The sequence below is a fragment of the Calonectris borealis genome, chromosome 2 (assembly GCF_964195595.1).
Source record: "Calonectris borealis chromosome 2, bCalBor7.hap1.2, whole genome shotgun sequence".
NCBI classification, from domain to species: Eukaryota; Metazoa; Chordata; class Aves; order Procellariiformes; family Procellariidae; genus Calonectris; species Calonectris borealis.
The window spans coordinates 136484040-136556128 of record NC_134313.1 but is presented as its reverse complement, the minus strand read 5'-3'; the positions used below and the strand labels follow the sequence as shown (position 1 = coordinate 136556128).

General features: G+C 40.1%; 1 protein-coding gene across 1 annotated transcript; it reads left to right on the top strand.

The window, feature by feature from the left end:
• Nucleotides 1-11770: 11770 nt before the first annotated feature.
• ABCB5 (ATP binding cassette subfamily B member 5) lies at nucleotides 11771-47149 on the top strand. Its single transcript, XM_075143610.1, has 28 exons — nucleotides 11771-11819; nucleotides 12880-12967; nucleotides 13092-13140; nucleotides 14173-14326; nucleotides 14785-14851; nucleotides 15087-15278; nucleotides 16441-16612; nucleotides 17619-17743; nucleotides 20054-20228; nucleotides 21160-21273; nucleotides 22166-22276; nucleotides 24670-24795; nucleotides 26081-26284; nucleotides 27516-27686; nucleotides 30305-30466; nucleotides 30960-31199; nucleotides 33186-33332; nucleotides 33743-33847; nucleotides 34637-34714; nucleotides 35843-35926; nucleotides 37904-38107; nucleotides 38961-39061; nucleotides 40429-40569; nucleotides 41061-41217; nucleotides 42874-43071; nucleotides 43981-44187; nucleotides 45187-45333; nucleotides 45869-47149. Exons 1-28 carry the CDS (start codon nucleotides 11771-11773, stop codon nucleotides 46064-46066), a joined length of 3966 nt encoding a protein of 1321 aa, XP_074999711.1. The 3' UTR covers nucleotides 46067-47149.
• Nucleotides 47150-72089: the final 24940 nt, after the last annotated feature.

The window sequence follows — 72089 nt, the reverse complement described above, 5'->3', positions numbered from 1 at the left end:
GTCTGTCAGCTGAATCCCATTCCCAGTGTAGGCTGTAGAAAAGCCAAGTGCAGTCCCATAATTTTCCAAGAGAATTTTAATCCTTCCCCACCTTCAAGGAGAATTTGCTAATCACCAGGTGTCTAATCGTGCCTGTAAAACCACTTCATGCTGTGCACATAACTCAGCACTAATTGGACCACAAGCAGGACTCGAAGTGCCCTGGCAGCTATTGGATGTCCCACCAGCACGACTTCGTCTCCTCTCTCCTGCTGCAGCAGGACCTGTGTCCTGGTACTGGGGCACCCTTTTCCTCTGGGATGCTCAGGGCCAGACCCGCGACCCACATCCAGTGGAGCAGGAATTTGAATGTTGTGTGTCCCACAGTGTTCTGAGCTGCTGGTGGAGAAGGGTTTCTCTTCCTCCCCCTTGATTGTTTTTAGCACTTCAGTAAATCTTGGCTTTGTCCTGTTCCATGGTTGGACTTTTATGTGCTTTTGGCAAGGGAGGGATTGTTCCCTGTTGGACTCTGGTTAAAGCTATCATAAGCTCACGCTGGGGTCTGGAGCCAGAAAAAAGACAATATAGCTTTCTTGATTAAAAAATAAATAAATCTCCAAGCTCTCAGGAGAAATAAATCGCTTCTGAGCCTAGATTCATTTTTACCAGGTTTATAGGTAGGGGAACGTTGCAGAATGTTGCTATTCCACAGCATTACAATACAAATGGCTTGAAGGTGTAAAAGTGAATGATGATAAATGTTCAGATTGGGTCTTCTTATTGGTTATAGGATAGCATCCAATACAAATAGAGTAAAAAAAAAAAGCCAGTGCATTCAGAGTGATACTGTCTGAAAGCTCCTCCTGATTGCTGTCTTGAACATATGGTATGAATTTACTTGTAATTCATTAAAAGCTTTTTTGAATAACATCAAAAAGGGAAACACACAGTCCATATTGACTTCAAGGATATTTGGTAATGAGCAGTGCAGCTGGGATCTTCTAATTATTTCAGTTCATAGTACAACTGGGTCCTAGTGAATGACATAGACTGTTATAAGGAGGAACAGGAGGAAAAATCTCTTTTTTTCCTTTTTCATTGACATAAATAAAATTGTATCCATTAATAAATCAAAGTAATATTTGAGTAACAACCATTTCAAAACTGAATTTCTTCTTTTTCTTTGAATTTACTTTTGGTGAAACTGATCCCAAATAATTACTTTTTAGAAAGCCTTTTTTACTATCATTCTGCAATGCAGCTAAAGATCCCTTAAAACAAAGTATTGCTTCTCTGAACATAAGTTATTTTATGGGCCAGTTAATTATTTGATATGCTAACTGAATTCATTCCTGTGCTATGTCATTCATTAGACAATTATGAGACCATTCAGGTGCTTCAAATAGATTTTGGTAGTATAGCATAGATAATTTGACATTCTTTTGAAAACAATAAAGGAGAATTAAAAAATATATGGCAGCAACTACAGTTATTTTTCAGTGTTCCTACCCTTTCTCTCATAGTCACAGGCACATAAAGGAAGATCAATATATTTCAAAAGCTAGCCTCTGATAGTTTAATCTTTTTTGGCAGTCTGTTGCTAACTAGAAAAGCCTAACCATCTCCTGAACCTTTAAGAGCTGTTCAGGTATGTTGTTGTGCACAGCTTGGAAGCACCAACTCTTCCTTAAAAGGAAATATCCTTCATCAGACCTTTTTGATGTCCGTGTTAATTAAGGTCCAACCAGAAGTTCATTAGAGTTCTTGTAATCTGTTTAGAAAGTAGTACAATGGAAGGAAAGTTTGGTGAAAGCCTAAGCTTGGCTGTGCAGTGATGCATACAGAAATGTAAACTTACATAACTAGTTTAATATTGCAAACACAGTCAGAGCTAAAAGTTCAGCACTGCATGAAAACAGTACCGACAGTCCTGATCTAGGGTTTACATCAACAGGACGAAACCCAGGATCTGTATCTCACTAGCTCCCTTAGCTGCCTTAGCACTCCCCAGTCCATGTGAAGGGTTTCCTTCACTCTTGTGAGCATAAATTGTTAAAGATTACACTGGACAAAACACGCTCCTAAACTCTGATCACTTGTCAGCTGAAGGACTGGGTCAGGAACTTAGGGGGAAAGGAGGTAGTTTCAGACCCCAATCTGCAGAGCATGCAGATAACTAAGGTCAGTGAATAGGAAGAAGTAGAAAAAGGAGATTGTAACTGAGAGTCTATACCACATGGTCCTCAAAAGGGGAGGATATTTAGAAGATGCCAGCATCTTCCTTTTAAGCACCGGGGTTTGACTAAGTCAGGTTTGGGACATGGAGTTCTTGCTTTGCCTCTCATCACAAGCTATCTACGCATCAGTGAGCTGTAATACTTTGTTCCTCCCCTCAGCCCTGTCAGTCAGTCTTGTTCCCTCTGACCCAGAACTCAGTGCCGTGGAAGCCAGCATCAGGACTGGCCAGCACGGACACAGCAGTCTAAGACGCAGGAACCAGTTGGCAGAAATCCTACTGCTGTGGTCTGAAGTGCCAAAACATTCTTCCTCAGAAGAGAATATGGACCAGTACACGCGAATGGGCTGTCATGGAAAAAAAACCAGCTACCCTAAAGGAAAACATTATTGTGACCACATAATGCAACTTTATGAGCAGAAGTAACATCTTCTCTAACCCAAGAGATTTAAGCCAGGTTTACAATTAGGATAATTTATTCTGGTGATCAACTGTAGTTTGTGCACAAGTAGTACAAGGGAGCTGCCTTCAGAAATTTGCGTCATCTCCCCTGTTCTAATTCCTCATTAATCCTAGGATGCCTTTTCCTATTCATGCCCTCAGGGACCACATAACTTGGAGGTCACCATGAGGTATAATGTTAGGAGATAGCAAGGATTTTTAACACTCAAGGCATGGAAAAAGGATTGGGAACTTCTAAACAAAGGAAAAATGTGGTTTTGGAGTGAGGGAAGTGGTGATTCCAGCTGCATAGGCAGGTGCTGCAGCTCTCAGAAGAGAGGACAACCATGGTGTGGAGCACTGTGGGGGAGGGTGTTGTAGCAGGTGATCTAGGAACAACTATGCTCCTGAACCGCATGGCATCACCTCCAGCCCAGTCCTGATACAGCCACCACCTCCATCAGTCAGGAGGTATCCATATATGTTATTTAAATAGGGAGCCCATTTTTATTTGTCTTCTTAAGAGTTTTATTTTAATTAGGGTTAAATGATTTACATGTATCTTCAAACACTTATCTTCTGCCTCTGCTTTTTAAACTTTCCTTTTCCTAGATTAAATAGTATCAGTGGAAGGTCGCTGTGCACGCACATCTTTGCAAAAAAAACATTCCATTTTAACCGTGGTCTGTCCTGGCAAGGGAAACACTCAGCGATGTGCTCATAAGTGTCATGAAATGCATGCTCAGTGAGGAGGGATGTTTACACTGATTCCTTTAGATAAAAAGGACTGCATTCGCTGACCCTTGGGAGCATATAAACATGTAAGCAGAACATCATTCAGTAGTAAACACATGCTACCGGTATGAATAACATCTTGGTTTGATTCAGTCATGTTATTTAAATACAATATATATATTTATTTATATATAAATATAAACAAAATCTACAAAATGCTAGATTATTGGAGGAGGAGAGGCTAGAGCAAAAGAGAGACGTCCTTGCCCTCAAGATTGACATTGCATTGAGAAATAGAAGTATTTAAAGGAAAGTAATTGTCATTTGTTAATTTCCTCCGAGAGTCTGGGACTAAAGAATAAATGAACTGAAATTCTCTGTGTTGCCCACACCCTGTCCAGCGCTGCACAGCACATTCGAAATGTTGTTCAGGTCAAAGAAAGGGGCTTGCCTGGTGCTACCCTTGTAGTAGACATCTGATATTTTCTTAACATTTGCATACGTGAACTGTTGATAATTCACCATCACCTTACTTTTTGATGTGAGATGGGACAGTCCTTGAATAAGACCTTTCAGAAACAGACTATGGGGTTTCTACCCACACAACTTCATTCATCCCAGGGTTATGTTAGTAAAACACTATGAAATCCTACCAGTGAACAAACCGTATCAGTAGCTACGTCTACACTGCTAAAAATATCTAAGTCCTGAAGAGTTCCGTGGCCTTCAAGGTTTCAACAGCTTTTATCCACTTTACTCAGAAATACCCCCTCTGGAGTGGACTAAAATTCCATAATAATTATGGAAATTACCACTTAATCTGAGTTTCCTTTGCATCTCATGTGGTGCACCCAAAACCCTAAGACACACTGATTACTTCTTGTCTTTTAACAGTCCATAGTGCTGTGTATGAGTGCTGTGCTGTGTCACAGTGATGTTAGACAGAAAGTAAATCCACAGAGAGATATTTTTATGGTCCAAAGTGAAGGATATGGATTGCATGCTCTAGGATATGGCATGATGGTGTGCAGAAATGAGGGCACGAGGACGATGTTCCAGGACTGCAGAAGATGGAAAGAACGAAAACTGTCCTGTAGAAATTAGTTTTTGAGAGCAAACTCAGGAATAAGCTATTCTCAAAACCAAACCCCATTTTCACCTGAAAGTGAACTAATTGGTTCACTCCAAAAAGAAGCCTGGAAGTTACTTAATATGTACGCCATGTCGATGAGCCACCCTAGGATATGGACTAGGTAGCGAAGTCATTTGACAGTGCTTGAGATGGCACCTGGCAGACATAGGCTAGAAGAAGCTGCAGAAAAGGACCTTATGAACACATCCTTGAAAACCACCATGTCCACTGAGGATAGGAGCTCACTTCTACATGACCTTTTCTAAGCGCTCTGCCATTTGTCCAATTTCCAATCTCTCATCAGCAGAAACCTTTGCCAAAACTGTCTCCAGCTATTCCACAGACTCATCTGATCTCATCTCTTTAACCAAAATACAAGATGTACCAGCTTTGTTCCATTTTGTCCTTCATTATGCTTATCAGCACAACAGAGAAAATAGAGCTGATGAGGATCTCAGAAGACCTTTCCCCGAGCCTCAAGGCAACATCATCTATACCAAACTTTTCTTTGTGGACAATTGCTTGACTTGACCTGAAAAAAAAGAAAAAGAAAAAAAAAATCAAAAATCTAGATGCCAACAGCTCCATCAGTAATCCGGCCCAGCGCTTAAATAGCTATAGAGCTAATGTCACTTTCCTAATATCTATTTTTTGTCTTTCTTACCATAGATCAGTGCCACAGTAGATATGGAAGAAACTGGATTACATTGTTTTTGCAACAGTCCCTCATATTTTTCTAAACTGAATTGCATGTTTTCCACTACACCAAACCCAATTCCATCTGTCTTTCCTCAGAGGTCATGTCTTTTATACCCCTTTCATTTCGCTTTCTTCCATAATTCCTATCACCCACATCTTTCTTGAAATAACCAAAATAAGACACAGTACTCCAGCTGAGGACTGAACAGCACCAAGCAGAGGAAACACTACTCCATGTGTTTGGCATATGACTCTTACGTGCTTTTGTGAATTTTGCTTTTTTTCACAGCAGTTTGACATTGTTGGCTCCTGCTCAGTTTTCCATCCAGTATATCTCCTAGATGCTATTCTGCAGAAAAGCTGCCTACAAAGTCATTTCCAGCCTCTACTTATTGATAGATTATTCCTACACAAAGATAGTATCCTGTGCTTCTGCATGAAAGAATGACCTCTTATTTGTGTTTAAAGTCTATTTTGTATTAATTGCCAACTCTTTTTATCCCCTTTGACCTTAGACTCCCTTTCCATGAATAACAATAATCTTCCTATACTCAAACTTATTTTCTTTATTCTGTTGTCATTCCTCTCTTTTTTTCTAAAGAATCATGAACTTCATAATTTCACCAGCACTTGCATCCAAATTTTCTTCCTCGATTGCATTCTACTTCTCGGGATGAAATGTAGAAAAGCCCATCTCCAATTAATTCTCTCACCTCTTAAAAGAAAATTTTGTTCCTGGCACTTTCCAAGAATTTAAGAGGCTTTTGTTTTTTTCCTCTTGCCTGTGTTGCCCAACAGATGTAATGGTTTCTTTAGTCATCTTCCTAATATTCCTGGTCTGATGGACCAAAAACCATTGGTTTGTCTTTCTCCTGGTATAGGGAAGGCCTTAGAATAAGTACTTGCTTACATAAGGCAATTCCTCCTCCCTTCCCTTTCCTTTGCTCTGTGTCTTTCTGAAATAGGTGGATATCTTGACATTCAGTCCTGTGAATTATCTCTATAGGTCTTTATCAGCCTAGCTCACCATTTTGATAATGTATGAAATTTTCCTGTTTAAGGTATATAAAGGGTTCAGCAGAATGACTGCCCTCTGTGCTTCCTAGGATCTTATTACTTATATCACTCTATTACTTAGAAGAAAAAAAATAGGTATTTTCTCTTCTTTTATAGAAAGCAATGAACCACATTGACCTGACATTCTTTTAAAGGCAAGAAGAATTATAGTAATTACTTGAGAAATCTGCAAATTCTTCATACTTACCAGTTAAGTCTCTCCTAAAACAGACATGCAAACTTCATAGGAGAGAATAAAATGCATTCCTTGTTTTTGTTCTTTGAGCAAATGTGTACTACAGAGAACTTGTAAAACCATTTCAGCCTCAATAAATCCTTGCAAGTTGTACTGGTTAGAAACAAGTATGATTAAATAGCTGTCTTTGATATAACTCTGTTTAGTTAAAAGAATCTCATATGTTCCCACTCCCCAATTTCAGGAAAACCACAAATAATTGTTTTTCTTGGTTACAGCGTTAGGACTTTTGGACCACATAGCTCAGACTTTCCCAAAAAGTTCAAGAAGTATTGTGACATATTTCTTTACTCTACCTGATTTTTAATTCTTCCAACACTCACCTCTACCCAGACTTTCTCCATTCGTTGCACCAAATCGCTGATAGCTCTGCAGTTGCCAATGCTATAGCAGGACACATATAACTTGGTTTTGGTTTGGAGAATTAAAACATTTTAGTTAGCTGCTCCCTGCAAAGAAACTAGAAAACTTCTTAACTTCTAATTTGCAAATGTGATTAATATCCTCAAACTTTTTGACTAGCTTAACCAATGGTGTAATTAAGCTTACCTTAGTAAACAGAATCTACCCCAATCTCATTGCCCCAGCTGGTATTCTGAAACTGTGGGCTTTCTATTTTGTACTACCTCAGCTAGGTTTAGCATGAATCACTGTGACAGAGAATGGGGAAAAAACTATCTCCTCTGAAAGACACAGAAGCCAACAAGCTGCTCCACAAGAGAGTCCTTTTAATTCCCTGTGGGTACTCGGCACAGACAGTTTGTATAGCTCAGCTTGGATCAGTCAGGCAGCCATGGAGAAAACCCTACCTCCCCCCCACCAGATATTAATTCAGCTTCAGCAGAATCTTTCTATTCATTTTTACATTGACAAAAGTTAACTACGTAGGATATATTCATAAGTCCCATATTCATAACCCAAATGGCCAACATACATAACCTATTACTCAGGAAATTCAGTGAAGAACTTAACATGCTAATGAGCCACTCCTCTTATGCCCACCAAAATATGACCCTATCTCAGCGTAAGGCTGCAAGTACTGTGCCATGACTACAGCTACTACCAGTGGTTATTAATAATATTACTGTTGAGCTTGAGTACAATACATATGTCTCTCTGCAACTGTAGAAATGTGGAAGTTGATTACAACTAATGGTGACTAGCCCACAAAGCCTACAAGACCTGCAATATCAGTGTTTGATTTTGGTTTGACTTCTGACAAACAAATAATTGCTTTAAATTTACTTTTAAAATTTATTTTTTAAGCAATTCTGGCAAGTCTTTTCTGGCTGAATCACAGGTATAACAGATACAAAAGTCAAAAAGCAACCAATGCCAAAGAGCAGTAAGCAAAGATAAAGGTCTTTTATAGCTCTGTCCTGTTAATTACAACCCAACTGCATGGGAAAGGTAGGTGATCAGCTGCAGTTAAGGTAACGGGTCAAATACTAGCCCTGACTCCCCACATGTGGCTTGTGGGTGCTCTTCTGGTCTGCTGCAGAAGTCAAAAAGCAGTAAGCAGCTATGACATTTGTAAAGTACAATGCAAGTTCTTTGTATTTGACTGTTATTTTGAGGAGATGTTCCACTAAAATTGGGTGTCTACTACTTTTGCATACTATGTGTTGTATTCTTTTCAGTGTTAATCCTTTGCTGGGGAAATGAGTTCTCATTTCCAGCCTGTGTTTTGGGTTTTTGTTTTTTTTTTTTTTTGGTGGGGTTTTTTGTTTGTTTGTTTTTAATAATGTTGTGGTTAACTATCCTAGTTAATAGTTCTTTAAAGTAGATATCTTTTCTAGTTCAGTCAGTTGTGGCTGGTGTTAATTAATGATACTTGACTGTGTTTAATTTTGCTTTTCCTGTCACTGACCACTTTTGGACAGATAAACCAAACACATGGAGGCATGGGTGAATATTGTCTGTTTGGAATAGAATACTTTTCAGATGCAGTGAGTATTTCCATAGTTCCACAAGTATTTTTGGATAAAAGAAGAAATAGTATTTCCCTTCGAAATCACATTATGATATTTTATTATAATATCCCCACTACCCCCAAATTACGAGGGCATCACTGTAATCTATCATTTCTTGTGTTGCTTCTCTGCCTTCTTTTATTGACGGGAGTCTTCCCTGCCTGACACGTGTGTGTTTTAGTCCAGAATTTTTGCTTCTGCGAAAACGTCAGATTGTGCTAATTTATTTTTTATTTAAGCACAGGGTAGTTAGCTGTAATTAGACTCCAAGTCCATGTTTCTTAGTAGGTTACATCAGGAATCTTTTTCTAGGACATTATTTTTTACTCCTTCTTTTGTTCATTTTCTTTTTTAATCTGTTTGTTTATGGCTTGGGTTTCCCCCCACCTTTGGAGATGCTCATTAACCTGCATAGAGTATAACATCACTCCCAAAGGAAGAAATGGGGAGGGGGGCAGAGAGAGAAGGAAACAACTTTCTTCTCAACACCCCATACTTCTCTTTTCTGCACTATCAGTTGTTTGTCCTGCTCATCTGGCACACCCGTTTTGGACTGTCTTTTCTATGCAGGAGAACTCTGAGGCTTTTTCTTACCAGGCATGTGCTGTGTAGAGCAATGGATCTGAATCATAATTGACACTTTATTGCTACTGTGTGTGAATAACTGATAATGAAGTTTTGAAAAGTGAAAGTGTCTGTGTTTCAGAGGTACCAAACGCTCTCTAGCTGCCAGTGATCCCAAGTAAGATGTGTGGGTACTTAGCAGCTCCGAAAACTGGCCAAGAGAGTTTTTTGGGTTCGAACTACCTCCATTCCTCTACTCTGCTATCTATGCTATCCATGTGCTCTGTCAGCCCCACACCTATCATCAAATTCAGTCATTTGCTTTCTAGGTGGGATGTCCCTATGTTTAAAATTTTAAATGTGATGATAGTTTCTTCTGAAAATAACAGTTAACCATCTGTTTAACAAAAACTGAGACATGGTGAGGAATTGTTCTTGCTCCTATTGAGATGAATAAGAAAAAGCCTGTTGCCTTTGGTGAAGGAAATACTGCATGCAGCTGTAAACATCGGGGCTGGGACAGTGAAGTACTTCATCTTGCTGTTCTCCCTCTTCTCCTAAAAATCTGTAAAATCAGATTCTTCATGGCAGCAGAAGCCAAAGCTTTTCCTCAATTTTCTGGAACAGAAAACACAGCCATGGATGTGCTTTATGCAGGCTTAACGCTGGTTCTGTAATATAAACCTGGGTAATGCTAATGAGATAAGAAAGTACTAAAAAAGTAATAGGTCTGACATGTAGGAGTTTGAATCTAACTGAACATAGAGGGTCCCAGTGGGCAGGAGACGATGATGCCTAATAATGCCTTTTCTTCTGAGGTTCTTTCAGGGTATCATAACCAACATGTAAAATGTAATCTGAATCCTGTGGGGAAGGCAGAGAGGGGAAGCTTAAATGAGGCTGAGTCCTGAACTTGTTACTCATTCTTAACTTCAGCTGAGTAACTAGTTTAATTATCTGGGACTTGGCTTTGGGATAATGGCATCTGAGTGGATGGGAAAATAACTAGGAGTTTATTTTTCATAAACACTAAAAGCATTACTGGAAGCAAATGACAGAGATTCCAATATGTGCGGGTGGGGAAGCTGAAGAACTGTTATTTTTAGGGTTGTGCAGAAAATCTAATTTGTCTACCTGATTTCTTCGGGGGGGGGGGGGGGGGGGGAACACAAACAATCAAAACCACCACCCTCTGAGTTAACCCAAAACAAGAAACAGTCTTACTTTTGCCAAAACAAAACCCCCCGCAAATTGTGGGGAAGAGGTGGGAACTACATGAGCAAAATGTGATGCTCAGCTTCTGTAGAAACAATAATGAATTTAGCTAGCTTCAATCTTCAGGTCATTTAGAAGTGGGAAATGAAAACACTTCCTTTAATAACATTTCTTAGTTCAAATTCACCAGCATATCTTTACTCTTAGTTGAAGTTCACCAAATGCAGTGAAGCAATTCCCCAAATTTGATACGACTTTGCAGATAGCTTTTACAAGCCTGAATTTTTCACTGGACAAGTGACTCTTCTTCAAATACCCCCTCACCTCTGCTTATCAGCAGTTTTCCAAACTAAAATTCTTCTAGTTTTAGTACTGGTTAGACTCAAGGTGGAAAGCGATACTCTGATAACCGGGCCGAGCGGCTCGCACAGTGCGGTTTGCAGGGCCGGAGACCCGCAGGCAGTTTCCGACGGGGCTGCTGGGGGCAGGAGCCGAAATCACCACCCGAAATCTCTCTTCCTTGGCGTCTCCTGCTCGGCTGCGGCACCGACCTTCACCTGAAACCCGACCGGCGGGAGGGCGGGCGGCGCCCGCCGACTATAAAGCCCGTGGCCGGGGCGCGGGCGGCCCGCCCCGCAGGGACCGGGCCGGGCTGGCGGCCGCAGCCGCCGCGGGGCTGGGGGCACCGCACTGCGCTGCACCGCGCCCCGCCCCGCCCTGGCGGCCGTAGGGGGCCGTAGTCACCCGAACGTACGGGCACAGCGTGGATTGTAAAGGTAAGCTGAAATAACATGAGGGGGGGGAAAAAAATACCCACAGCCAGAAATCTATCCAAAAGGATGTTTAAAAAAAATATTTTTTTTTTGTCAGATTGATTATGCATTTTGTTATCGTTATTATTTTAGCCTTCATCAAATTCATGTGTGGTTTTTGCTGGGCTTTTTTTTTTTTAAACCTGTATATGTGATACATCGAGAAGAAAAGCCTAGGGAAACTTGGAGCATCAGTCATTTACAGCCTCTACCTCTTGCTTAGTTGGTGTATGGCATAATGTGTACATGTATCTTTAGTAATCACGATCATGTTATGACTGTTCAATAAGTTTCAATCAAACATAAGATAATGACGGCAATCCTCTATTCTGTAATAGATCATCCACAATAATTTGTATATGAATGATCTAGGGATTTAGCATAAAAGACTACTAAAACAGGCTACTGAGTTAGGTTCCATTGTAATAGTTTGCACTGTTCTTAATATCTCATTAAAAGTAGTTCTTGATCACGCTGTTACGTATTGTTTTTAGTCATTATATTTAAGTAGGACAATATTAAGACCAAAATGTAATGAATCCTGGAAAAACCCACAAATGTTTTAAGTGTGAACTCTTTAAATATCTACTATTTCTAAATGTTTTGTTGCTTTTTTAATGCAGGTTTTGATTAATGTGACTATATCTCATAGGCATACAACAAAGAAGAACAATGAAGGACTGTGTTGTAAATTCCACAGAAAAGGACCTCTCCGACACTGGTAAGCCACAGGCATGAAAGTCGTGTGTGCGTTTGAGGAAAGTGTTCCACAGCTCCAAATCTAAAGGTGCATTATAAGCCTTTCCTGATTGCCAGTGGTTTTATAGGAGATAACAATGAGTTTCCAGTGAACTAAAGCTACCACCTAGAAAACATTTATGCATGAATCATTCCACCAAGTTCAACAAAACTCATTTACATGGGTAAAACTATTTAGGTGGGTCCTAGCCTGGGCATGAAAATGCGCCTAAGATAAGCTCAGTGAGATGGAAGCACATTATTGCCTTCCAATGGTTGTCTAAACCAGTCTTTACAGACTGACTGACATTAAAAACAGTATGTGGAAAATTCTGTTCATAGTGAGTCAGCAGTTAAAGTTAAGGTAAATGCAAATTGCGGGTCGCTGGTGTGTGGAGCCCTTTTCTTCCCATGTGATTCACAGCTGGCTCCCTACTGTGGTTGCCTATCAGTTTCTTTATCCATTTATTACATCTCATTTTATGCATTTAGAATCATAAGCTTTCTGGGGTAGGATTCCTCTTTTGTGTAGATTTCTAAAGCCCCTAGCACAAAGGAAGTGGGACATGTGGACATGGACTACAATAAAAAGAAATAATGAAGATGGTTATTATAGGCAAAGACATGATTCTTCAGTTAACTCGCATCTATTCTGTGTTACCTACAGCAATTATAACCTTCACTATGAGCACCTCCACTTATTTCAGTAGGGCTTCTCCTTGTTTGCATTCAGTTGTTTAGGTGTTTGCAGAATGAATTAATTCTTGCTTTTAGTCTTTGATAGCCTTTCTGCATAAATATATTTTAATTGTAAAAATGAAGTTTGTTTCCATCTCAGAAATGGAGTTGGAAGCTCTGGAGTAGAGGAGATGAACTGAAGAGAAAGGAAGCTTCAAGAAAAATTCACCAGGCTGCTCAAGAACATGAGAAAAACTGTTCTTTAGGCTTCAAATGCAAAAGAATCAGCAGGGAAAGTTGCAAGAAACTGGTACAAAAGATGGGTTATTACGTTTAAAAAAAAAAGTCTGCTTTTTATTTCACAGAATCTGCAAGCAAGGGATATGACAACCCTTCTTTCCAACATGATGAAAATCTTGAACAAGGTGACCAGTTAAAGCCCAAGAAAGAAAAGTAGGTATTCTTTGAACTTAACACACTGGCTGCTGGTGTACTGAGTGTATGGGGGCGGGGGAGACTTTAACAGAGCTTTGCTAGAAAAAACTCATCTTAATTAGTCTTTTGTATTTTCCTCTAGGAAGGAAAATAAGAAGCCAGAGAAACGGGTGGTTGGCATTTTTGAATTGGTTAGTGTCCAGTTTGATGGTCTGCTTTATATTTTCTTTTCGTTACTTGTCATTGTGAGTTGTTTACGAATTGCAATTAATAAGCAATCAAAAACTGGAGAAGAAGCCTGAGACCTATTGATGCTAGACCTCTTTAAAATTTGATCTGAGGGCAGTTCAATCTTAGTGCTGTTGGAGGATGAAGCTCACCCCTGCTGAGGCTGATCTAGGACATATATACTGCACAGGCCTTGTCTATAAATAGAGCCTTGGCTCTATTTATAAAGGATTTATCCTGTGTTTGACATCTGAAGGATCTGCTCTCTGAGAGAACCAGTGATAAGGTTTTGTGACAGTTTTCCATACAACAGCTATTTCCAAAGAACTCTTACACATGGACTTGCTTATGCTGGAACAAGAGAAGTTTTATTCTTCTCTGGTTTATTCCATGTCCATTTACACTTTGGAAAAGGGTTAGGACAGTCAGGAATAAAATGTTCTGATTTCAGATTAACCACATCCAGGAATAGCTATGGCAGTTTAAATTCACATCCTTCTTTAAACCAAACAAATGTTCAAGGGTAGACAAGCCTTAAGATACAATCTCTGCTGCAAACGTTTTCTACTGGTAGATATAACCCAGGTGCTGGTCAATAACTCACTCTTGTTTACATTTCAAAGGCATTATCTTAGTAAATATGTAACTTATTGGAACACAAAATACAATATATTGTACAGAGATCATCACTTAGAAACATGTAGGACATACCCGTTTTTTTTTTTCCTGCTGAGTTGGGGGAGAACCATGTGTCCTGCCAATATTCCCCTAGCAGCCTTACTGAGTACTGATTTAAAGATGTATGGAACCTACTACAAAATTCTTATGTTCTGAGTTTACCTTCAGTTGGAGTGTGTTGCTACTTAGAATACGTAGGTAGAAACAAAGCATGTTCCATAAGTCTGCTGTACTGTAATAAATATGTGAACTGTCAGGCATAACTTCACTCCTTTTTTTTTCTCTCTCTTCTTTTTCTTTTTTTAATGCTCACATAGTTTCGCTATGCTGATTGGGTGGATGTCCTTTTGATGGTAGTTGGTTTGATCACAGCTGTTGCAAATGGTACTGGATTGCCGCTTATGATCATTGTCTTTGGAGAGATGACAAACAGCTTTGTGCTAAGCGGCGTGAAATCAAATATGTCAGAAGGTAAAAAGTTAAAATGAGACTTCTCTACATACCAGTTATGTTTTGCTACAGGGGCTAAGATTTTTTTTTTCCCCCAGACTATGCACTGGTGCACATCTAAACAAGAATATAACGAGCAAAATTCATCCTGATGCAAATGGCCCAATTGTTTTAATCAATCTTTAATGGCTAGACCAGGACAAAAGCAGAGCATTGGATGTGCTGCTGTATGAATGAACTTCAACTTTGGCGACATAGTAAGGAGCATGACCACCTTCTGTGTCATCAGTTATCAGGCACTAATTACTGGAAGTTCCTTAAAAATAAATGTGTATTTGCTAAATGATTTTGTATTTTGCAAAACCCCAGCTGCAAAATACAAAACATTCCTAAACTGATGACCCTAGATTGCCATCATTTGTCTTTTACATACAATACTTTCACAAATATTACTAGGTTTTTTTTCTCCCCCCTCACAGATACTTCTGTAAATAGTTCCAGCTGTCCATCAATTCCAGGCATAGATGTAGAAGGTGAAATGACAAAGTAAGAGTTCTTTGTAGTTATACTGTTAACAGGCTATTGGGGGATTTTCTTTTATTGTGTTATCCCTTTGAGCAGAAGCCAAATGTTTGCCTTCTCAAAAAGGTTTCCCAATGATGTATCTCAGGCTTCTGTATTTACTTTGATGGGATAAATGAAGACTAATTGTTGCTTTGTGTGTCTAACTTCTCTCACAAGATACAGTGGGGTCATATGGCGTTTTGTTCCCTTATCACAGGTTTGCTTACTACTACGTGGGAATTGGCTGTGCTGTGTTGATCCTGAGCACCATCCAAGTATGGACGTTTTTGATTGCTGCTACAAGGCAGACAGCAAGGATCCGGCAGAAGTTCTTTTTTGCAGTCCTCCATCAGGAGATGGCTTGGTTTGATACTACCCAGATAGGAACGCTGAACACCAGACTAACAGAGTGAGGGCTCTGTTCATTTTTTACCCCAAGTATGACATTTAAAGGAAAACTGCCATTTATCTTCTATGAAATAGCTTATAGAGAGTTTTGGGTTTCTTCTTTTTTTGTTTTTTTTTTTTTTTTAAAAACCCTAAAACAACCCCAAACAAAAGAAAACAAACCTAAAGTATGAAATATTACAGCTCTGAGGGAGAAATTCATTATCCTTTTCAGCTCCATTTGTGCAGTTTCTGCGATATATGCATTGGAAGGGTTTTTGCTGTGAAATGCCCGACATTGGCTTTCTAATGTCCATGAAGTACGTGGCAGACAGTACTAGATAAACAGCTCTGCTGTCTCCAGCTAGTTTACAAACACTGAAAGCTCTGACACTTTATTGAATGGAAATGAGCTTGCCTTTACATCCAGCCAGCTCTCAGGCTGGACTCTGTCCAGTCAGTTAAAGTCTTTGGAGCTTTTCCATAGACTTAAATAGACTTAGGGATGAGGACTGTATGCCCCAAGATGCAATGGGACTATATGCATGAACACAGATTTTATTTCTTTTTTTTTTTCTTCTTCCCTGGATTTTAAGATAGCTTTGGACAGAGCTGTCTCCTGAAAGGTGTAAGAGAAGTTTAAATGAAACCACTCTCAGCTCTAACATCTGTATGTGCTGGGAAGAGAAAATGGGGAAGGAAATTTGTACAAAAAACAGAGGTTCTTCCAAATAACAGTTGTTCTGATAGAATGGAGATAACCCTAGATCTGAGTCTGTAGCCAAAATTAAGAACATAAAATGCATGAGAGCACTGAGTGGAAGGAATCATTTGTAGATGATCATGGGAGGTGAGGAGGCTGTTTGGCTGTTTACTTGTATTGCTCCATTTGGATGCTGGATAAGGAAACTAGGTCATTTGTGACCTAGTGACAGGGCATAGAAACAGCAGAGAATGATGGAAAATACAGAAAATGAGTCCTAAAAAATAGGAGGTTTCTGCTGTGTTTTGGCCACACAAGAGACTAATGGTACCGTTCAGTAGCTGTGGTTAGAAATTTCACTGTGCCAGTTAGGAAATGGCAAAGCTTCTGACATTAGGCCACACAGCATGAAACGGAGGGGGAGGGAGTTAGAATGAAAGGCATTCAAAGCTAACAAATCTTTTTTTATTATTATTTAAAGTGACATCAACACCATCCACGAAGGCATCGGAGACAAGATCTGTATATTTGTGCAGTTTTTTGCCACATTTCTGGCAGGGATTATTATAGGATTCATCCACGGGTGGAAGCTGACACTGGTGATTTTGTCAGTCAGCCCTCTGCTTGCTGCATCAGCAGCAGTTTGGTCAACTGTAAGTGTGCGGGGATTAATAAACAAAGCAAACCAGAAAAACATTACAACTCTCATGCACAGGAAAGGGGGAGACAATGGGAGAAACCTAGTGTGGTTTCTAAGTTGGGAGGCTGGCCCCATGCTTACGTTATGGTTTCCACTCCTCCTGTAGCTTTTCTCTGGATTCCCAAGCACGTACTTGTAAGGCATATTCCTTCTGTCCACACACTCTGTCCTTGCGCCATGTGGTGGAAGGGTAATCTGCATCAGAGCATCTTCCTCGCACAGCGATTTCCTGATGCAGAGGACTGGGGAAGCCCAGGCATATGCCTGTGCCCCTCTTCCCTCTTGGCACAAATGCCTCTCAAGCTCTTTCCGTCTGCACATATATGATACCGCATCTCTTGCAAATAATTTACCAAGTTTCATGCTGTGTACAGAGTAGACCGTAGGACATATATACAGCTGCTTCAGACTGGAGTGATATAAATTAGTGAAATATCTGGAGAGGTTTCCCTTTCAGATAGGAAAACATTTTCACCTTATGGTCCGTTGTAGGCTTTTATTCCTGAGTGGTAACTTACATATAATACTAGGGTTTTTTTCTACTTGAAGCATTTCAAATAAGCTAGGAAGAAGAACATTAGAAGCTGTAATGTGACTACCTTGCTTACTTCGATGCCTACTGGTGCTCTAGTTTCTGAACACCTCAGGCACCCTCCAGAGCAGCTACAGCACGCCTCCCTACCCACACACATCATAGGGTAGTTCATAGGCTGTCCTCAGCTTGGGAGGAAAGTGGATCAGTCATGAAGCTCATCTGATGCTTGTGTATTCTTTCTCTCATTGTGTCCTCATTAAAATGAATAAGCTGGATTTGGGGGAAATTCAGGGCACAGAGAGGAGTTGACTCCCTCTTTCCTAAAACCTCAGCTTGTGCCTTGAACATTGATCATTCTTATTCACCAATACAGTGTGCATACCTTTCAGTAGGCTGCAGTAACATCTGTTTTTCAACTCTCCAGCTCCTGGCAACCCTTACTGCTAAAGAGCTGTCTGCTTATGCCAAAGCAGGAGCTGTGGCAGAAGAAATTTTGACAGCAATCAGGACTGTTGTGGCTTTCAATGGACAGCAGAAGGCATTAGCAAAGTAAGTTTTCGAAATAATAATTATATTTAAAATACAGAAAAGGAGTTTGGCTGTGGGTTGGGTTTGTGGTTTGTGGGGTTTTTTTTTGGAGGGGCAGGGGAATGAGATTCTCTTTAGTGTCATTTTATCCTTCTATAAGTGAACAGCTCACCTGAAAATAAACATGTAAATAGACCTAGTCGGTGAATACAGGCTACTGCAGCCTACTCAAATTTCCCCTCTGATTGAGATCTGGAGTTGAATTTAAAGTGAAAGTGGTGGGAAGGTTATCTTTACTTAGTAGCCAAATGCAGCAAAGCATGTGATTAATTGCTTAATTTCTAGAACATGTGCACTTCTGTTCTGATCTTTGATTAATGAGCTTATATTTAAGCTTCACTGGATAACAGCCTTAAGTAAAATCACATCACTGGCTTTTATTACTTTAATGATTTGCAAATAACACTTGTAGTTGACCTAATCCAGTGTTGGCCCTAGTCACATGTAAAAGGTGAGGTGGATATGGCTGACCACAAATTTATTGACATATGTATAACTCAACAAGCGTAAACAATAACATTCAGTATACAAATACAGGGCATCACCAATATCATACACTTGGGAAAGGCAAACGGGAAGACCTGATCCATATGATCCATGAATCTCCTATCTTTTTCAACTCCCATGTTTGCTCTGGTCTTGTGTGAAATTTCTAAGGTGATGTTAGCCCTAGCTCGGGGTCCTACAGCCTGCTCCTTAGTTGTCTGCTGCCAAGGGCTGAGCTCTGACTATCTTATAGCACTTACTGGGATTTGTCCTTAAGTTGCAACAATATTAAGACCCTTTCTGCTTACACAGCAAAGGCAAAAAAGCCCCAAGATGGCCTAGATCAGCTGTCCCCCTCCTCCCCATCTTCTTCTTGGTCCACGCAAATACCAGTGTCTGAAAATCCAATGGTAGGAGCTGCTTCAAATTACTTTTTCTTCTTTTTTTTTTTTTTTTGAGGTCTAGAGACAAACTGATACCTGGGTAACTCTATGCCAGTAAGGCCTTTCCTTTCCTCCATGGTTGACCAGTCAGCCTCTTCCACAGCTCCACCTCCATTTAATGGTGGCTCTCCTAGGGACATCTTCTACTAGGGACAGATAAAATCCTACCAGGGACTGACTAGGGCATTCTGCAAACCGTGGATTGTGACTCCTACAGCTCTTGAACAATGGCCTCAGAGCTAGAAAAAGCAACCTTTCACTGCACAGTGCCTCCACTGACCACAAATATTTACACTTGCAAGGGACCTTCAGTCATCTTCTGTTTCTGGCAGTGGCTTGACTCTTTCTCTGTAGTCAAGTGGTCTTGTTACATTGCTTAAAGCCGCTTCTCATTCCCCTGGAGGACCTATGATGCTGCTGACCTGGAGGTAGGGTTTGGATTTAGGAACACAACCAAGCCAAAACATTTAAATATCTTTGAGTAACAAGTACAGCATTAGTAGCAGGTGAGCAATTTACATGAACAAAATTAATGCATGTTGTTTTAAGATTCCTTGCCAGCTGATTGAATTTCATGTCTTCATACTACAGGGATGTTTTGTATAGAAAATATGTATTAGGAAAAAGTGCAAGCTGCTGAGCATGTCACTGACAAGTAAAAAGATACATTATTCCTAGGCTATGCTTTCCATAAGTGAAAGCTATTAGCTGGAAACTATAGATGAATGAATATGAATTATCCTTAGAAGAAATAATTCTCTCATTGAACTTGTCAGTCTTTATACCGATCTGCTGTGTCCACTTGTTTGCTATATTGCCACATTAATCAGTAAACTAACCTGAGGGAAAGATTCCTGACTTCCCAGAATGGCCAGTAAGAGAACAACTCTGGCATCAGAGGGAGCTCTATTCGTTTACCTGCCTTCATCCTATGGACGCCTGGGGGTTGTTTATTGTTGTTTTGCCTTTTTTAAATGTGGAAGAGTAACTTTACCTTTGATAATAAAACTTGAAGGTTTCCTTTCAGGACTAATGCAAACAAATGGCTCAAGAGTGGCATCGTGTCTTCCATCATGATAACGAAGTCATGCTACTCAATTGTTTTCTAAATATGTCTTCCATAGTGGTATGACAATTTTGTTAGCATATGTCAGAGCAGATTTATTCAAAGGAATTATATCCCTACTAGTCCTCTGTCAAAAAAATATCTGTATTCTCTTTGTGAGACTTTAATTGCTTTTATGGCAGAAATCCTTTTAATTAAAAAAAAGGGCACTGGGAAATAACAATCAGAATGGCATGTGGTACCTGTCAAATTAATGGTTTCCTTATTCACTTTCAGATATGATGCTAACTTAGAGGTGGCTAGAAGTGTTGGAGTGAAAAAATCCATTACTACCAACACATCTCTAGGTGTTTCACAATTTCTTATCTTTGGATCCTATGCACTTGCATTTTGGTATGGAACCAAGCTTACTGCTGAGGAAGAAAATTATGACATCGGCCGTGTGTTAATTGTAAGTACAGCAACGCAGCTTTGAAAAATGCTCTGTAACATCAAAAAATAGTTATGTAAGTGGTGTATATAATTATCTCTATTTTCTGCCAAGTGTTTGCTAAATTAGCTGTTAGAGACTCGCTTGGTATACAAGAACTGAGAGGAAGGCATTCATCTTACCTAGCTTTTGATATAACAAGTTTGAACAGGACACGTTGAATTCCCACTCTAATCAATGGAGAGGCAAAAGTATCTGCATTTTGCTCACTTGTTTTGGACCCTATTGCAGGGCAGGATGAACAACCTAGAGCTGGTGGTTAGGGAGCAAAGACAAGTAACCTGGACTGCCAACAAAATTCTAGCTAGACACTAGGATTAAATGAATCCCACTTGCATGCTGAATGTGTACTGGGAAGTCCTCAACATCTCATTTAGCCACAATGTCTTTCGTGCATTTTGTTGTTGTTTACTTGCAAGCGTTTACTGTATATTACTGATATGTCTAAGTTGGTATTGGTTAGAGGATATTTAGCTATCTTCTTGCCATCAAAAGTTTGGCTACATACTTAACTTTCACACTCAAATGACTTCTGATGAGTTCTCCTCAGTATGAATTTCGGTTACAAAAATCTGGACTGAATTTTGCAATCCTCTTAACTTTGGGAACATCTGGAAAGCAACAGAGAAAGATATTTGTTCTATTTGTACATGATAGAAAATGCAAGAACATCAAAAAGAAAGGTCATTCATGCCACAAAACCATGTGTCAGTAGTTACCATTCACCCCAGGAAAATGGAGAGTGGACTGGAGCAACTCTGAAACGCATCTTTCACTTTTGTATTTAATCTTCCTGGAAAGGGTGCACTAGAAAGACTTGGGCATTTAACAGCTGGGCACTGGTGGCTCTGTAATCACTGTTAACTGCGATGCTTCCCTCTGTCTCCCGCAGGTGTTCTTCTCTGTGCTCATCGGAGCCTTCTCCCTGGGCCAGGCGGCTCCTAACCTGGAGAGTGTGGCTAATGCACGTGGGGCTGCCTATGAAGTATATCAGATTATCAATAAGGTAAGTATCTAAGTAAGTAGAAAAGAAGGCTTTCAACCCCACTTAATTTTTTTCCCTTTTTTTTTTTTCCCCTCGGGAGACATAACAAAAACACTCAAAAGGCCCTAAACAATAAACTCTATAGATGCCTACCACTGAAACCCATAATATTTACATTCATATCAAGAAAACTGCCTCTTTATTTGTTACAATGAATGTTGGGAAACCTGGCATGTGTATCTGAGATTTATGGATGCGGTCTTTCTCTAATATTAGACTTGCAACTCCAGAGGGAAAGTAGTAAGGCACTATAATATTTTTTTAAAAATGCATCTATGCACAATTTCAGCTGAGCTGGTGGTTTTTTTTTTATTTGGAGTAAGGGGGAGTTGGTGAGGAGGGGATTAATAGTGCTATTGAAAGCTATAATAATATAAAGCTGCAGTGCTGACGTTGCTATGAAAAAGGTTTTCCACATTGTTATTATCTTGGTCTTGCTGTGTTATGCAGCAATTGGATATCTGTGCCTAAAAAATATTTTAAACAAGTAGGACTAGAAAGTTCATGCAGAAACAGCTACATTGTTCTTCTTGATGTGAGCATAAAATCCTCTTATATGGATTACTGAGGGCCATGTTTTGGCTGCAAGATAGTACAGTTAAGTTCTGCAATTACAGATTTTCTGCTGTGATTTTGTGGCATTTGAAAATGTACTATATTTATCAAAGTAGAATTCACAGTCAGATGTTCCCCTGCATTCAGCATCCTGCGAGTAAAATGCAGCAGCTCTGCAATGGTGTACTGCAGTGTAAACCAGCAGCTGAGAAAGTAATGCAGAGAACAATGTATCCAGCTGAAATAACAGTTCCAAAAGTGTAATAACCAGCAATATATTTTAAAAACCTCTTTCCAGAAACGGCTCATAGATAGCAGTTCTAAGGAAGGCTACAAACCAGACAAACTCATAGGAGAAATTGAATTCAGAAACATCCATTTCAGTTACCCATCCAGACCTGATGTTAAAGTAAGTGTTTGTTTTAGATTGATCTACTGTACTGAAATTCTGCAACCCGTATCCGTATTATTTGTCTAATCTTGTTGTTGTTCTTGAATGCAAAATGCATTCCTATCTTGGGAGATGGGACATTTTTTCCCCCAATAGTGCACAAAGACAAAGCTCTAGATCTACTGCCACTGACTACCTGCTTACCATTGTCTGCTGGACAAAGCGAAGAAGAATAGGTGTTGCTCCTAGTCTGAATTTCTGTGAACAACAGCTCTGATAAATGAAATAAGATTTTTCAAGATCTGTCATTAAAAATTCCAGACTTTACATAGTTAAACCAGGAAGTTGCTCTTTCCAGTCCCCCACAGTTCTGAGTTGCTGTGATATCCCATGTGAAAAATGACCTGTGAGATAGGCTTTACAACAATATGCCATTAAATGGATTGAAACATATCCTCCTAAATATACATGTGGAAGTCAAATGTTATTTTGGGCAGATGTTAAAATTGCTGTTCAATAAACTGATGTCCCTGTTCTTTACCAGTTGAACTTCCTTTGGTACCCTTACTGCACAGTGCTATGTACGTCATGTCATGGTCATTACTTTTGTGGTGAATCAGTTGGTTTGACCTCCCTACCATATTCAACAGTTTATAATCTTTTGAAGACCTTGATAAAAGTGAAAGGAAAAGGGATTTGCTGCTGTTGTTACTTGATGAAGAAAAAGGTAGAAATAGAGATTTCAGATGTCAACAATCAAAAGCTGGACATGCCAATTAAGTTGTGAGAATATGAAAGTTCATATCACTGTGGCTATTTCTTCAGATGGCTCTTCCCACCTCAGTCATCTGAGGTCTGTCTCATTGTGCACCAAATCTGTTTCCAGGACACTGGGGCTGCTGAAGAACAGACCCAGAGCTAGTCTTTCTGCCTATCTGAAGTCAGTGCAATGCATCTTCTTTCATTCTTGACTCAGAAATCAGAAGTGACAGAGTAGACTCTTCATCCTTCTTCCTAAAAATGCTATTCAGACTGATGAGCTATGTTATGGGTCTGCACGCCAAATGGGAGGGAAATAAGAAATATTTTGGTGTCCTTCCCAAATCTACTGAGTCAGCAGCTCTCCCTACTAAGAGTATCAACATTGTTTAATAGAGCCAAAAGGAATCAGCAAAGATGTGTAGGAATTATCCACAATCTCTCAAGCAATTGATGCAACACAGTGTAATCCCCCCCTATCCAGGCTAAACCAAATCAAAAAGATCTAAGGAATCTAGTTATTGTCAGTTTTAATCTTGACAACACCTTGCTAGATAAAAGAGAGTTAGAAATAGCTTATTAGGTGGTTGTGACTACTTGCATCTGGAGAAATTATGGTATCCAGGATATAGTTCTTACTTGATAATGCAGGCACCAGGATATCAGCTTCTTGGAGATACAAACCCTGCTGGATGTAACACAGGGAGAAGAGAGCAATATTGCAACTATTTTAATCTCTCATTGCAAAAACATGTGTAGGCAAAATTATAAATCAGCCTGGTATAAACAAGAAGAGTTCCCATAGCAGCCAAATATTTTGGCAACTACACAGCGTTACTCGCATATGACATGGACATCTTTTGAGGTAAAATGTTCCTAAATGTGAAAATGGCAATAAAGATATTAATCTGTAACTACTCCCCAGGCTGCTGAGGCTGTGAAGAATAACGATTGGGATTTATTAAGGGCTTTCCAGCAGTTACCTTGTCAAAACAACCATTTATATTCTAAATATAGAAAAAAGCAGGCTTGTTTCTCAGCAACAATGCTTAGCACCTTAGAAGTATTTTTCTGTGAGATTCATAACTAAGTGTTATGCCATTGTCTAAGCATTGGAAAATGGAGGACAGCAGGAGAACGTGAGATCCCAAGCCTGCTACCAGATTACACAAATTGGAGAAAAGGAGCTATCAAGTTTAGAGTACTGTGGCTGTGTCTATATTAGCTGATTTGAGTGTGCTGGGGAATTTTCCCAGGCACTGGAATGCAATGGTCTATGCAAGGGAACTCTTAAAATGTTTCTTGGCATGAACTTGGCCTGTTCCAGTTATCAATCTTCTCAAATAATTCCCAGGCTTGGTTTGGTAGCCAGAAGGATCCAGGGACTGTTCCCAAAAGGCAGGTTGCATGTAGCCATCCTGTTTTGAAAACTAATACACTTCACAAGCATAGATGCAGGCTTTTTCATATCAGTGCCCCAGAATATTCCCATATACAATTAGCTTACTAATATTCCCCTACCTTCAGACTGCGCCCCTTACTACTGCCTTGATTATTGCTACCATTTACCTTGACGGACTGTTCTCTAATCAAACTTGCCAAACTAAGATTTTTTTTTTTTTTTCCCTTTTTTTCCACACACACCCCCTCAGATCCTCAAAGGTCTAAACTTGAAAGTTCAAACCGGGAAGACCATTGCTTTAGTTGGTGCCAGTGGCTGTGGAAAAAGCACTACTGTTCAATTGCTGCAGAGATTCTACGATCCTGTCCAGGGAGAAGTGAGTGCCTGCAAGTGAACTGTAAAAACGGAGAGCTATTGGGATAAGCATGAGTTTCCCATATTGACTGAACCTTGATTTTTTTTTTAATTGAATTTGTGCATATCTCTGCATAGTTCAGTATTTCCACAATTTAAATTTCAAATGAACTATCTTATCCTGTTGGCTTGATTTCATTATTCTCCTCCTTCTTGCAGTACTATGCCAGAAATAGCAAGTAACACAAATCTTTGAATAGAAGCAAGATCTGAATTTAAAATTATTTTCATCAACAATTGGCTTTTAAGGTTCTGTAAACTTTTTTTAAGCAAAGCATAATCCGACACTGCTCTGCTGTATTTTGCTTTCTTTTCATTGAACATGAACTGAAACCTAGAGAGAGTTTTCCTATTTTAAATGGTTGTTTTCTTGGCTCATTTTTCTCTATCTGCTAACCCACAGCAAAAGTTTCCATCATTACACATTGTACATCTGCTCTACCACTAAACACTAGATCCAGTCAGTAAATCGTAAATACTTCTCAGAAGAAATTTCCAAGGGGAAAAAGGAGGAAAATAAACAATATATTTTTAAGGAAAATGTTCTTTTTATACTTAATATTTGAAGAATGCTACTTAGTAGTTGTTACTGCTAGTTGGAACTAGGTAAGCATTTCAAATATTAAACTGAACTATCACTACATGATGTATCAAGGCGGCTATCTATTATCAACACAGTTGTTTCTTAAACTTATTGTTTCTGTGGCTGTTCATTCCTGTCCCCATCCCTCAATTTGCTGTTCATCGCCTGTGTAATGTCAATGTTCATAGGACCACATTGCAAATTATCTAGGTTAAAAATAACTTTCCCTTTCTTTTTAATCAACTTGGTCTATTTATTTGATGTGGTATAAAGCACAGCCACAGATGCAATTGTGTAGCCACAACTGCAAGGGCAGCAAACTGGCACAGGGGCATGAGAACAAGGTAAAAAGTATGCAGGGAAGCTGGAAAACTCTTAAGCCTGCTTGGACAGCATGGTTAATGGGGGAAGAAAAAAAAAAAACACAACAGAAAAAACCTGATGTCTTCTCTGTTTATGCTGCTCCTCACCATTCTCATTCTTGTGCAGTGAATGGAAAAACTACAGTTGTAACCTCCCCCAACAGAGTTTTCTACTAAAGACAACATTTTTTTTTCTTTTTTGTCCTTGAGGCTGATACTTAAGTCAAGTAATAGTAATTAATTGATTTATTATGAACAGAATGCATTTCCTCAACTTCTTTGACATATGCTTTTCCTCTCAGGTTACCTTAGATGGTCGGGATATTCGGACACTTAATGTAAAGTGGCTACGAGAAAATATTGGTATTGTGAGCCAGGAGCCTGTTTTGTTTGCAACAACAATAGCTGAGAACATTCGCTACGGCCGAGAAGATATTTCTGATGCTGAAATTGAGCAAGCAGCCAAGGAAGCAAATGCTTTTGACTTTATATCTAGACTGCCTGATGTGAGTCCATGAACTTCTTTTGAGTATAAGAACGAAAGGTCCATTTAGGCCGGTGTCCTGTTTCTGAGAGAGAGAGTATGGGAATACAAGTTGTAGTATAACTTCCCAAAATACTCTTATAGCCTCCAGCAGCTTTCAGTTCAGGGACTTTCTGGATTAGATATTGTGCCTTTGTTTGGTTGCCCTCAAAGGATTTGTGCCTAAGTCTGGAAAAAATGTCAATGCCTTAACTCAAGAGAAGGGAAGCTTCACAGCTGTATTACCATCCCTACCCATCTCATGAGGCATGGGAAGAGTTGGTCTTTTAAAGAGAAGATCCAGAAATCCAAAACCCTTTGTCAGGAGCTGTCTCCACATTCAATAGAAAATGGGGGTTGGAAGTAAATAAGTGAACCAAGGTCATTTTTAGCAGCTGGGAACTTGAGCTCTCCCTCTGCCTGAGATTGACAGCTTTGAGTCCTCTCCTAGCAGTAGATGCCTTATTCCTTTCAGGGTGGGGACGAGAAGTGAGATCACTCATTCAAAACACATCCTCAAGAATGGGTGCTGATGTGTCCACCCTTTTGGTCCTGCAACTAAAAAGATGTGGAAAAAGTGCCCACTTGGGATTTGATTTCAAATTCTTCTACTACCTCAGAGAGCTCGTCCCTCAACTCTCAAGCATGTGCCATTTTTAGCGTGTCAGTCTGTTCCAAGGCTCCTTCTTCTCAGGAAGTTATTTGATCATATTTACTCTTAAACAGCTATATAATAAAAGACTATAGTGGACTTTGAGACTTGCCATTTTGGAGTGAGTGACAGTCAGTAGGAACCAAGCCGTGGCTCCAAGGGGGACGTCTCAAGTTCAGAGGAGGCAACGCTATAGGTCTGGTGGGTTCCTATGATCCCAATCCTGTTGGAAAGGCAGGCAGTCCTCAGTAAATACACATGCCTTTTACGGGCTTGTCTTGAGAAAACCCACGGTTTGGAGCACTCTCTGAGCAAGCAGTAAAGATCAAGATTTTAAAGAACCATATGTTCAAAGTTAGGCATGTAAAGCATGTAATGGGGGTAGGAGGGCTTTGCTAAGGGCTGGATGAATAACTGTAGTTGCATGTTTGCTCTGCCCATGCTCAAGTCAGCCGGATAAAGCTACCTCTTGTCTAGAAGCTGAGTACTTACGATAGCACAGAGAAGTGAGGATTTCACTTGAGACGTCCCACAACTTCTGCTTTCTTTTCTCCTTTCTCAGAAATTTAACACCATGGTAGGGGAAAGAGGGGCTCAACTGAGTGGAGGACAGAAGCAGCGAATAGCTATTGCCCGTGCCCTAGCAAGAAATCCCAAGATTCTTCTTCTGGATGAAGCTACGTCCGCACTAGATACTCAGAGTGAATCCATAGTGCAAGCAGCTCTCGATAAGGTAGGAGTCATGTTATTAAAGCTACCAGTTGCCATGAAAAGGTGCAACAGCACTTAAGAAAAACCATACAATTTTCAGTGCAGGTTTCTACTGGAATCAAGAACACTGGAAAATAAAATTTGGATGGATGTTTTAACAAGGAGTTTAAATGATCAAAATTTTACTTAGGAATCATGTCTATTTGGGTTTTTTTTTAGTGTTATTACTAATTACCAAGACACTTCCAGTCATGTGTAACTGTAACTTAGGTCTCCTGCACTGCCCTCCTCAAATAACAGTTGTTCATTTGCTGGTGAAATATGGATGGCATCTTATCAAGACAAGGTATGAGGACTGAATGGACTCTTCCAGATAGATTAATAGAAATGTATAGTATAATATTCCTAGTATTCACTCTTCATTGAACAGTTGCTTCATCATTTTCAGAAAGCTCTTGGGATTTAGGCATTTTCTTTTTTTACAGACACTGAATGCAAATCACAGAACAGAAGCAGAGCCAGTTACAAATACCGAGTGTCTGCCCCCCCTTGTGTTTTTCATCAGCCCCACAACTCTAAGGTGGGCGCTACTGCGGAGCAGAGCTGTCAGAGCTTGTACCCGTGCCTCTGTCCCATCAGCTCGTGGCCCCTTCCTTGCAGCCCTCCTGTGTCAGCAGTTTCCACCAAGATGTAGTGAAGCCTAAAGACTTTGATTTAAAAAGAACTTCATGGCTGGGCTGGAATGTTTTTTCATTTATCTAATATTTACCTGATTTATCTATAGATAAATTTCATTTTTCTATATTTATCTAATATTTTAATGTATTTTTAAAAGCTGAAAAATCCTGCCTTTCATTTCAGTAGTTATGCACAGAAAGATATGAGTTACAAGTACGGCTCAAGCGAAATACAGAATTTACCACCTTCATTGCCATTCAGTTTAAATCTGAGGTAAAATGTAGCTGCTGGTTATATTCACATGACTATATTGATATTATTAGTATTGAGGTAACATGTGGATGCAAAAATAATATTAATCTAATCTAATTTGTATATAAATCATATTATTGCTGCAAAGTTAAGCACTAAAAGATTGCTGCTTCAGCCATAATTTAGCTTTCTTCTGCATGTTCTTTAATTCCATGATCAAATACTAACCATTTCCAGAAGCTTATTGCTTCATTTAGTGCATAACATAGAGGGAGATCACTCAATTAAGGGGACTGTTCTATATACTCTTCCTCATCCTTCAGCATGTTCCCAGAACACACCAAAATGAGCCCTGAATCATAACTTAGTCATCTTTTCACAGCTTTTTGATGTCCATCAATGTAGTCCCCAAATGGGATTTACAAATTTCTTCTCAGCATCCCTGAATGGAAAAAGTGGTGCTAATATCGTTCGTTATTTTTACAGCTGCGGAACAGAGATGTTAATCTCACAAATGCACACTGTTTCTGAGCAGTCATATGCAGATGCTTCTAGTCTACTGTTTTTCAGATAACTTTGCATCTTTTAAAGCTTTTTGCTTGTTCTGATCATAGCTCGCAGCTGCAGCGGTGAAGGCTCCGCACCTCTGCACGTTAGGGCACAGGCATGAAAACTGCACCAAGGAAGACCTCCTGTGACAGGCTTTGAGTGACTTGCATCAGATCCATGAGAACTTGATGGCAGCCATAGGGAAAGAATCCAAATCTCCATGGAAGCATTCACCTACTGAAATTGTCCTCATCTTGTCCATGCCCCTGTTCCTGTGCCCATATGATGTACAACTTCTGTAACTTCCAGCAGGCTCCTTGACGGCAGAACATATTTGTTGCATGAGGTCCCCTTGGATTTCTTCTCCTGCCGCCAAGCCACCATCTGCTCCAGGCATCAGCCAGGGGGCAAGCTGCTCTCTTCAGCAGCCGCAAGCTGGTGTGTGCTCATTTGCTGCATGAGGATTGTGCACACCGCTGGTCTGCACGTGGGAGCTGGAGAGGGATGGAGCATGTAACCTGCAGACTGAGGCTTCGGCGGCTCTCCCTGCCAAATCCCAGCGGGCCCCTGATTTGAGATGTAGCTTATTTCAAAAGATGGGGAGAGAGCTTTAGGGAGTGGCTAAAACACATTTCTGACCCCAGATGTGCTCTGCTCTTCTATGCTTTCCTGCTAAGTCTTGTCAGAAGTCATGCTAATGTTATACTTCCAAAAATATGCATGGACAGTATATAAAGAAAATATGCTTTCTTTATATACTAGCTATCCTAGCTGTATTTTGAGAAAGATCTGACTATTCTCACTGCATTTCCCTCCCATGCGTGCATACACATGGAAACACTTTATAGGCAACTTTAGCTCAAACAGTTCAAGTTTGGTAAAAAGTCAAATAACCTTAATTATAGCCTTTAATACCTGCACTGCCTGTCTAATAAGTTTAATGTGGTTTTATCTGCCTGAATTAGGCAAGTGAAAGTGTCCTTAGACTGTTAAACAAGAGACATGAAACCAGGAAAAAAAATCTTTGCTTTTAGAAGAAAGAATTCTTTTTAAAGTTTGGATTTATTTTATATTATAAATGCCTAAAATAGCTTTGTTTTATTTCCATGCTATTTTCTTGTACATTTTAATGTAAATTGCTTTTGTTGTTTTTTCTCTAAGGCTCGGACTGGACGTACCACCATTGTGATTGCTCACAGACTGTCTACCATCAGAACTGCTGACACTATTGTTGGATTTGAGAAAGGCGTCGTGGTTGAACAAGGAACACACAGTGAACTCATGTTGCAGAAAGGAGTCTACTATTCTCTTGTAATGCAGCAGGTAAGAGCAAATTTATTTATTTTCTTTCTCCATTTCGCAAAGTTGTGAAATGCTGGTATGTGGAGCCATTTTCTCTCTGTAGTTCCTGCATGTTGTCCAGCTGGCAGCTGCTCAGTCGCTCTAGTCTGGGCACGGACACAGGCTTGGAATTCTTGGGGGGTTTACCCATAAAGTGTTTCACATTTACACAATCCAATATGTCAAAACATAAGTGAGTTGAAGATACAGACTACGTAATTATGGCATAACCACAGAATTGTTAGATTCCAGGTGGATTTCATAGGCTGCTTAAAGAAAAAGAGAAAAGAGGGGAAAAAAAAATCAGGACCAAATAGTCTACTGCTCTGCCATTACAGACTGAAATATATGTAGCCTATAGGCAACAGTGATCACATGATTGAAACAGCACTACTCATGAGAAAAAAATTTTACTCTTCCTTCTCCCTGCTCAAAATGTCTTGTGATTGTATATGCTGAATTGAATTCTCACTAGGGTTGTAGCAATAATGTTCAAGATGATGGGGCATCAGAAGAAAGTGAAGACACAGGGGCTGAGGAATATGAGGAAAGCGACAGAAATGATCTTGTGGAGGAGCTGACTCTTCAAGATCATTTTGAAGAATCGGTGATCTCTGGGAGAGGCAGCATTCGAAGAAGAACCAGCAGATATAAGAGCAAGAGGTGCTCTTCTAAGAAAAAGTCCTCTGGAAAAAGGAAAAAAAAAGAGCTGGAGGTTGGTATTAAAACTTTAGTTTAGAATTTTAGTGATAACATGTAAGCATAAACACAAAGCACATAACTTTAATTACTTTTAGATAGCTGGCTGCCATGCAACCTTTACTCTGGTGCGATTACAGTCAGTACTCACCAGGCTGAGTATTTGTCTTAGGAATATGGGAACAATCGTGTACGTCTTACCAAAAACTTCATTTTAACACTATTGACTTAGTGTGGAGCTGGAAAATACTTGTGCTGTTGATTTGTTACGCTTCATCAAATTAAGTGTATTATTTCAGTGTTACTGATGTTTTCATTCCATCTAATTAAAATGAACTGTGAGATTTTATTTGCAGGATTCTTTACTTCCAGGTACTCACTGTTGCAAATACTGGTGGATAATGTAATCCCTGGGGTGTGCATACCAAGTTTTAAGGCACTTTGGAATATCATATTACCTTTATGTCAAACCAAAAAAAAAAATATCAAAACCCTAACATTTTGAAGTGTATTCTAAATAAAAGAACCATTATTCTCCCTCTTTCTCTTTCAGTCTTAGTACATGCTTTAAAACATCCAGTTCTGGAGGGTTTTGTTCAGATAAAACACTTTAGTTGATAAAAGTCATATAGGAAGTTCAGGTTTTAAAAACTGAACTTTGTTTTGTCAAAGTTGAGTAAAACTTGCTCATGGCAATCAATAGGAGCAGAATGCTAGTGGACTCTGGATCAGACTTTGGGTGGGCAGCTCAATAGAAATTTGCTTTTCTTTTTTCCTATTTTGTACTGCTTGAACTACAGCATTTTTTTGCAAGAAATGTATTGGAAGAGTTGTTTACTGTTTTTTGGGTTTGGGTTGGTTTCCCCCCCCCCCCTTGACTTCAGGACCCTTGAAGTGAAGAAATAAAATGTAAATTCTGAAGTAAAACCATGGATCCTTTTAAATCTATGGAAGTTAAGATCTCATCTGTAATACAGCATCTGATTATTTAAAATACTTATGGAAACCTTAGTGTAATTTGTATCTATCGATATTCCTTCTCAGTAAAATATAACTTCCAACTAATACATATTTCAAATAGTACGAAGGAGCTGGATCCATTCCTATTATCACAAAAAAGTTATGCAACTTCAAAAGATACTTTTGTCTGTGTATTAATATTGCTTAAGACCTCAGAGTAAGTAGTGGGTGTTCATGCTCAAGACTTCAGTATTCATCACATTCACAAAAAATTAAGAAATCAAGCATCTGCATCCAGCAGTTGTAATTATTTCAGGAAGCTTGGTCTGCTTTTATGGTTGAGGCTTAGCCATCCTCATTCAGCATCCGAAATATGGGATAAAATAACCAAGAAGCAAGAGCAACTTACTCGTAATCCTGCCTAATATTTTGTCTCATTTCCAATGTTTTCATTTTTTGCTTTTCCAGAACTCCCCCTGTGGAGGCATAGACACTTGAATAAATTAGTAAAGCAGAACAGGGCATTTTTTGTATTTTCAAAGGACATGCAGGCTAACTGACTGTTACATATGCCTCTTTCATGCTTTTGGTAATGATGCATAGGCTATAGTTTGCAAAAGAGAAAGATGACCTCTCTACTCAATGGTATTACTGCCAGCCCACTAGCATTTAGCTGAACCGGAGGGATCTTTTCTGTGCTCTGAACAGTGAGACTTTTAGTTCTTTATAAAGATTCAAGTGTTAAAGTTGCCATTCATGGTGACCAGTCCAATCTGACTTTCAATGAACTGTCCTGGCCTTTCTCCCCTCATGACTTAGCCTTTTGTTAAATTTTTGCCTCCAAACTTTTACAGTGCAGTTGAAGTTCTAGGATATGAAACAGCAAAGCTGCAGATCTCCAGCATGTTTGCTCACTCCAAGTGCACAGAGAGGGCTTTCAGTAGTTTACCAAGACAGCTCACTACTCAAAGCCTAATGAACACCCATTGTCTGGGGAATTTCATGTTTCCAAGGAAAACTTGCAGCCTTCCCCTTCCTGTAGGAAGAAAATCTCCCTGCTGTGCCTTATTCAAGAATCCTGGCTCTGAACAAACCTGAGTGGCTGTACGTACTGCTGGGAGTGATTGCTGCTGCCATCTCAGGTGGGGTCCATCCTGCATTCGCTGTTATATTTGGAAAAATCATTGGGGTAAGTTTTTTTGCAAATAGATGTTGCAGTCCTGAGCCTCCCTTACGCTCAGCCAGTTCTCCCTATGTAAGACTCTGGGTGGGATCCACTTGTGGTTCCAGTGAAAAATGCATAAATGTTGGTGAAGTGACCCTGAAGAGGCAGAGCCCGGTGCAACTGCATCTGACTAGCAGAGGAAAGGAGGACCAATAGTTGGAGCTGGGGGAACAAATTAGCAAGATGTGGGTTAAATGGAAAGCTGGATTGTCTTCTGGCCCTCAACAGAAAGTTGACTGCAGACTGATTTCAGGATCCAGGATACTTGCTAAGAGAAATTGAAGTAGACAAGTTTCTTGAGATGGAGGCTGGTTTATGTAACTGGCACTCATTGTCTACGTACTCATTTTTGTGTTTTTTTTTTTCTTGCATAGGCTTTTCAAGAAACAAATCCAGAAAAGAGGAATAAAAACACTTTGGTGCTTTCTTTAATGTTTCTTTTGCTTGGAGTGATTAGCTTAGCAGCATACATAATCCAAGTAAGTGTCAATACACTGAAATGTTAGAAGTTCTTAACTCCCCAGCAGGACTGCAGGTATAACTCATATCAATGCAGTCTGATAAACAAAACACCAATCAGAGCTTACAAAAACATACAGAAGTGCCAGGGTTCTTCCTGAGATGTGTGGGTTTATTGATGTGTTTACTTAAAGACATATGTCCATGTTTGCTGTTGGTTTAAATAAGCCACTGAAGGCAATGTGGATTCAGCATGATTGAAATCAAAGTTGAGGGTCTGACCTTAAAAGTCAAAGTTAAGATTGACATTTCTCACTGACAGTCTATAGGCTCTTGCCAAAGTAAGCATAAAATGGACTCTTTCCATAGCAGATGGTCTTTTTTCATACCATCAAACAAACTCTATAATTTGCTGTCTTCTTATGACTGCTCCACAGCTTGCAGGAAACAGTTACTGCACATTGATGTTCATATCATAAAATCCATTGGTACGACTGCTGTGAGTGAATGTCTCTGGTAGCAGTGAGAGTAGGGAGGCCAACGACTAGATGGGCTGATTTATCTTCTAATGCTGCCGAGGCATATGAATAAGGCATTACAACGAAGCTACTGCCTTCTTTGCCGTGTTGCTTCCTTTCTGTGAAAAAATAGAGTTTCAGGTTCCGGGAATGTGAATGGCACTTTTCCCAAGACTTACATGTGCACAAGGGGTTGTAGGAGACTTTTTGGTGTCATTGCTTTTGTTGTGCGGCTTTATAAACAGAGGTAAAGCAACAGATGAGAAAATGTGACTCTCTTTCCTCCTCCAGGGATTCATGTTTGGGAAGTCTGGGGAAATACTAACAATGAGACTGCGCTCTTTGTCCTTCAGAGCATTACTTCAGCAGGTATGAATTATGCAGCTAGGGTATCATGGGAGCCAGATGGCTTTTGCAGACTCTTACAAGGTACTCGTTGGGTTTCAATTGTGTGGTCTGAAGAAAGGAAAACAAAAACATGTCTCTTCTACCACTAGCTTAGGAAAAAGTACAACTTTTTCTGAAAATCTCCTGTCCCATGTGCAGTTTGGCTCGGTTCTGCTGCTGCAAATAGTCTAATTTTGAAGGAGTGTCATTGCAAACGTGCACACTTCTGACATGCTAATATGCACACACTTTGCAGCTGTCTGTGTGTGCAAGGATGATTAAAAAAGATTAATCTCCCCTTGCTTGGGTGGTCATGATGCAAGTATGTAATAAATAGACTTAAGTCTAATCTGTTTAGTTATTTAGATTTAAATCTACATACTGCAATCCATAGCAAGTAGACAATCTGATAATTTTTACTGCAAAAAATTCACATTGCCTTATTGCATCAAGAATTACCCATGAGAAGAATAAAGTTACTTATATTAAGCCCTTCGTATTAATTTGTGCAATTTCATGTTACTTGCATAGGAGTTTTGAGAATGCTTAACTTGGCACCCCACACACCCACTGGGGACAAGAACATGTGTGTTCATAGAAACATCTGAAAGCGACTAGGAAAGGGAAAATTAGAGATTAAAAAAAACCTGCCATAGCCTTTGGAAGTAAAAGCGCCTTGTTTCCTTTCTGTATGTACAAATATAGATGAGCAATCGCTCTTCTATAGTTAATGGAATAGGTAACTTGTAAGAAGAGAATAGTAAATCTCTTCAGGCCCAAGGAAGGACGGAGTAAAAAGGGTTTATAGTAAAATTTCTAAATAAGCGCATTCAGCAGAACATTACAGCTAATAACATTTTGATTGTAAACAATTAGATGTTCACAACAGAATGATACTTTTTAAGCTTTTTCTTTTAGTTTACTTGGAAGATGCTGACTACAGAGGAAGAATATTGCAGTTAACCGTCATGACTTGTACTTCCATTTCCCCGTATGCTACATGAGCTGGAAATGTTTGTTCATTTTATAAGTAATCCTGATAAATCTGAAATGTGATAAGAACACATAACTTTTTGAAATAAAAATTAGTAACAGTGTCTTTTCTTGCAGGAGGTTGGATGGTATGATGATCAGAAAAATGCTGTTGGTGTTCTGCTAACTCGGCTTGCCACAGATGCTTCCCAAGTCAAAGGGGTATGCCGATTCTTTTTTACGAGCTTTTTAAATTTTTTTTTCCTTACAAATATTAATTGTGTTTGGCAAGGGACACTGAGATTATTTCAGAACACAAGGTAGTAAATCTACCCCACAGATTGGCAGATGCATTTACATAGCATGCTCTTGATACCTTGGAAATGGCTTCCCAGCTGATAATTTATGAGAACTATGAAAAATCCAGCAGATGTTCACGTACCTTTCATTTCCCTCCCTGCAAGTCTTTAAGCTAAATATATAATAACTGTAGACCATTTCATCACACGAAGTGAAATTTGTATGTGCTGGGGACCAGAATCAGCGGACCCCAGGTTTTTACACCCTATGATGGGTGTCAGCTGAGTACTATGAAGAAGTTGTATCTGCAGATGATACAAACCTTTGCTAACCTTAATGAAGAGAATTCTTCTTCCCATTCCCACCAAATGTGCTTGACACCCAATCAGGCCAAACAGCAAGAAATGGCCTGGCATTAATAAAGAAGACCAGGGAGGGCGATGGCCAAGGGAAGGAATGACTCAAGGTGCTGCTATGGGAGAAGTGGCCACTGGACACTGGCAGGAGAATATGGCAAATTCTGCACAATTCCTCCTACTGCTCACCTCATCAGCAGTCCCTGATGATCTGCCAAATGTCTCTCTGTTTCTTCCCTTCTCCCTGAAGAAAAAAAAAAAAAAAAAAGAAAATCACTGCAGGACTTGTAGGGGGAAAGTTTTCTATTTTGTTTTAAGATATCTTTGTGTCCTTCAAATTTGTACATCAAAAACCCTTTAATCCCTATGTTTTTCAGTCTCGGTAGACTTTTGTTTCTCTCTCTTGTCCTCTTTCCTTATGGGCTAGTAGTTAGAAAACAGTCTTTGACAAAACTTAGTCATTTTCATTTTTTAAAGTTCCAGTTTGTTTCAGTGGCATTGAACTATATCACCCTGTCAGGGCAGTAGAAAGGAGGGGTGCACTGGGTCCCCTAACTACAAAAGCCAACTAAGGGCATGAATTGCTCTCTAAAGCTATTGTGTTCTCTGGAGCGCTACAGAGTGTCAGTAAGTACGTACCGTGCCTCATGCTGCGCTGGCTGAAGTTTCCAAATCCATCTTTATATGCAGCCCCTAGAACATATGGCAACAATTCACCTTGGCATTGGTTTAATTATTACTATTTTAAATTTTATTGAACAAGAAAAGTCTTTTCAGGGCAGGAAAGTCTTTGGCAAAAGAGAGAAGAATTTTGCTTCCCGCCCAAGGATTTTTGTTTTTTCCATCAAGCCAAATTTTGGAAGATGAACTATTTCCACAGGGCTGTTTTCAGACCTTTTTTCTGCAGATCAGAGCCCACCCGGATGCTGGATGCTAATCATCTCTCATTTTAAAAGTTCTTGATGAAAAGGTTACACAGGCTGGGAGGAGACAGGAGTTCTTCAGTATGAGTTCATCTTTCCCACTCATTATCCCTGCTGAGATAAAGCATTTCTGCAGGATGGCCAAATTCAGATTTTTTTTTTTTTTTTTTTTCCTGAGAACCCAACCCCAGGTGCAGCAGTGTGAGAACCCGAGGATGAGTAGTTTCCACCACCATTAGTGGGATGGGTCAATGGATGACTGTTGCTAGAAAGAAGCCCCTCTTGCCTAATGTTGGGCACCCAACAGCCAACCTGCCCTACCCTGACAGTGGCCTGTCTTCTGTGCCTCAGGCAGTACAAGAAGTCCCAGATATATATTTCATTAAACAACTGCCATGACCAACTGTTTAGACGCCTTTAACCTCACTTGAAGGCCTGAATGCTGGCGGGTAAGAGGAACATCTAGGAACAGTTACATAAGTAGGTGCATAATGTCCATGCACAGTTTCATTTTCCATCTGAACCACTGGCCTTGGCCGAATAGCAATTTCAAGTGGTGATATAAGTAACAAAAAGAAAATCTAATGACGTATATGTGGGGGTTTCTGGGGTTTTCTTAGGCAACTGGAAGCCGACTTGGTCTGATGACTATGACTGTCTTTACCCTTCTGACTGCCATCGTTATTGCTTTTGTATACGGTTGGCAGTTAACTTTGCTTATCCTGGCCTGCATTCCTTTCGTTATTGCTACAAATGCTGCGAGAGTTAGCTCTGTGTCTGGTCATGCCGCAAAAGATCAAAAAGCTTTGGAAGAGGCTGGAAGAGTAAGTTCTCCAATTTTAACTACAGGGTCATGGTGTGAGATCACTTTTAAGGACAACACTGTAGCTATATTACAGCTGACTCAATTATCCAAGATAAATGAAGGGGGGAGAGGGAGAGGAGAGGACAGGATAGGGTGTGGGGGATGAAGAGAATGTTTATATATCCCCGAGAAAAGCAAAACATAGATAACACAAAACATCTGTAAATTAGGCTATAAAAATGCATTTGAGAGCCTCCATTTCTGGGCAGGGACAGCTGTAACAGCAGCGGCCCTGGCGCTGGTGCACCTTGTGCCTAGGGCGAGCGGCGTAGCTCCGCACTGCTCTGTGCTGTGGGCAGAAGCATTGCAGCGCTGAGCCACCGAGCCCTGACATTGCTACTTTTTTATTCCATCATAAAATGCAAATCATTAATGTGCTCAAGGGTTTCAGGGTACTGCCGTCATTCACCTGATAGTGCTCTTCCAGGAGACAGAAGTAGGCCATGCAAAAGTGCAAGCTGGATCCAGATGACTGGGGTTTGTTCCTCCTTTATGAAATAGGGTTTAAGTCATTGGGATCGCAACCTACGGGTTAGGGCAGGGGCTGCTGACGTTTCCTGCGTGCTGGCCCAAGGTTCTGAACTCAAATACGTTGTTGGCTTCAGCCCCACCTTGTCTTGTGACCGTGGGCTGAATAATCTCATTGCTCTGGGCTTCACTTCACCTGGTAATAGACCTCGATCTCTTCTCTTAAGCAAACACTTTCTGATCTAAAATAATAAATGCTAGAGAAGAGATTGAGTGTTTCAGAGATATGTTGTAGATTGTGGTTGTAAGGGATTACCTCTTATTTGTTTTATCTCCCAATTTAGATTTCAACAGAATCGGTTGAAAACATAAGAACTGTAGCTTCACTGACCAGGGAAGAAGCATTTTATGAAAGATACGTTACAAGTTTGAATGGTCCATATAGGTGGGATTTTTTTCTTTAATAAGTCTTTCTTTGTACATTTTAGTCTTTCAGACTTATTGTAAATACATTTCTTGCAAACTATCCAATACCCAAAAGATTGGGAAGGATATCAATAGCAGTTCACATAGTTTTGAAATTTGTTCACTCGGTATATTTTAATATACATTCCTAAATGCAGAGTGAAAAAACATTTGCAGGATTTGCCTTTTCATTATGCAGACACTTTATAAACTGCATTCTCTGCATACGTGTTACAGAATATTGTGTTTTCTTGTGTATGCCTAGAATATAGGACATATGTTCGTTCCATTTCAGTGTATTGGATTGACACTAGTTAACTCAGGAACTGACAGTTAACTCCCATACCACACCCTTTATAAGATAAATCAGTTTTATTTCCCTCATATGACTTCAAAACCTTGAAATGAACTTCATATGTTTCCCTTGTTTGACCCGCTACATCCCACTGACTTGTCTCCACTGAAACGCATTCGAATCATCAGGATGCCAGATTTTTCTAGCTCCATTTTTATTGAAACAAAATAGCCCCAAATCTAATTTGCTTCTTTCCTCCTTCAAGGTAACTAATGTAAAAGAAGGAATTGAAAATGATGCATTGTATAATCTGTCCTCAGCCAAAACAATGTTAAAATTCAGTGTCTGGTGAACTGATAATACCCCAGATATGGGCAGGATTCTTGCCTGGACTGTCAAAGGTCTCTGGTTTACAGCTTAGGCTAGAAAGGAGATTTTCATGCTCAGAGAGCATCCTAAACCATGAGGGCAGAGAGTCCTCCAGACTCTGATTCAGTGTGCATTCAATTAGCTACACAAAATGAAACTTCTCCAGAAGGACGGATTGAGAAATAGAGGCTTAGTCTGAATCCCTGCGGGGATACCCAGCAATATGTCCCTGCTCCGAACTGGGATGAGAAGTCTCTGCTTGGATGGGAAGACCCAGCGAAGCCTGCAGGCAGCTCTTAGGCTGGGCTGGAGCCTGCTTGTTTTCTTAATAAAATGGGTCATATGTGGTAGTTATTAATTTTTTTTTTTTTTAACTGCTCTGGTGACCTGCCCTGCTATAGAAAAGCAAAGGAAGAGATTCAAGACAGCATAAGTGAGGATGAAGGATCTCCTTGCTGTAACTTTCTGTCCTAAGAGCAGTCCCATGCCACGATGCAGGGTGCTTTTAGGGTCTGGCAGGGCTTGTTTGTTGAGCGTACATGTGTTCTGGGCTGAGTTGTTGTGTTTTCAGAGGGTGAGCTGTGTTGCTTGAAAGCTTTAACCGAGAAATCTGGCCATTCCCCGGACAGTGTCTGCTGTTTCTGTTTTACAAGTTATTTACTGAAGGTCTCTTCTTTTATCAGAGATTCTCTGACAAAAGCCCCTTTCTATGGATTTACCTACGGAGTAGCTCAGTGTGCAAACTACTTTATCAATGCTGCAGTCTTCAGATTTGGGGCATGGCTCATTGCCCACAGTTTGAGCAACTTTGAAAATGTATTTATGTGAGTATACTTTATAAAATGTAAAAAAAAAAAAAAAAAGGATACACATGATAGCAATTTCAATGCATGCAAATTATTTCATCAAATTACAGAGGCAATGGGGCATAGAGATTCAGGAATTCAGTCTGGTTGGGAGTGCAGTTTGGGCAGAAGGGCTGCTTTGGGGAAAGATGCATATACAGGCAGTGAAGAAGCAAGCGTGTGGCCATGCTCAAGCACACCTACTGTGGAGAAGGCTTTGCTGTCTGACGTTCCTTTCAGGCAGAGGGTATTACATAGAGAAATGATGTGACACCATTGTTCATCTTTAAAGTAGTTATAGGAACAAATAGAACTTCCTACTACTGGATGACATTTTGGGGGGTGAGGAGCTCCAGAAAAGTCATAACCTAAAGATGCTAAAAAACTTTATTCTGAAGGTTTGTTTTACACATGTGGAAAACAACGCATTGTTCTACCTAAATGAATGATGCTTTGTCTTTTCTTTTCAGAGTCTTCTCTTCCGTCATATTTGCAGCTATGAATGTCGGTCAGTCTGCTTCCCTGGCACCAGATTATGGCAAAGCTAGAATGTCAGCCCAAAGAATCTTTCAACTTTTGGACAGAAAACCTCTAATTGACAGTTACAGTGAAGAAGGTGAAAAATTGGTAAGAGGTGGGGGGTTTTTTGTTGTTGTTTGGTTTTGTTTGGGTTGTTTGGTTTGGGGTTTTTTTTTTTTTCAGAAAACTGTTGAAACAAACTAAATTAGTAATGTTTTATTGTCTGCAACTGTACTCATAGCTTCATTTTTTTTAGAGTGTCACAAAAGACAGATATTATATAAAATAGTGACTCGTTAATTTTTTTTTAATGGACCATATTATTTCTGTTTCTCAGTCAGAAGTATATAGCCTTAAATGTAGTTTTGCTCTGAATGAGCTAAAAAAAATACTTTTCATTCTACTGACCCACATCTTAAATGGTTTCAGGAAAACACTGACAACGTCAGTTCCACTAACAGTTGCATCGTCTTTGTAAGGGTTTACAGGAGAAATAAAATACAAATGCATTTTTCTACTCTCTTTGAGATAAGAGACTAGTTCCTTAAGAGACAAAACGGTTTTGTCAAAAGCCATCCTCTTACAACTGTGGAAACTCTTACAAGTAAAAATGTGCTTTTGTGAAGTCAAAACTAACTTAATGAATAATCTGTTTTGCTCTAAAGTTGGGGGGAGGGGGACACAACAAGGAAAAAAAAACAACAGGAAAAAAAAAAAAGAACACTCAAAAAATCCCCTAAAAAATCACCTCTAAACCAAAATTGTCATTAAGGAAACTGACCTCAGCACTTGTCCAATTTCTGCATTAAATGCTTTCAGTTTATGTGATCTGGAAGGATTACATTTGCACATCCATCTAAGTTTAAAATTAACTTCCTGTGTAGATTTTAGATGGTAGCCCCTACTCAGGAAGCCATAAGCCAGTTTCTATAACTTTAAGTTTATACACAGGATTTTCAGCCTTTAAAGTTATAAGCACACTTACATATCTTCTTGAGCCAGGGCACAGACGCTGAAAGATTTGGCAGAAGTCTCTGGTAAAATAAAACTTAAATGAAAATATTCCTAGTACAGACTGGACTCGAATACCAGTGATGCCTGTGACTTCATCAAAGAAAAGCTTTGAGCCCGTTAAATTAGATCATCAGCTGCTGTGAGAACACTGTACTAGCGGTGCTGCTAGTATGTACCTAGGGCTGGCTCCCACCCCAAATGATAGGAGAGGCAATAGTCTTAATGTGTGCTTAGACATCGGCCTGGCTACAGTGGCTAATTAACAACTATCATTGCTTTTAAAACATAGCTTGTCCTACATGCCTGTGAATTACCTACCAAGGAATTTAGCTCTGCTATCTTAATGGCTGATCTTGACCTTGTATTACAGTTGTTCAAACTGTGCTATCTGCAGCGTGAGGTCAGGAAAGCAAATTCTATAGATTATATCAAGAGTAGAAGTGCCTCAATTACATGTGTCAGAAATGAAAAATATTAATGTTGTTTATTTGTCTAAAGATATTCTTTTCAAAGCTGAAGTGAAAAATAGATACAAGAGATGCAGAAGACTGTTTCTCCAGAAGGATTTAGCGACTTACATCTGCGGATAATCCCATAAACAATGATACTACACTGATCCAATATCCAAAATTGAAAAGAAGAACTTCCTTTTCAGTTCTCTCACTTAAATAACCAAGTCTTACAAGCGTTATTTTAACTAAAGCTAATAAATGCTAATGTGAGAATGTAAACTCTCTATTACTTTTTCAGAGCAATTTTGAAGGCACCATTGAATTCAGAAACGTCCATTTTGTATATCCAACAAGGCCAGAATTTCAAGTTTTGCAAGGACTCAACGTGAAGGTTAACAAAGGACAGACTCTGGCATTAGTAGGAAGCAGTGGCTGTGGCAAAAGCACATCTATTCAGCTCCTGGAGAGATTTTATGACCCTGTGGAAGGACAAGTGGTAAAAATAGACTTGTTTGGCTATTAATAACAATTAAATCTACAGAACTCTTTATCTTCCAAGGTTTCAGAGGCTTTAAACGATCCTAGCAATATCTCTGGAGAGATGCCTTTTTAAGAGGTGTGGATTACTGAGGTTGTGTCTCCAGTGGAGCTGTAGACAACCTCAAGACCCCTGTCATTACCTGCCCTGTGCATTAGACACACATGCCAGCATTGGCACCTATGTTGGCACGGTGCGGCGGCTCAGGGCGCTGACCTCACCGGGGAAGAGAATGACGGGGTCAGACTGCGTTGCCTCCCCAAAGCTGCTCACAGCCTGGTCACACAGGGGCATAACGTTCATCTCGCTTGCTTGTCAGTGTATAAGTCATCTCATTAATATGAATTCACACATCAGAGGCATAGATACATGCTTCAGATAAAACGAATGTAATCCCACAGGAATGCTACTGCGTCACCGTCGGAAGGTTGCAATGGGCTTTTTGACGCAGTCCCCATTAATGGGTATAGAAAGTCCAAGGAAACGTCCTTGGAGGCTTTAGGGTTGAGTTAAAGGCCTGCAGCTGAGAGTATTTCTTAGGGGTAGGCTTTCCTGTGAGGTTCCTGGTGCTTCTTGTGGTCAGTAGGGCTGGAAGGACTGCAGGAACAGCCTGTGATCTGCACTCTGTGTTTCTGTCTGCTGGGAAATGGAAGCAAAAACACACACAAAATTAAAAACTAATGAAAGGAAATATTTCTTCTATACTGCTGGTTCTTTTCCATTTTGCATGCAAAATTTACTTGATTTCAGCTGGGAATCTAACACGTAACAGGCTTCCTCTTACAATTCGTGTTTCCTGTTTACAGTGTGTATCTGTGGATGAGCTCTGTAGTCAACTTGGCATCATTTTTCTGTTGCTTTTTCTAGTTAGCAGATGGATTTGATACCAAATCTTTGCATTTACAATGGCTGAGGTCCAGACTGGGCCTGGTGTCACAGGAGCCCATTTTGTTTGACTGCAGCATTGCTGAAAATATTCGATACGGAGACAACAGTAGGGTGGTTAGTCAGGAGGAAATTGAAGAAGCAGCTAAAGCAGCAAATATTCATACCTTCATTGAAAAACTGCCAGAGGTAAGTGATCTTCTTTTCATGGTGAGATTAGATTTTTGGAGTGACATGGAGAAATCTAGGCAATGCTCACTTACGTCAATCAAATTAAAAATAAATATTTTTGTTTCCCTTAATAAAAAAAAATGTAGAATTTATGTTTTAAAATGTCAGTGTGTTTCAAGCTTAAAATCCTTGTTAGTTTGTTCAAAAAAAGCCAGTATTCCAATGAATATACTGGTAGACAAAGAAGAATATGAGGAAAAAAATAAGAGGACACTGTACAAGCAGGTCCTCATAATTTTTTTTATATTTTTTCCTTTGACAGCTGAAACTTCTCAAGTTATTCTGAGAAAGATGTTGGGTTGGGTTTTTTTTCTAAAATAATTCAGTAAAACTAAATGCTCTATTTCTAATTGGATGAGCCATACATAGGGAGTGTTTCTTAAGAAATACATAGGGACAATAAATCAAAAGTGAATGGCATGGCATTTGACCTTCATGCCTGCCAAGAATTTGGTTCTAACAAGAAAAAATGCTTTGATAGTTTGTTTTCACTGTAGTTCTGTGTAACTTAAAATGATATAATGATGCTGAAAAACATTTCATCTTCATTGCTACTAATGACATTTGGGATTCTTTATTCACAAGTAATGCAGGATCAATTCTTCATGTATATGTCAGTAAACATTAAATCTCTAGTTACTCTTGTGATCATACCCTCATGGCCAGATGTTTGTGGACACCTTACCGCTGTATCACTGGTGGTACTGTTCAAGACCTATTCCAGTCTTTGGGGAAGTAAATTTTCAGACCAGGTATAAATATGTGTGGCTGCATATATAGCTGTTTATTCTAGAGGTGTTTATAAAACCTTAGCTTTCTTAAAAACACTTGCACTATTCTTTTCTTTCAAGATGGAAATACCTAATCATTTTTATAGCCATGCATAAAACTTTACTTTTCTAATCTTCCTTCTCTAAGAGTATTCACAGGCCTTCTTTTTTAATTTTAAACATCCAGAAATATAATACCCGGGTGGGTGAGAAAGGAACACAACTTTCTGGAGGTCAAAAACAAAGAATAGCAATTGCTCGTGCTCTGGTTCGTAATCCTGCCATTCTGCTTCTGGATGAAGCTACCTCTGCTCTTGACATAGAAAATGAAAAGGTGGGTAACGGGTATTACATGAAATATATGTGTTTATGTACATGGCTAGTTGCTTTCTGTAGAATAAAATCAATGCAAACATGCTGCAAATGCTCAGCTGTGAAACAACAGGGCAGATGTATCACGATAGCTTTTCCAGCTGCGAGCTGTGAATTGAATGACACTAGGAAGCTGTGCATATCTACTAAATAAACAGGTAGAAAACCCCAAAACTTTAAGTAGAAAACACCATGGGGAGCTGATACTCTTCAGCTACCTTCCTATTAGCTGTATTTGATGGTAAATACTGAATTTGAGTTCTGACCCAAACTGACTGCACAAGAACCCACTTCTCAATGTCTCATGCTCATTTGATTAGTCTCACTGACTTCAGTGAGAAATCATGTTGAGTAAAGGTGGCTGGTGTATGCACTGACTTGTATATCTATGGGAAATGTATTCAGGCGATAACAAAGAGTAAGAAATCAAATGTGGTTCCTATGACAAGTGAAGGCCTTTCAGGTGCTAACAGCATTTTCACTATATCTGTGTGCAGATCGTCCAGAAAGCTCTTGATAACGCCCGGCAAGGTCGAACCTGCATCGTCATTGCTCACCGCCTGACGACCATACAGACTGCAGACATCATTGCAGTGATCCAGAATGGCAGGGTCGTTGAGCAGGGCACGCACAGCCAGTTACTGGCAAAGGAAGGACACTACTATGCCCTCGTAAATGCACAAGTCTCTAATTAGTACTGTTTGCAGATTCCTTTTTTTTTTTTTTTCCTTTTCTGGGAAAACACGAAAACTTACAGAGAATTAAGGTTGGCTGTGTGTATGCTGATGGAGCAGGGACCGTGTGTCTGGTTGTGGTACCCATTGTAGTCCTTGCCCCACACATCCGTGGGGGTGAGCCGTGCATGCCCCGGGTTGGGTCATGGAAGGTGCACGGGGGAGTCGCAGGGGCTGAATCTGCTGGGGATTACATGATCTGGAGGGAGCCAGACCTGGAGTAGTCTCATCCACACCACAGCTTAGGTGGGGCACCCTGCTCTTGCTGTACCCCCAAATCCTGGCCCACACCAGGTGCCATAGACCAAGGCGGTACCAGAGTATGACAGTGGTTAAGCATCATGGATAGGCAGTGAACTGGTGCTTGTGCTTGCCCCTTGGGTTTCTTGACCAGCCAGATGCAGCCATAAAGTCGTCTTAATTAGATAAAGATGACTGTCAATTCTCACTGCTGAGATTCCAAAGAAAGGCATTTGTATTAAATTTAGAGAGAAGGGGTTGGATGTCTGGTTTTGTTGGTTTCTTTTCCCACGTTATGCCACACTTCTAATATTACTGTGCTTCACCCATTTCTTGGAGATTCAATATTCTATTTCAGACAATAATTGTAATAGTTACAAGCCTTCCATATAGAGATAAATTGACATAAAAGATACCATTGTTTTCTTTAGTATTTTTCAATTGCTGACCTAACAGAGTTTAATCACTCTTTGCATCCATCAGGGTCATTTCAAAAGTCTTCCAGGGGAGCAAGCATGGCTCCTTTTGGAGTGGACTCATGTCAGCCATGTAAACAGATTTTCTTTAAAAAAAAAAAAAAAGTGGTTTTCAATGTGGGATCCTTTCTTTTGAATAGATGTGGTGCTTAGGGATGATCTAGTGGTGGACTTGATGTTCTTGAGGGTCTTTTCCAACCTAAATGATTCTATGATTTTATGAATAATTTTGAAGGTTGTTTTAAGTGTTGGCAAAACTCGTTTACACATGTGCTTTAATAATTTGTTATTCCTCTGATATATTCCTCAGGGTGCTGCAATACATCTTTCAACAGTTGAAGAATATGTACTGTGTAGTCAGAGTGACTCAGCAGCCATTTTTTTTGGCTGGTTAAACCCAGTTGCAGCATTTTAATTTTCCAAGGCTTTGCACGTGGCTTTGGGTTAGGATTTATGGCCTGGAGCAATTTCCAGATAACTCTGCTCCATTGTAGCAGACAAAACTTACAGTAATGACTATCATCTCCTTTGCCCTTCAATTGTTTTCCGGCATTGGGATCCATGAGAGGAATAAAACACACAAAAGAAAACAAATTCGGGTCACAGCTTTGCCAAAATAAATACAGGCGCTCTCCCTCACACGGTTTTTCTCAGGGCCTGTTACAAGAGGAGTTAGCACTCATTCAGGCACCCCTCTTGTGTGACCTCTTCACTTCCTCGTGATAGGCAGATACTACAGGAGCTGTTGCTCTCCTTACATTCCCAATTATCCAATGTGGGCTCCAGTTAATTCCCTTTATCCCTGTTTTGTTTCTGCACTGAAGTTAAAATTACAAGCAGTAGAGATTGATTCTCAGTTTTGAAAATAAAATATCTTCCTCCTTAATCCAGAAATCTTTTGGGGAAGGAAAGAGTGATTTTTGTACTTTTGGGTTAGATGTATTTGTGGTTTTCATTACAATTGTAATAATTTATATATATTATTATAATAATTATTTACAATAATAGTTTATGTATAATGATATTTTTGTAATATTACAAATATTACAATTCATTACACTCTATTACTGTAACAAGTAAGATGAAGTAAAAATGGGAAATTAAGCTAAGGCTTTGTAACATAATGAATCATCTAACATCTGGGCTAGTTAATGGACCATCTTTGTGGAAAATACTGCATTCACATCCATGCAGATAATGGAGAAGAATCCAAAATGTGCTTCCTTCCCACCAACTTGGAATTATTTAGCAGCACAGCAGCAAGAGGAGTGAGGAAATATGCCCTATTTGACCTGGAAGGTGCTGAAAGAAAGAGCTGCAGCATGGTCAGCCTAGAAACATATGTTCTGTGATTTGTGTTTCCCTTTATTTGCTCTTTCAGAGGTCAACGTTACCTACCATGGAAAGAAAAGTGACTACACTTGCATCCCTTTTGGCATGTTCCTCACCCTTGTTTACATAGAGCATTCTCATGTTGCAATAGCTGGACAGACTCAGTACCAGCTATGTATGTTAAGCATAAACAGATAAATCTTGAAGATGCTTGGCAGCACTGTGTCCTTATGGAAAGGTAGGCGTGGGTTTTGGTCAGGGCCAGAAGGAGCAGGTGCCAACACAAAAGAGATGGTGAGCAAGGGAACAGAGCAAAATCTCAAACATCTGTAAGAATGACAAAAAAGCACACTACTGCACGCTTGCTAAAAGACAGACTGAGCTGGATGACTTTACTGACTCCATGAGATATAATTAGATTAATACGCACAGCCTGTAGGCACTAATAACAAACTCTATGCTCTGCTGGTTTATTTCAGACTATCCAAGTCACCTTCCCAGCTGCATACGCCCATAGAGCTTGCAGATTGGCTCCGATTAAAAGCAGACATAAATTCAGAGATAAGTGCATGTTAAAAGCACTTTTTCAGCACCAAACCCTACACTGATATAGAGACCAAAAGAATTAGCCCTGACGGAAAAGAAAAGCCTATGAGGACACATCTTAAAAGCAGAGGATTTGTTGGCTCCATCACTCTCTGTCCTGTCTTGCCATCTACCCAGGTGTCAGAGTTAAAAAAAGACTTCCCTTATCCCTGCCCAGGCAGGGACTCGTGTTCTCCAAACATGCCCACAATACGGTGAGTCGCTGCTGGTGTCACTGGGGACCTCACCCCTAAGACAGATGACTGCCATGAGGATAGTGATGAGGGAAACACAGCAGCCCAGACTTGTGAAGGAACAGCAAAGGCCTTGTTCGTGACTAGATGAGAAGCACTTAGCCCCTACGCTTGCTTTATGCCAGCACTGATCTAAGCCTCCTAGGGAATTATTAAGGTATGATGTCCCAAAAAACAGAGTGAAGACTTCAGAGAAGGCATTCATAAGGGATTTTGGAGAAAGTGTTGAGTGTTTCTTAACCACTTGGCTCCACTGTAGTATCATACATAGCTGTTAAATTTGATTAAAACTTTGCACTCATTAGTCTAGTTAAAATGTTAATGCAGATTGAAGCCCCAGAGATTGGATAAGTAGTTGACAGAAGCGTGTGAACCAAAGGGCACAGGACCCGATTATCTTTATGGCCTCAAAGAGTTAATTGTCCCCTTGTTTGTATGAACACTGGAGTGCACCAGTCCCAGTGGGTGTGGATGTTTCCCATTCCTGGACGTGCTATTTCAGTTTGAAATACCTGTCGGCAATTCAGGAATAACGCTGTTTGCAAAACAGTAAATGAATATAATGTTTATCATCACGTGTTTTTTCCCAGATGTCTACTTTCCTCTGCAGCCTATAAAATTTCTATTTATATTCATCTAAAACATGTAAAGTACTCATCCTCATAAAGAAGTTATTTAATAATGCTGGTTGTATGGCAAGAAGGAAAGCTGTCATTAAAATTGCAATTTACAACATTGTACTGTTAGAAATGATCTTTTTTTGAAAAGTGGGGAGAAAAGAACAGTTGGAGTTTTTTTAGGGTCAGCTGAAATACTACATCAATGTGTCTTTTTATTTACTTTTTTACCTGGATTAGATTTATGAGTTTAATTAAAATTTGGAGAGTTTGCAAAATTCTGCTAAACAATCTGTGGCAGGCAACACCTAACCTGTCCTTTCTTGGCTACAGTCAGCACATATTGTACAGCTGACTTTTCACTTACGTGTTTGCAGGTGGGAATGTGTGGGAATGTGTCTGGCTGAGGGAGAGCTCGCAGGGCTCTTGTCATACTGTGCGTTAGGAAATTCCTGTCACACTTGGGAGCGGGCCTATTTAAATGTTAATGGTGGGTGATTTCACCTAATTAGTAAGGGAAATGTTAAGAAACTATGCAGGATCGTTAAGGTCTGCTCACCTGACATTGCTGGAGGGTTTGAAGAGAAACTGTGTCTGCTCTGGGAAAATACCCTTGTATTACCAAGTGTTACCCTTGTAACACTGGTAAAAAAAAAGCTGGATCTTGATCTGTTAGATCCTACCATATATATATCAGTAGGACAGCTGATAACCTAGTGCCGATGGAGTTTGGATTTCAAGGGTTAAGTACCTTCTCTGGATGAGGCTTGTGCCTCCTCTTCCACGAAGAAGCATTTTGTCACAGCAATGCTCCAGCTCTGCCTGCATTTAGGGCTCAGCTGCTGCCTGCTGCCATGGGCACGCTACCCAGAGAACTCATTTTTTCTAAGGAGAAAAAAACAAAAGCAGAAGAGTTCATACAGTTTGTCTGGAGCTGTGGTTGTGTCTTGCTGAAGAAGGAAATAAAGTGACAGCTTTTTCAAGGTTTTTCCAAGCTCTTCTCTTTGCAAATGGACTTGGATTATACTGGAGAATGTGGCTTGGCAGTCATTACAGCTATATCCAAACTGTACATGACCTGGTCAAGACAGTGAGTGAGAGTCAGTGCATTACTTGCCCTCTTTCCGTGTATCCGTACTGCTGTATGTAGGACAAACTTGTCTTCTGTAAGATACATCTTCTCCATGTCTTAGACATTAAGGTGTTTCTAAGATCTCCAACATAGTTAGGCAAGAAGAGAAATAGCTAGGTAACAAGGCCATAAACAGCATATATGTATTTTCTTCCTGTAAAATATACCCGAGCGGCTTATTTTGTTAAGTCCTGACCCTTAGGTACTTGTAAAGGACAAATAGTTTTCTATACAAAGGTAGAAGAACCCAGCTGCCCCACTATTCTTTACCAGCCTCCAGCTGCCCTATACATAAGCCTTACCACAGATTGCCCATCACCCTGACATTTTCCAGGGTTATAGCTCTCCCTGACTGTACTTTTCCAGTTGCCTGGGCTGCTTTTCCTCCTCGAGCACCTTCCCTAGCACACACAGCAGATGCTGCACTGTGTGATCCGAATCAAAAAGGACAGACAGAGATGAGAGGGGAAGTGCCAAAAGCAATAGCGATGCAAAAGGATTACTTTCTAGAATTAACAAAAATTTCTCAGCAGAAGACTGGTCATTGCTCTCAGTAAGTGAATCATTTACACTGGATTGCTTCCATCTGCCTCTGTGCTATGCTTTGTCATCCAGACTGCAGGCAGCTCTTATCTACCTGAGACCCTAGCAGTCATCTTCTCATTTTAGCATTTATTGCCTACCTGGCTCATCAGCAGTTATGTCCAGAAACTATTTTCTGAAGCATGTCTTTCCGTCTGGAAGTAATAATTTGCTGTGCCCTTAGGGAAGCTCACACATCCGCTCGAGTTATCCCCAGCCTGTCCAACGACATCAGTATCACATGCTGCAAAGCAAACTCGCTAAGCCTTCCTGTAATTCTCCTCAAGATGCCAATCTTTATTTTACTGAATGCTTTCACAGAGGGATATTTTAGTCGTGTTAGCTCAACAAACAGATTTTGTGGACTTGTTTGAATTGACGATTGTATATTTCCTTGTTCTGCTGTTGTCATAGGAGTAACATCCTCTTTTTTTTCTAATCATTATGAACGTTGTCTGTGACTACTGCCTTCTCCTATGCAGTCCAAAGCGAAACCATCTTGCAGTTAATCACCACTAAGAATAGTTCCTTTTGTTATGGTCCTTGAGGTTTGAAAGAATGACTTGAATATGGCTATTTTTGTGGAAATAATTGTTCAAGTTCACCCCTGGTTGCAAAAGGCTATCCTCAGTATTTGATCCACCACAGGCAGCATTCCCGGAGAACATACATGGTATTCTAAGAAGAGGGAAACAAGAGGGAAACAAGCACTGCTGTGGGACACTTACCACTCAACTTCAGACATTTAGGGCTGAAGCAATCAATCAGATTGCCTTCAAAGCACTCTAGGATATGATTCATCTGTTTCCAGATGTCTGTCTGAGCATACGGTGAACTACACCAGGGAAGTGTTACTTCTTACCATAGATATAAATGGGGAGTCTCAAGTTTTCGTTCAGATTATACATTTACATTAGGTGAAGGGAGATCCACTCTGAATGTTTGATCTTTCTTAAAAATATTGCTAGGTTAGCTTATCAGTCCTGCAAATAGTTTTTCAAGGTCCTGACCAGAAAGGCACTGGGGAGCACACTCTTGCAGACAAGGAGTTCTCTGAGGAAGAGGAAGGGCCTCTACAACACAGGAGGGTGAAGTTTCTTCGTCTAGGTATTAGCAGTGCAAGAAGGATGGAGTGAAGGACAAACGTTCAGGAAACAGGAATTATTTATCCTGAATGTGTAAGATGGAAAAGAAATTTACAGATTGCAGAAGCATGCAAAATGGCTTATAATAAAGAGTGAATTAGCAGAATCTGGATTTTTTTCCCTCTTGGATGGCAAGAGGGGAATTTTAAACAAGGAGTTAACATTTTTGGGGATCAAAATAAATGGTGTCTCTGACAATCCTATACATTGTCTGTTTTTTATGAAACCACACTAAAAATGGTAAGTGGAGTTCCCATTTTCACATCTGCTATTCATATGAACATACACCTGGCAATGTAGTGTGTGTGTTGCTTCAGAGGAAACTCAACCAAACAACTATCACTTTATATAGCACTAATGGTCTTGGTTATAAACCCAGTACATATGTTTTATTTACTGTAAATGAACTGTATATCAGCAACACTGAATATGAAAATGAAATTTTAATGGGCCACTTCTATGATGCTAGAGCAATGTGAAAAGACATCTGTAATGTGATTTACTTTTTAATATTCAGTAATGTAGTTTTAGTTGGAATAAATATGGTTCCCAATAAAGATTCACATGACTATTTTCTTCAATTTCTTATTTCACACGTACTTTGAGACCTGGAGCAACTTTTTCCATGAATTTATGCCAATCCTTTTGGGACTCTTCCAATGTTATGTTTTAGTATTTTCTTTCACTCTCTCTCTCTCTCTTTTTTTTTTTAATATCTTAGTACCTTGCTATAATTATTTTACGCTTATACATTTAGTTGCACAGTGTGATAATGTATATTGATTCTGATAAATTTCTCTGGATCCACCACCGTTAAATAATCTTTGCATCTATCACCTCTTAATTGTTCCTCACAAATAACAGAGTTATGGATGTGCTTTTTCTGAGACAAAATGTCTAATCTGCCCCATTTATGGCAGAGAGGAAAGCATACACTTTGCAGTTTATATGAGTATACTTAAATGGATATATAGTTTTATACTTATAAAATATATGTTTATATATATTTAAATACATTAGAGATTGCTTCATGATGAGAAGTTTGGAAAGAATCCGAGCAAAAATTCGAATGAATCATGGGAAAATTCCATTTGCTTTCAGCATTTTAGTTCAATCTTGCAGAGTCAAAAGTAGCTTTTTCTTCTGACAGTTATCAAGCTTTGATGATGCAATTTCTCTTTTCAGCTTAGTCAGACACTTAAGCCATCACTCTTGACTCACATATTGCACTTGCCCCCATGATTTCGGTTACTCACGCATATTTATTCCATTTTTCAGTAGATAAACCTTTGTTAGCTTTTATATCTAGGCCTTTTAGCCATACCTCCTGGGAAAGCAATTAAACTCCTTGCACTTGAAAAGCCCAGACAGCTCACGCTATGAAAGCAGCAGCAGGTCTGTCCAGACCCCAGAAGCTGCCGCCTGGCTTCCATGAGAGATGGTATTATGAAAAGCTACACAACACTTCTTACAGCTAAATTAAACCTCTCCTTCTCTCGCTGCTTTGCCAGAGGCTTGCTTTCTTCCAGAAAGCATAGCTTTCCTGTGAAGGCTTCATATTTTCATTCTCCCCCCAGCCATCCCACAGTTGCACATCGTTCTCAGAAAAACACAGGGGCAGCAATGCCCCGCTGCGCCTCTGAACCCCCCTCAGCGCTAAGAAAATGCTGAGCACAGAAAGAGCCTAGAAGTGCCACCCGCCATGGGCCAACACCCCCACATTGAGTGCCCTTAAAAACTATCTCAAGCCAACAGGAGCACAGCTTATCCCACCCCAGTCATCATTACACAGTTGCTGCCAAGCATCAGTAAAGAACTGTATTATGTGGGTGACATTTAAAACGCATTTCGTTAAAGTTCGGCTTTTGCCATGAGTCCTTCAGCTTGTTTTCATCTTTATGGGGAGTATAGTACATCTAAAAATGTATTTTATCCTCTTTTCTGTTAAGTACACTCAATCATAATGCCACCAGGACTGGCACATTCACATAAACATTCACATGTGTTTATAATAAACTTGTGCTAACACAAGTCATATTTAAGCCAAGTCTCAGTTTTTTAAATAAAAAAACCAAAAGCACAAGCAAAAGAAAACAGGCATTGATAAATGTTTTTTAATGTTGCATATAACAGGTTGTGTTATTTGATTATGTGCGATTTGTGAATAACAGATTATTGTTAAAAACTATCATCTACTGCATAATCTAATTTTCTACATCAGTAGTTCTGTTTGTTTTCCCCAAAATCTGATGGAATTTCCTTTAACCCCCCCCCCTCATTTCTTCTCAGATTGCCCCACATATTAGTCAATGTCTCAGCTGCAATCACTGCCACGGAGAAAGAGACTAAGCTACCCTGGTAGCTCCATCCTTCACTAAGACTAGCAAGGGCCCACTTGGTGAGACCGTATTACTTGAGATAATGTTTCCCTGGAAACAGAGGTACACAGAAAGGGGCTTGTGTTTCATTTACTGGGGGGAGATAAAGATGGCTAGATTGACTGTTAGAACTGGAAATGCCTGGGAACTTCAAATACTGAGATGCAGTTACTGCATGTAACCCCAGTTTGATGACAAGTCGAAGTCAGAAGGGGCTTTGCTATAATTGTTACCATACTTATTATTTAGACAATTGCCTCTAAAATGTGCCAGCTTCTTTCTGACGAGGCAGGGAGAATCCTGTCCCCAAATGAGATCAGTCTAGGAAAAAATAAAACAGGAAAAAACCCCAAACCTTGAACACTTGAAGTACAGGTTTAGATGAATACGCACAAGCAGAAACATCTCCAAATCTTTCCTCAGGACTCTGCACTATTTTAACCTTCCCAAAAACTTGGCAACCATTAAAGGTTGAATTGAATGATAGTCAGATGTGTGTGTTTTCTGGAAATATTTCATGAGGCTCGAGGGGTAAATGATGTTCTACAAGGACATTAGCCATACATCTTTCATGTGGCCTTCCCTCTTTCAGCTCATCACATTCACTTGTCCTATCTTGCTTCAGATTAAATGGCAAACCTGTCAAGAGAGGGGGAGGTATTTCCCCGAGTTGTTTATGAAATGACTAGTACCGTTCAGCTTTGGTCCTGCCTGAATACTTTCAAGCACATGAAACACAATAATAAAGTGTCTCAAACAAAGAAGTCCTGCACATGAAAAGGGTAAGCAAACTCCAGAAGTGGTGAGTAATGATGCTACAGGAAACTAACAAAAGACAGAGGTTTTCTGTCGGGTATGGTTGCTCTCTGAGTGATTAGTAGTAGGGATTTCAAAAGGTCATATTTTTCTAAGAAGCCTCGTTATGTTCAGATCACAAGACAGGGGATTTTCTCTATCCAGCGACAGCTGACATAAGCAATGCGTACACCCAGTCCCAGGTTTCGAAGCATGAGGGTCTGTCACAGCCCCCCAAGACCGCACCAAGAGAGCCTTGAGGAGGCAACAGGGAGGAGAGCTATATCTGCAGGACAGGTTACTTTGTTAGATATGCCAGGATCAGTGCTGGGATGTGTATCAGAAGGTTTCCAAAACCAGCTCAGGGTCTTACCTGACACTGTTAATTCTGCCATGGCAAGTTCTTCCATAGCAAATTGCAATCGCAAAGCCATTGCAAAGATGTTCTCCCCAAAACTGTTTTGGGGGAAGCCAGAATGAAAATTCATTTGCTAAAAAATTATTTCGGCTAAACCAAATATTTTGAACATTTTGTTCAAGCAGAAACTGAAAGTATTGGTTTTGTTTTTAAAATTCTTGATTAGAAACAATTTCAGCAAGTAAAAATATATTTTTTTGTTCTAGATATGTTGAGATGAAGAGCTTCAACCTTCTCAGCAATTTTTCATGACTAAAACCATTTTCCAAATTTAGCTGTGAATAGTTTTAGCTAACCTCTGCTGGCCTTTTTATTGAATAAACTATACATCCAAAGCCAATTACTCAGTCCTGTTTCTAACAGACTGGAGATACAACTCCAGCAGGTGACTCCTATGACAAGGAAAACCTGCTGTGGAAAGGAGGCTGAGGAGATGAAAAACAGGTTAATTAAAAAAAAAAAAAGGTTATTTATGTTCTGGTTGTGCTCTGTAGTGCATCGCATAGCACCGTCTCACGCCCTGAGTGAGACTGCTCTGTCTCTAGCTGTGCCTGCCTCATCTAGGGAAATGGATTTGGCTTAATAACCTGGGCCAGGGAGGAAAGTGCTTGAAAAGCCCCCCCTTGCACTGGGGAGGCCAGGTTGGGGCCACAGCATCTGAAGTTGGCAGTGGGAAGAGCTTGTGCACCTTGCAGAGCCCTTCTCATCCAGCTGAGCCGCAGAGCGCCTGGCACCCTGACGGTCACCCCACCCACGCTCACCGGGTTGCTGAGGCAGGACCTGAAAGAAAGATTTATGGAAAATGGATGGATGTGTGGAAGAGGAAAGGGAGGACAATGACGGGAAGCCACAGCTTCTGGTCCCCCATGCTTTGTCCAGTGCTACCCTGACCTCTGGCCATGGCAGCTGACAGCTGCTGCTCATCCTCACTATGCCTCTACCAGCAAGCACCCCACAAACGCTCGTTTCAGCGTGACGAGGGTGGCCGTGCCGCTCTGCACCTGCCCAGCACGGCCACCACCTGCACTGCCCCAGTGGACCCCCTGAAGCGCTACAGGGGATGTCCCAGGTGGGACACCCCTTCCACCCCTCTTCTCCCACGGGAGACAGTTGGGGTCCAGGGCTGCTGGTAGTGCCCTGTATGGGCCTTCTGAGCAAGCCTTGCCCCTCTGACGTTCTCGCTTATGGGACAAATTGGCTCTGAAGGAGAAAGTAGAAGTGTCACCTATGTTTTCATCCATATTTGGTTTGATTTTAACATTTTTACTATTAAAAAAAGCCCAATCCCCAACTTGCTAGTATTAAAGAAAAAGCCACTTTTCCTCCTTCCTTAATACATGCTCACAAAACTCTGAGTGCTTTTTAATGCTTCAACAGACAGTTGAAAATATTTTAAAGTTGCCATAAATCAAGATGCTTTTAGCCAAAATAGGTCTTAAGAAATGTTTGCATGAGAAATTCTCTGGATCCCCAATGCAGGAAATGTCTGAGATTCCTGAGGAAGAGCGGTATTAACAGGGCAAGGTGATGATACTCAATCTGTACCTCCAGCTTTTGTTACTGGGATGATAAAGGTTTCAAGGGAGTTTAAGTTTGAGGTATTTTGGCTTTTGACATAAGTTTAGTAGCTCACATGCTCCAAGAACTAAATTCTAATAATTTGCCAGAAATTATTTTTAATTAGGACATAGTAAAGGGAGATTGGAAATAATAACCCTGATTTAAATCCTCATATATTTTTTCCCTTTCTTTTTTTTTAACTATATACCTTGCAAGTTGCATATGATATGATTGGGGGAGGAGGGAAAATGAAAAAAACAATGCAGGAGGACAAAACAAAACCTTCTCACCAGTTGGACCCTTCTGTGTAATTTACAAGGCAAATTCCTCAGGTCAGAGTCTCATCTGTGGGGATTTTCCACTTCCCCACTCTTGAAGAACGCAAAGGTTATTGCACATCACACACACTGACACCCGCAGAGAACCGAACTGTCTGATAAGAGATTGCTTTTGTTTCCCTCAAGCTCCCACGAAGGTACTCAGTGCACAGACCGGTATTTGTATTACGCCGTGAAGGGAAGGATTTAGGCCAAAAGAAGCTGGCAGCCATGGCTTTTTAATGAGCCATGTGCTGACAGGCCTGGTTGTGAGCTGTTACAGATGTGCGCCGGACAGTCTAATGAGATGCAGGAAATTCAGGAGGCCAAAAAACCTCTTTGGATTTTCTGGTTACGCTGGTAGGATCAAAACCGCTTGTGTTCTACCTGGCATTGCCGAGCAAGGGATATGCTCGATGTCCTTAATAAAAACATTGCCATTTGGGGTAAAGGCACTGATGCACGTTGATTGCCATAAGGGGGAATAAAAGAGGGGATGAGTCAATAGCCAAGAATGAGAGCACAGGCAGGACAGGATCCTGCAGCTACATTAATTATAGTAACATTTTCTGCACTACATAACCAGAGATGCGGGAGCATGAGAGGGAGACGCAGCGTGAAAGGCGATGGCCAGGACGAATGATCTGGCAAGTAATGGAAAGCAAACCCCTGGTGAGAGAATAAAACCCACTGAAAAATTCTCCTCCCCGCAGAGCGGAGTCTCCAGCTGATGTGTCCGGCAAGGAAGAGGTGCCTTTTCCCGGTGCTTTAGCAGAGGAGTGTTCTGGTATTTCTCTCGGAGCGTGAGTCAGACACAGGGGTTGCCAAAAAGCCGTGCCAAGTCCTGCTCTCAGTTACATGTGCCCACAACAACACGGCACGTGAGCAGATATTATCTCAGCGCCAACTGAGACATCGGACCAGCTGCGGGCTGCTATGCGCGGCTCTGCGGCTCCTCCGTTTCGCCTTTGTTATCTCTGTGAAGTCTGATTATCGACTCTGTTGGAGATGGTATTGCTAATTGCCAGGCCTGCAAATTCAAACAAATCAATGGTAAAGGTCTGCTTTAATCATTATGTGACAGATAAAACTTATTTTTAACAATCTAGCTGATGAAACACTAGCCAGCGGATGCCCCAGTTTACTTGTTGTGTGTCATATGGACAGGCTTATGTATAAAAAAACATAGACAAGAGTCTATGAAGCGAAATAGGACACATAGGCAGTCCTTTCCCAGCACAGCTAGGTCGGGTAGCATTTGCCAGAACTATGAAACTACATAAGATATGCAACAGTGACATCTATTGGCACACAAACTTTGTACAGATCCCTGCTAGTTTATTCTCCTGCAATATTTTTAGCTGCATTAGCAATGCCATGAGCGCGCATCGCCCACTGTTGCGATAGCACGCTGCCGCTCTCGGGTACAGGCCCTGCAAGCTGGCAGGGCTGCTAGGTGAAAAGCTTCTTGGATAACTTGCCCTTACGATGCAAACAAATTTAGTCACAGCTATGAGGAGCCTTTTCTCTTTGCACAGTAAAAGCTGCAGGTAGCCCATACTTCTGCATGCACTGACAGTGGACTCCCTCTTTTTTTTTTTTTTAAAGGGACATTTCCACTTGTGGAAAACTTCATTTGTAGCAAAAACATTGTCTTGTGATGTGTTAACTTGGGGGAACAGGGGAAAGAGACTTCACTGCAAGAATTTCTACTCTCTTGGGAACCCAGTGGTTCTGCAAGGCAAAACCAGGTAGAAGCAAGACTGCTAGTAAAACTATTTCTTCTTTTTGGCTGTAAAGTCCTTGAGGCTGTGTGTTAAGTCCAGCCACAGGGAACTATAGGGATCTTCAAGCTCCAGATTTCCCAGCCCATGAGGCAATTGCAGAGTTACGAGTTTTGGAAGTCGTGGGATAGTGTTTTTAGATCACTTGACTTGCCAGACCCATCTCTCTCAATTTGACAAGTTTTACACCACAGGAATAACTTTCTTGAGGAAGATAACTAGTTCTGCTCAGAGCCCCAGAGAGTTTTGCAGTCAGTTCCTCTGTTGCACCTATTTTTCAATAAGCCTGTGCATTGGAAGGGTAAGTGAGATGCTGTCAAGGAAATAGTTAACATGTGGGCATTAGAGACTTCATCACCTTCTCCTTGCCTGGCTGTGAACAATAAACAGGTGGGTTTACTCCCTTTTTTATTCGCCATTACATTGCGTTCTCATCTTTTCTGATTTGGGGTGGCATGGTTTAAGTGTTTTGAGGTTTGCTTCTAACGAAAGCTACCTGCTTACTGTGTGGCCAAAATAATGATTCTAGCCGAGTATGTGGTTCAATAACTATTATTAACTCCTGGTGATCTTTTCCTATTTCCATATTTATACCTGAAACTGTGTAGTTCAATGCAAGGGGATAAACTGAGTTCCTGGAATACGGTGTGCTCAAGTATTTCAGGAGCATTGTTAAGTCAAGTTAAATCTCCAATTTTATTATGTTTGCTAGTTTTTTTAAGCCTTCTTTCAGTGAAACTATTTCTGATTACTTCAGTTGCAAGGAATTTACCTAGCACCATGTGGCTCTGAAGAGATGTAGGGAAACGCTTAAAGGACAAGGTACTTTAACCAAGAGACATTGGTTTGCTTTCCTTGTCCCATCAGAGAAGCCTGGGAAAAAAGAGAAGAGATCCTATAAAATTGGTTTTAAAATGGATTTTAATCTCTTTTACCTGTTTCCTGTAATAAAGAGGTGTCTACTCAAGTTTTATTGTATGAACAAGTTTTGAATTTTCTCACATCTGAATCAGCTGTCTGTAAAGAAACCTAAGCTGAGTAAGATCGCACATCATGATCATTATGAAATCTTGTGTAACAAAAGCAAAGGAAGGGCCTGTGAGGAGACTGGATTTCCGTTGTGGTCGCAGTCATTGCTGTTGCCCAGGGAGAAGTGGTAGCTGATGCATTTACTTAGGTGATGACTAAGAAAATAGAGCGCAAGCAGAGACAAATGCTGCCTCTAGAAGAAGAAAGTAGCTTTCCTACATAGCAATGCAAGAAAATCCCCAGTGAGCAGTCAGATCAGTAAGCCTGTGGCATCAGAGTTATCCTGGGTGAACAGTTTTGTGCATGCAGTACATGATAATGCCCCCAGGGTTACAAGGTTGTCCCTTTTTTCATGAGTAATCATCCTGCTAGGTGTTATTCTCACTAAGGAGTCCCTGGAGCCAGAGCTGAAGACACGGGAAAGCAAATTCACAGATGTTTTCACAAAGCTTCATTCCCTTCTTCCTTTTTTTAATTTTTAAAATTAAAATACCGCTTTTTTCTGAGTGTTTTCTACAGCTTTCATATATTGGTTGTATTTGTGAATCCAGACATGCAGGTTTGAAAGATATCTCCAAATCAAAGGCACTTGATCCTGATTATAAACTGAGTCACTGTTTTAGGAGCTAAAATGATACATACAGTCATCATGAAGCAAAGGGAAGAAGACAGAGTCAGAAGGGTACATTGCAGATGACCTATATTTCTGTATAAAATGTCAGTCTAATTGCAATGCTTTCTTCATCAACTCTGCAGATAAGCTTGGCTTTTAAAAGTCTCTGCAACTGTCTGGCTGCAGAGACAATTTGCTGGGGTTCTGAAAAACACTTCACGTCTCCTCCTTAGCTTCTTTTTCACCCATGTGTCCTTTCTTGATAAAGCTGGCCAGCATAGCATTGCATGGAGAGCCACCAACCAAAGCACCCAGTCACCAGCATGAGGATTTGGGGGACCAGCCAGCGAAAGAATTGTTAAAATAATATTAACATGGAGACAAATGTGAGGGGGGGGGGGAACACCACAATAAAAGGGTAGTCCAACAGCTTTTCTACTTTATTCCAAACTTAGCTTGGTGTCTTTTTTTCTGGGGTATCAAAAACTAGTTTGAGCTTGGACTTGGGAAGAAGTCCTTATCTATGGTTTTGTCCCTAAAACAAAGTCCTGACAGATACTGACACTTGTGATGAGTTTGGAGAGCTGGCATGGACACCCATGGCTTGAAGCTGGACAATATTATTGCAAGGAGAATCGGACACACACAGGGTTTTTATTTTTTTAATTCCTTAGCTTTTTCCAAAGAATGTGCTTTGATAGGACTGAAACACAAGGTCCCCCTCTAGCAATGCTCACCCACGTGTTTTGCTGAGATCAAAGCAAACTGCAGAAGAAATGTCCTAAATAAAAAGCCTATTCCAAAATGCATCATGTCTTTCCATAATCCAAGTACAACAACTTTCATAATTTTGGAGACAAAAGGCTTGTCATTTAAAAATAAATTATTATATTGTTTCAGAAAAACATCTTCCTGCTCCAAGCTCCACGCTGTCCTGAGGCACATTTTCCCCATCATCTAAAACTTTCTGTTAAAGGAAGAAGCTGATTTTTATGGTGCATGGCTGTAAGTTTTATATTCACTTTTGGCAGTAGGGGAATGTTTATTTTCATCAGAATTCTCTTGTAAATTCACTAAGCCATAGAAAAAAAAAGGTGTGAATCCAGAAAAGCTTCTGTATAAAACTAAGAAGCTATCCCACTGAATTTATGTTTTGGCAAACTATTGATTATATGCTTGGGGCCAAACATCTCACTAAGAAACACGGATCAGATGCTAATAAGAAAAACCTTTCAACGTATCGATTGGAGAGTTGCCATAATTTTCAAATGCTGTATGAGTCAAGAGTATTAATCTTGAGGAAAGGAAAGGTCTAGGTGGAGTCTGTTCGGAAAAGAAATATCATTTGTTGGTATTTTAAAGGAAAAATACAAAAAGACAAAAATGTTCATAAGCCTAAAGCACGTCTGTAAGCATGCAATTACACAACAAGGAAAAACAGATCACAACTCTTTTTTTAAACAAGTAATACTCTGAAAGCAAGGGTTTAATTAATTCATTAAGAAAATACCATATACTGACCCAAATTTCTGTACTCTTTCTGCAGAAACACATGTATATCCAGCCAGAAGAAAATAGGAATTTTATAATACATACACACTGTATTATTATATATCACATGCAATGATACAGTTAATACATTTAATATATTAAATGTGATATAAGTATAGAATATATAAATATATTATAAATACATAGTAGTATTTATTTTGTTACAAATATATAAAAGTGTGTAAGCAGGTCCATCACTTCAATTGAAAAAAAACTTTTTAATGTAATTTACAGAATTTTACTCCCCATGTGTCCTGGTTTAACCCCAGCCAGCAACTAAGCCCCACACAGCCACTCGCTCACTCCTCCTCGGTGATGGGGGGGAGAACCAGAAGAGTAAAAGTGAGAAAACTCGTGGGTTGAGATAAAGACAGTTTAATAGGTAAAGCAAAAGCCGCGCACGCAAGCAAAGCAAAACAAGGAATTCATTCCCTACTTCCCATCAGCAGGCAGGTGTTCAGCCATCTCCAGGAAAGCAGGGCTCCATCATGTGTAACGGTGACTTGGGAAGACAAACGCCATCACTCCAAACGTCCCCCCCTTCCTTCTTCTTCCCCCAGCTTTATATGCTGAGCATGATGTCATATGGTATGGGATATCCCTTTGGTCAGTTGGGGTCAGCTGTCCCAGCCGTGTCCCCTCCCCACTTCTTGCGCACCCCTAGCCTGCTCGCTGGTGGGGTGGGGTGAGAAGCAGAAAAGACCTTGACTCTGTGCAAGCCCTGCTCAGCGGTAACGAAAACATCCCTGTGTTATCAACACTGTTTCCAGCACAAATCCAAAGCACAGCCCCATACTAGCTACTGTGAAGAAAATTAACTCTACCCCAGCCAAAACCAGCATACAATGGCAGACTTTGCTCTGCGTAAGGCATCATTAATCCCCCCAAAATTGACAGAGCTCAGTCTTGAGTTACATATAGTTAGTATATTTTGTGGGAAAAGGAGATTTTATTTTTCTCTCAGTTTTCTTGTTTCTCATTCATCTTTTTAACTGTCAGCTTCTCCCTCGGCAGAGGATGAAGCTTCAGTTGCAAAAGAAATTAATGAGAAACTTCCTTGCTTCAGATGACTGCTGTCTTTTACTGCTTTGAATGGATGGGAGGTTGCAGGTTGCATAGCCATTGCCACTTTTATTTTTTGCTTGGACATCTATACCCCTCGTCTGTGAAGACAGAGAGCAGCATTTTGGACAAAGCCAGCTCGTGTCACTGCTAGTTGAAATAAGAGAAGACAGCAACCATCTTAGCTGGAAGAACCTAAAGAAAGTAATACAAATCTGGTGAGTGTAACTACAGAGAAAAGTGAAGGGAGAGGTATCTGTTAAACAGAAGCATTTTTCAGAAAAACATATTTCTAACCATAGCTCAATCTTTGCAAGTCAGGTTTTGTGCTCTACACTTCATGTGTGTTGTGTCACTTATGATGTTGTGTTTATATACGTGTAATTTGTAAATTAACAGTCCTAGAAATGCTCTAATACCATGTAAATGCATCAATGAAACAATAACTTCTGGTCTGAGCTTCTGCTTTATATACAATAGCAGTGACATGAATCACCAGTCTTAAACACAAACTTCATACGCTCTAATATGCTATCTGAATTTAAAGGAGTTACAGATTTAATTCTAAAATGTCTTGTAAACAGAATATTCTGGTGGAGGTGACCCTGCTGCCCTGTATTACACCAGTTAAAGTCTTTTTTTTCTGGATTTGCAGGTTATATTAACCCCTGGGCTAACAGGGAAAATTTGCACCAGAAACTTTAAACAAGTCCTCAGTTATGTATTGAAAGGTTCTCTTTATCTAACCCGGTGATTTAAAATTCAATTTTTGCTGATGTGGGAAGAGTTCATTAAAATAAATTACTGATTATCAAATTAAATACAAATTACACTTTTCCCTGATTCCTCTTAACATCCCATCAATTCAGTAAAATAAATTGAAGATAACCTAAACTGTTCACATAAGTATAGAAGACGATAGAGTCATTTCTAATCAATTTCTTCACATCCCAAAATATTCATAATATGTATTTTCTGCCAAGTAAAGCATGCAACGTGCCTCTGATGCACGCAGAACGTCTCAGACTGGCTGCCTCTGGGCAGAACCTCACACGCCATTTCCTTTCCGGAACAGAGATTATCTGAGCTGAGCCCACGAGCTCTGTGACCGTGGTCATTTCCATTTCTGTGCTGTCTGCCCCTTTTGTGATTCTGCCTTTCCCACATGCGTGACATCATCAGCTTCCTGGAAAGCTAAGACAAGGTATTGACTTAGTAGTTTAGGTCATGCTTACATTATGCAGTCATGGTGGAGGCAATTATACACGATGGCCTTGCTGCTTCTTTCATTTTCTATCCAAGTGTCTTGAGAACTACCTGATACTAGTCTCAATTTTTTGCAGCATCCAAATCTGCTTGATTTGAGGTTATTCTCACTTCATCCTTATGCTTCCTGACATCTAAAATATAATTAAATTTGGTGATAAGTATATTTTTCCATTCTTGTAGGTTCTTTGCGCCTCATAGTATCTTTTTTTAGATGAGTATTTGCCCTAACGCTGTTCAATTCCTGGTAGCTTTTGCTCCTTCTAAATCGAAGAACCTTTCAGGTGTCCTCCATATTCAGTCCCTGAGCTCTACAGCCCAATTGACTTCACTGTATAGTCAATCCAGCTGAATAAAATTCATACTAAACTTTTTTCAGTTAACATGATGAGTAGTGATCTCAGAAGAATGGACTGTGATGGCTGGTAACGTGTTTTGTTTGTCTTTCAATTTTAAAAACATATCCCATCTATTGCTAACTATGTGTTGTCAATCATCCTAGAATTGGTTCATCGAGTTTTTCAGGACTAAAATATTTGCTCTGTTGTTATGGTTCTGCAGTATTTAGACAGTAAAATTCATGGGTTAGTTATGCTCATACATTTTTAACAGCATCATCAACCACTTTTTAAATGCTGCCTTGGAGATTTCAGTCCATCCCCATTTCCCTGTATTATAATTGAAAGCAAATAGGTGTACCAGTTTTTCTTACTCTGTATTGCTTGTTATTTTTTTATCCTGCCACCCTTTCTCTCTCCCGTACCTCTGACTGTTCTTGTCAGCAGTCTGGGAAGCTCTTAGTGAAAGCTACGGTTGCTACTGGCATTCATACAGGTGTATCAGCTGGGGCATCACCTGGCCTCCTAGCATGGTTTGGATAAATGTAGTCTATTAAACAACACTGTGTAGTTGTGTTGTGGTTTTATTTGCTTCTAGAGGCAAAACATAGAGGTAAGAAACTACAGATCTGAGGTGTGAGAGGTGTCAAGAGGTTGATTTCAGAGGATCCTTCAACCCTCAAACTTACAATGTCTCAAGACAACTTCAGCGGTGCTTGTGGGACCCTCGACAACTGTCAGCAGCAAAGGCTCAGGGCCAAAGGAGCAAGCATTGCGAGTGCCCCCTTGTCCACCACAGGCAAAGTCAGCAGCTTAGCTGAAGGACTTTGGTTAAAGCTGGGAGTTCCTGGGGTGGTTAACACAACAGGCTACATCTGCCATAGAAGCTGGCAGGCAGATGGTCTTTCTCTGTGTTTTTCTTATCAGTCCCCAAGACTTTAATTCCATAATGTTTTGCACCAGTGCTTTCAATATAGCTTTTGCTATGATTTTTAATTCTAAAATAAAGGTGGGAGTATTATTTCTGCCTTGACATACTATCTGAATAAGTCCATTTTTCCAACGTTTGCTTTGATAAACTGAAAACAGTACCCCTACAGCTATCACAACATAGTAAAGAAACAATAACCCAAGTTAAAAATAGGCTCATGCAAAATAGTCTCCCATGGCAAAGGGCAGGAAATTGGTTGCAGTTGAACTAATATTTCTCTTGAAATGATCTGTAGCTGCTATTTGCTACGCAGCTTCTGCACACCCCCAGGCAATTCCGGATGCCTTTGGAAAACCCTCTGAAGCTGCATACTGTACTGCCTATATATGGAGAGGCGGTGTGATTTCTCATGCTTGTAGCTCTTTAGTATGAAAGAAATGTTTGTCTTCATAGGAGTGTTGTAGAAAGTGTATGTTGTATCATCAGATGACTCGTTTATAGTATTTCCCCTTTCTGAGTAGAGAATAAAGGAAGTGCATCCCAAAACAGAGAACTTGCATCCAGGCTTGTAACTTCTTCTGCCTTGGATGTTTTAAGCACATAAACAGAGGCAAAATTACACAAAAGGACACATACAGTGCGTCTAGTCTGTAGAGTCTATGTTAGTATATGGGAGATAAGGCTTGTAACAATTTCTGGAAATAGATGTGATGTTCTTGTTGCATTCCAGATGGACAGTTATTTTGTTCCTAGATATTGAAATTATGCTATTCCTCTTGCACAGGGAGATGCAAAGACATTTCCAATCTCTTTTCTATGTATCCTATATACAAATCATGCCCTTTCCATTCTCTCCCATGTGAAATATTCCCAATCTTTTTTTCATATGTTTATTTGATAGGTTTCCCCATCCCCTTGATTTCAACAATTGTTCCTTTCACTCCAAGTGTAGGTGGGAGTAGGGACACTACAAGCAATGGGGATGTCAGAACCGGTATAATACAAAAGCTCATAGGATATTACATGTACAGTTGTATTTTTTAATGATTTCTTATAGCTGCCACACCAACAGAAAATATGTTCTTTACCAATTAAAAGATTTTGCAGTAAATAATAATCTCAACATTACTATATTTTTGCAGCATAAATAGTCTATAGACATGATGATGGGGAAAAAAACCACTCACACAAAAATATTTAAGGATATATGGATGCCTGTGGTATTATTATCTTGTTCTCATTGACTTTTTCTCTTCAGCAGCTCAGCTAACATTTTTATTTCATTTCATTTTTCATTTCATTTCATTTCATTTTTTACATTTTCAGAGTAAATCTTCAGAGCTGATACTGAGCTCAGCTAATGGTATTAGTGTTCTCACAAAAGTTTTACTGCTGCAGTAGCCACATTTATTCCACTGCAATTAGTCACTCCCCAGTTTAAATGAGGTCAGGGAAGGGCCCCACCGGCACCACTGGCACTGCACCTTCAACTGTCCTTACCTCAGTCAGCTACCGCACACAACTGAAGTATGATGGGAAAGAAGAGCAATCTCAGCCATATCAAAATGTATATTTTCCTGTCTGGTGTAAATATGGCGCTAGCAGAACTGAAACAGCTTGAAATGTGTGTGTGAGGTGACAGTAAAATTCACTTTCTAGACCCATTAAAGCAAAAACTATGACTGGTGAGATATTTATTTAACTGGGGAACACAGGCAACATTATGTGACTTCATGGAAAATTTAATTTCTAGTTTCAAATACCTAAATAGGGAACATCATAAGCTCTACAGGGACATCCCAATAGCAGAAGAGGAGAGTATTCTTGGACTATTCGTCACAAAATACTGACTCATCTAAACATCACATGATTTCTAAAGCCTAACCAAACCTCAGGTTGCCTTTCCTCTGAACAGCATTCTGCTGGGTAGAGCTGAGCATTTTGAATACACAGAGATAACTGAAGCTTGATTTGCTACTCAGCACAAGATTAGAGATGAAATAGTGATGTTTACAATGCGGCCAGATAAAAAGTTCTCCCTGTGCAGACTGCAGGAGGCTGCAAGCTTTCTGTAAAACTTGATATAATAATAACTATTTATGTTAAACCAATGCATATTTAAGAATTCCCTTCTTGGGTTTTTTTGCGATAATCACTTTTTCTCAACAGGAGATGAGTAACATTGAAAACAACCTATTCATCCGTTTCTAACTTTTCAGCCTATAGAGCATTCTCTGTTTAAACTTAGTCATCTTTACATTTCATGTGGGCATTATTTTACCCAGTTTTAACCATCTAGCAGTTTGATGTCTAGCCGAAGCTAATCAACTAGGTTCCCTTTGTAATCAGTGGAGGGAAGATAAAAATGCCTCCAGAAAGGCTAAATGAAAGAATGGAAAATGCTGTCTTTTGGGGTAACGCTTATCTAGGTGAGATGAAGCATAAGAAAAGTTAACAGAATTGAAGCCATTAAGGCATGCATATTCTCTCCAGATGAATCTGTAACATGGCAAAATACACTCAAGCCTAAACTCCAGTGCCAGGTGGCTCTTCCTTGAAAATGTCTGATGCAGTTGTTCAGCTCTGTGACCACTTGACATATACATATATGTATGTGTACGTGTATGTGTAAATGTATGTATATAATCACTTTCTAGTTGTTACCCAAAGAATCTGCAGGCATGTTTGCACATCCACCTAAAGCAGACAAACCATTACCTGATGACTCGTTAATCTGGTATCAGATTGCCCTATATGTCAGTCTGATTCCGAGATGAAAGGCCATAAAATGCAATCTTGCACTCTTATAGAGGGTGTGATGTTTTCTTTAGATCACCCTGGAGGAACGTGACGTAAAAATCATTTAACAAGAGGTTTCTGAGAATTCGTGGGCATGGTTGGCCAGGCAGCCATCCTTTTAGGATGAGAGTTAGAACAGGTGAGACATGCCAGAGAAAATGTAACTGATGAAGAAGTTGTAACTGCAACAAAGGAAGAAAATATGTATGTTAACCTACTGGATTTTCCTGTTATGACATTGAAATATCTTTCTTCCTTGGAAATTAATTGACAGAAAGTTCAGTATTGAATAGAAGCTGATTTTCCATCAGTGTGGTGGAGTTTTGTGTGCTTCTCTGTAAAACACATCTCTAAAACCTATTTCTAAACTCACTGAAATGAAAACCAAGGGATGCAGAAGCACACTGAGAATAGAGAAATGGAGATCAACAGGGTAATAAGTACTAAGTCCAAACCCGCAGCGTGGCCGAGTGAACATAAATGCAGCTGAAAAGTTAGCCTGACCTCTCGGGGCGGGGGGGGGGAGAGGTTTATATGTCAGTCCCAAGTGAGTCACATCTGCCCCTCTGCAAAACAAGTAAAACACTTTTTAGGGATGAAAGGGGCTCAATTTAAACCAAACACTGATTTTCTGCAGCCACCTTGTGTCCAAAATGGAAATTGCAGCTTTCAAAGCCGATGTTTTTATAAGCGCTCTGCTTCAGCAAGGTGCTTGACACGGGTATAGCTTGAGGCTCATAAATGTCGCTGCTGTTGCCAGGGGACCTGCTCACGTGTGTTGAGTTATGCCAGTGGGCAACCACTCTGAATTAGGGTGGGTTTGCACTGATACTCGGTTTCTAGGAGGCAATATCATGTAGCAAGGAAACATTTCTTTTAGATCCCATTTCTTTGCAGCTTGAGCTCTACAGAAATCAAAGGGGATCATTCCATTTATCTCTACGTTCAGTCAGGTCTTACTAAAAATTATTTGTTCACAGCGCAAAAAATGATAGATCTCATACTCTTCTTTTTGAAAAGTGCTACCACTGTGGTTAAAAGAGGAAATCTGCAGAAATCAGGGGGTCAGAAACCAGGAATGGCTGTTGACTGAGCTTTAGTGTGCAGTCCTAAAATTCTCTTATTAGATGGCACTGCATCTGATCTAGACACAGAAAGAAAGAAGCCAGTTCACATCGGACTCAGAAAAGTAAGTGCTTTGTCATTGATATAACCCTTTCTGTTTTCTCAAATCATTCATTTAATTTAAATTCAGAGAGAAGACACAAGTGGCAGTTATCATTTTCCACGATAGATTTGTAACAAGGACAAGGATTATTTCCCCATTCACGGCAAAAAACTGCCCACTGTTTCTCTGTGGCAATGTTCTCCTATCTTCTGCCCCACCAGCACTGAAACAATGATTTCCACTTGACTCATCTAGCTGGGGGTTGGCACCACGCAGTAGCCATCCGAGTGGATAAGTCCTTGCTGTAACTCTCCAGACAGCTTAACTGATTTGAGTGTTTAACTCGCAACAGTTAACTCAGAAGGAAGCTGAGGCTTTTTGGAAGAAATCTCTGTCTCTCTTCTTTGGTTATATAGGCAGGCTGCAGGTACTAACCTGTATGTTTGTTTATTCCTGGAAATTTGGCATCTGCACTTAGGTGATATGAATAGCTTTCCTAAATTACCAAATTATACACCCTATGTTTTTTGTGTGGCAATGGAGGCCCAAAGCTACCTATTTAAGGCAAACATGTTGCCTTCAGCCAGATAATGCTGAGCAATGTTTACTGGTGGCAAATAACTGGTGTCATGCTGTTAGAATTGGTGGGACCCAGGGAGCAAAACAGAGACAAGTGTCCTCTGCCAATGAGCCAGTCTCTATGGAAATGCTCCCAACTTTGTACCTTCTGGCTGGGTTTTTCACTAGCATTTTAAAAAACAAGAGATACTCCAGGAAAAGCAGAAGCAGCAAAATAAGCCAAACGATAAAGCAGGTAAGACTCCAGCCTGCCAGGGAAAGGAACAGGTTGTAGTTTAAGTCAGTTGTGAGAGAATCATGGATTATACGGATGTTCCGCAAATGAGATCAATGGGATGTAACAGCAGCATCAATATGACAAATTAGAGGAATTACTCTAAACCACCAGGCAACAGGGGACATGAATTTGTATTCAATACAGTTTGGTATTCTGTTTACAGGCCAGGCGAGGTCAAACCACTGTTATTATTGCTCATCAGCTTTCCACCGCTCAGACTGCAGATGTAATAGTGGGCATTGTGGATGGCGCAGTGGATGAAATGGGAACACACACAGAGCTGATGGAGAAAAAGGAGCCATATTATTCACTTCCCGCCTCACAGGTACGTTTATTATTATTACTATTATTATTTGTACAATCATAGTATGCAGGATGATATATCATGGATCAAATCCCCACTGGGCATATGGAAACATGACCATGCATAGATGCATTTGTTACTCAGCAATTTCACAAATGCTGGTTTCTTTTATGCAGCATAGTGAGTTTGTTTATTTGTGAATGTCTCAGATGATCTTCAAAAGACAGCTTAGTTCATGACTCATGCGTAATCATGCTTTAAAGCGACACTTAAGCACAGATGCAGAAGCACTGAGTGACCTGAGAGCCAGACCATGGCCTCCAGCAGGAAAAGCCTTCGGTGTTGTGCCGTCAGTGCTGCCAGGCACTGAGACATCTCCAAAATCAACTCATCGCCAAATAAGGTCGCACATTTCTATATTGTTCTTCTGCAATCTCCTGGCAGCAACTATG

What these genes read in the sequence shown, in the direction of transcription:
- ABCB5 (XM_075143610.1), top strand. Translation starts at nt 11,771, where the DNA reads ATGAAGGACTGTGTTGTAAATTCCACAGAAAAGGACCTCTCCGACACT. An exon ending in ATTCTCTTGTAATGCAGCAG is followed by an intron (nt 30,467 to 30,959) that starts GTAAGAGCAAAT and finishes AATTCTCACTAG; the next exon opens with GGTTGTAGCAATAATGTTCA. An exon ending in TCAGAGCATTACTTCAGCAG is followed by an intron (nt 34,715 to 35,842) that starts GTATGAATTATG and finishes CTTTTCTTGCAG; the next exon opens with GAGGTTGGATGGTATGATGA.